Consider the following 72,089-nt stretch of genomic DNA (forward strand, 5'->3'; position numbering starts at 1 on the left):
CCAGAGCAACGGAGAAAAATAACAGATGCGCCTTGACTCATGCTGAAAGCAGCTACAGAAACCACATATATGTATCATTTTCCTGTTTTTATTTCCTTGCTCAGAAAGCCGAAACCGGCTCCACCGTGCTATAACTCTTAACTCAGTTCAAAACCAGGTGCCTGAATAGAAACCAAACTAGTTCCACATTGGTTGGAAAAGTCTAGGCCACCTATTGCTGTCTTGTGAGGAACTTTGTTTACCACTTCCCAAAGAGATGACCGAGCAGACTAAATGTATGCTGAGCTAGATCTGCGTTTAAAGCTCACAGCTCTAGTCCCTTCCAATGCATGGTTGGACTAAGCCCTCAGACTGAATACTTTGAGGTTTTGGTTTGATATTGGATGGTCTAAAATGTTTGTGAACCACTGACAGTAGTATATCACAAGCTGGTGTAAGCCTAGACGACTGAGGATTTGATAATGCTTCTAAAAGAATAATTCTAATGAATAAACATGTTCCCTTACTCCCAATAACAATAATCAGTCAAGATAGGCCGTGATAGAAAACTGACCGTACAGACTGTTCCATTATCCAGTGGCCTCTGAGTGTTATAGACCTATAGCCAAAGGACCCGGGGGCCTTAGACCTCAAGGCTTAGGCAAATAAAATAAATGAAGGAAGGTTATCTGTTCTCAGGCCACTCTGATTGATGGAATGTATCAGGGGCAGCACAGTGAAGGAACAGGTAGTGCCCTGGGTTCAAACCCCATCTCAGGTCAATGTCTGTGAGGAGTTTGGTTTGTTTTCCTTGTGTCTGTATCTATTTGGTACAGATAGCGATTCTCACTCAGAACAACAATGACCCTGAGCAGGATGGAGAAGTTACAGAAAAATTAATGAATGAATATGATTTATCACTATTGGAAAGTGGGAGACCTCCCAACATTTGTTTCCAAGAGCCTTGGATAGACTGTCTCTCAAGTCTCAGCCCAGCACTTTTTACCTTTAATGGTTGTCTATAGTGTTTCCCATTAAGTCACATTGTGTTGTAATCCACAACAAGTGTCTGTGACCATGATTCAGAAGTGGGTGTGGTTTTAGTAGCTGAGAATAGTTTAATGGATGTGTGTATGTGTTTATGTAAAATAAATAAATAAATAAGTCTTGGGTATCTATTGATTGTTAATATTACCGACTCTAACCTTGTGCTTCCAGTTTACAATTAAAGAAGTGTCTTGGATTCATGGCTGTATGTGGGGCATGGGAATCAATAATGCATAATATATTTTGCATTGATTCAGTTATTTAATGGTACTCAGCTTGTAGGTACTATGCTAGAACGGTAAACCCTTTCATTTGTAAAGAACCTTTCTATTATGTGAAAAGATTAAGGCCTGGGTGGAACAGAACAGCCACAGACTTCAACTCAAATCTCACCCTACAACAAACGGCCAATTTCTTGTCGTCTTGCTTCTGAGTCTCACTGTCTACCTTAAACCGGAATCTGATCTAAACTCAAGCTTCCTTTTCTGGCAGGATGGAGGCGAATGGCTGCTGTATGAACCCATGAGGTCAGCTGGACCGCAGGAGTTGCTGGTGATCTGCGGTCAGCACCCACAGGTATAAACACAGCTCCAGTGACACAGTTCTGGATCAGAAGCAGGCAGCAGGACCTAGACCACCACCCCCCCCACCCCTCTGTACACTGTAACGGGATATTAAACCATAATTACATGATCCTAAAGCAATCTGATTACAGCATGGCAAGAGCCTTATTGATCCCAGGTGCAGATCAGCAGCTGAGGATAAATGTTTATTCTGCTCTCTCTTTGACGACACTCAAAACACACTTGTCAAACACAGCAAGCACAAGCCAATGTCAAGACGAGCCCTAGTTTGCGCAGTTCTCGCCAAGCGTCTACTGGAACTGGAGGGCGGAGAGGAGGGAGCAATGGAAATATGAAAAGGGCTAGACTAGAGAAAAAAAATAGAAGGACAACTAGAGAAGAAATGATCATGGCATGAAGTCCACCTGTTGCTCTGCATACTTTTTTAAAAACACGCTCTATCTTTGGTGGTGTGTGCTGCAGACACAGCAGTGCTCCTGGACTGACGTTTTAGAACCCCTCAGTGTCACTGCTGGACTAAAAATGGTCCACCAACCAGCATCCTGTATCAACTGATGAAGAACCTGAGGACGACCATCACTGGGCAGCAACAGACGAGCTACAGTCTCTGACTTTACATCTACAAGGTGGACCAACAAACTAGGTATGTATAAAAACTCCAGCAGCAGAGATGGTAGGTGATAAAATTTAGCATCCATATTGTAGTTCATTTATAAACAAACACTATTCCCAAAACCTACTCTCCTCCAAAAATTACATGGTACAGTTTCTCCAGTGCTGATCCAGGAGTAGCAACAGCACAGGCTCTGTTCCCCTTATTACAGGTCAGTGGTGCATTACAATGATTGTGAAGCTAGAATTTCAAGGTAAAACCACTATAGTGTTCCTTTAAGTTTGTGTTGATTCAGTTTGTTGTACATAGCACGACATACATAAAAATGAACACAGCTTCAGTTACAAAAGCTGTTGTAGTACTGGCAGCCATTTTAAGCAACAGGCCTTTTGCTCGTTGAGGTGTTTATTAGTAATAGGTGCCTCATGAACAGAAGCAAAATCTTGACACCAGGCATGCCTTGGCAAATCACTTGGTAAGTGAAAAACCGTATAACATTAGATTTTCCCCTTTAACTCCTTTATACGACTTATTTTCAGTATTGCAGCATTTTATTTACTTGTGAAAAAGCTGCTAGCTAAACTGAGGTGGACTGTTGAATGAGACACCCTCTTTACAGAAAGAAAAGCTTTGAAAGGGAAACCGCAATCATGCAGTCTTTGGAAAAGAGGATCCTACGCAGCTGAAAAATGGTAGTAAAAAGACTTTCTTTAGCTTCACACAAAGTGGCTATTGAGTACTGGCCGCGGCAGAAAACGTCACTGAACGCGCTTCACAGAGAGTGATCTCTCTCCCTCTGTTGAGATGATGGGAGGACCACAACATCCTCTGTGGTGTGGAGCTCATTAAATCTGCCTCTAGGTAATCCAATTGATCTGCAATTCATTTTAAGCAGCGTTAAATCAATGCACAAAGACTTGAAAAGCTCTGCTCCTTGTTGACTTCAGTGGAGCTACCTGCAACACTTTGTAATATTGATAATGCGCCCTCCTCGCCATTCCGAGCTGCTGCTTTTCTTCTCTTCTCTCTCTCTCTCTTTTTTTTTCATGCAAATGATGGCTGTTTGTAACTGGGCCTGATCAGTGGGGTAAGAATGGAGAAGTGAATGCCTGGGGGAATTGATTTAAACTCAAGAACAATGTGGAGGAGCTCAGAGCTCCTCTCCGAGGCTGCCTGTGTGCAGAGATAGTGTTTATCTTGAGTGTAATCCCAGCTTCTCTCTGTGTCTTTAGCGAAAGCCACAGGCCTACAGGCAAGACAGGCACTGTAAATAAGGATTCGTCTTGCTTTACATGCCACACATGGCAGCTGAAGAACTTATTACACTCTAGAGGAGAAAAACACACATACACACACCTCACCGGTAAATTATCGGCCCAGTGTAAAAGCGGGATTGAATCTGCGAGACGCGTATTTACATAGGAAGCTGACGAGGCACTCACAGGGAAAAGCATGCACAAACAATGTAGGAGTGCAATTAAAGCATCGTATCTTTGCTCGTCTGAGCTTACCGTCCATACCGTATTGACCCTTCAAACCAAATAACATTAGAATTGATTCCAAATAAGCTGCCGTCCTGCGCCGAGGCCCTGCATCTGAATATTAGAGCATAATTAGGTCAGCCTGTTGAATTTTTAATGCTCTCTGAAATCATATTCATGCTCGCTGTGTGTCAGGTAGAGCCTGGCTGCAGTGATACATCATCATACAGTGACACAAACATAATGGCCATCCCTTCAAACGGCTGACCTTTTCCAGCAAAGCGCACCCCCGCCGTGGTATATCCAGCCACCCTGTTTTGGCAGGAAACCCCTCAACTGACACACACACACACTCACACACACATACACACACACACACACACACACACACCAGAGCTGGTGACTCCCCACTGCTAAACTGGCACTGAACTCAAGAGCATCATTCATTCACATTAGTCAAAGCTAAAAGCTTGCAGAGTCTCCATGGAAAAGTACTGTACATAGAACATACAGTGTTCTAGATATAAGCCTAAAGCCAATCTGCCCAGTGCTAAGTGTGGGTCAGAGGAATATAAAGCTCACCCTCCCCCAGGGGGCTCCCTACTTTTGGAACTACTGCTCTAAAATGAAGGCCACCGTCCAGTACTTCAAGCTTAGCTGGAGTGGGGTGCGTGATCCAAAACTAATCATCTGAACGTGGTGTATTCAAATCCTCACAGCAATAATAATAATAATTATAATAATAATATAAACACTGCACTTTAGTTACTGAGCATTTTTTTCATGTGCAACACATCTCACAATGCTTTACAACTGAGTAACACATAGAATATATATATATATATATATATATATATATATATATATATATATATATAGATATAATTATAAGTTGAAATACAATTGGCAATAAAAAATCACAGTATTTTAAATAGTGACTAGGTTAAAAATGACTCAAATCAGTAGAAAATGAACACAAATAATAATAAACAAAAAATATATATACTCAAAAATTAAACAGGACAAACATAAATGTACCTCTCCCAGAATATTAGAGACAATTCACTGAGGAATAAAGGTATCTACAAACCTTTAATCACTTGGTGTGTCCAAAATCATTTTACCCTGGATTATGCAGCAAGCTGAATATCGATTCTCTGAATTAAAGAAAATATAGTTCAAGACTAAACTCAATCCCCGTTGGGAATGTACCCCAACTTGAATAAGTATAACCAAATTAATATTTGATCACTTTGCAGTCTTCACAGTCTCCACCGTTACGGAGCGTAACCTGTGCACCAGATTAAATTTGGATAGCCGCCACTTGAGTTTTGAAGAGTGGAGGTGACCACACTAAGAGGAGAGCGCTCTTGCCTCGGGCAGGGTCTGTACACAGAGTGTATCTTCAGTGAGTTGGTTCAGAGGTCAACGCTACTCACTTCACTGACCCTCTCGACCTCTCTAATAGACAGAGGAGAGTACACAAAGCGTACAATTATCACTCTTCTGCCACGGGTCAAGCAGGCCGGCCGTTATTAAAAAAAAAAAAAAAAAGCGAAAGACAGAAAGAGATAAAGCGAACAAGGGGACAGAGCAAAGAGGGTAAAGTTTAGCCAGCACCTCCAAACCCCTCGCTCACCTCCAGTGAGAGAAATCCTTCATTAGAGAGTGATTGCTCATCCTATGCCAGCTTTTCAAGCAAACCACACTCCTGATCCTGTAATTATGCCGAGATGGAAATGATTGCATCTGGAGTTTCCAAACTGACAACTCTATTTGCACAGGAATAATCCTCTTTCTTGGCTCCTGATACCTGAGAATAATCTGCCCAGTGGAGCGGCAAGGTGCCGCGTCTTCTCCGCCTGGATCCAGGAGCCTTGGCATGGCGCTAGCACAGTAAATTAGTCATCCAGCCTGGGCTTTCTGAAGCATGGTGCTTTATAACCAGGGGGGCTTTCTCTCAGCCTACTATGCTGTAATTTAGGCCGGGTGTAAATGGGCCTGGGCGGACAGCTTCCACGCGTGCTGCTCGGTTTTCTTTTAAGTTGGGGATCAGAAGATTACAGTGCTTTCTGATAAGAAAGACAGCGTAAAAATCTGACCAGAAAAAGATGACTGGTAAAACTGACCCCACAATCCTTGGCAATCCCCTGACCTGGGTTTGAACCATTTTTGCATAGGGAGGAGAGCCTGATCAACTCCAGTGATCCAGAAGCAAGTCGAAGCCAAATACGCCAAAACTGGAAGGATGTTGGGTAAATTCACATCTGTTTTTTTAATTGTTAAAGTGATCATTCCGCTTGAGCTCAGGCAGGAAGCAAAGAAACCCACTGAGACCATAGTGACACGAATGCTTCACATCTCTCTCGCTCCCTATCTATCTATAGGCTGTGGTTTTAAACAAATCGCAATACATCTTCACACGTGAGGTGTTAAGCAGGGATTTTGAAACAAACTGAGGAAAAGGATGTGAGCGTGTGAAAAAAAATGTGCCAGAAGACCAAGAAAAAAAAAAGAAAGAGAATGAAAAGTAAGAAAAAGACATGTGTCTCGCCGGCTAGAAAATTAATAGAAATGGCACCTTAAAACAGCATTAACATCTTATGAGGCCCATTCATTAGGCAGCCGAGTGTTAATCCATCATTGAGAGTGTAGCATGAAGGACAGCCTCTGATAGGGGCCTGGCAGGAATAATCGCACATTTCTGAAATTAAAATTCCGAGGAGGACCCATGCATCAAGAGCTAGTGAGAGGCTGCGAGATAATAAAGGCGACGAGGCTAATAATAAATAACAGGACCCAGGATGAGTGCCATAAATACAGCAGCGGAGCGGGAGACATTAGCCCAACAGTGCGCCTGACAGTGCGATGATGCTGGGTAAATACATGCTGTTTATTCATTTGGCCTGCCACTTTCAATGCAGCTGGAGTAGCCGGCCAGAGGGGGAGGGAGGGAAGAAGGCAGGCGAGGGGAAAGCTCGAAGAAATACACCCTTAATATGCTTACGATTAAGAGCAAATAACACCAGTAATAAAGCTCAGCTCATGTGCCACTCATTCGGAGGAGCATGTTCAGTGGCAGCAGCAGTAAAGGTGATGCTCAGTGCTACAATTTATTAAAGCTTCACTGGATGATTCACTGAAAAGTAATTTCCCCTATTCCCCACCACACAAACAAAGCTCATTGGCTGAGACATGCCTTTATTCCTCTGAAGTTCGCTTCTTTAGTTCTGGTTTGGTGTAGTCACTATGTATATACAAACAAGATGTTTCTTCACCATTTGCTAGTGTTTTAGACAATGTAGAGACCTTCAAAATTTGAAAAGCAAAAACCGAGATGAGGATTATTGCTCTTTTTCTGCTCCACAGGTAGATAATACTGACTTATTTTTGCTGTTTTTGATTACTGTAGGTGGAAATATCTCCAAATTCCAGCTAACTGCATTACTGAAAGTGCTACAAATCTAAATGACTCAAGTTACAAATGAGTTCTTGTGGTAATTTAAACAGTGAGTAAAAAACCTAAACAGGGCAAACTTCCTCAAACCTATCTTCCCACCTTAAAATATTCAGAGCTTCTGAACGTAAACAAACCAGAGAGAACAGTGTTTCCCTATAATCTTAGATATCCCTTTTAACACACTACATTCACGATCACTAACATTGGAATCACATAAAAATCTTTCAATCATCTAAACCAAAACTTGCAGGTACTTTTGGGTACAATATTAATAATATATAAATGAATATAAAAACAAACACAGTGACAAACAAATTCTCTGACTTCTCATGTTCAAGCTACTTATTTTTTAGATTATTTTTAGTTGAACAGAAAAGGAGAATGTTTAATTTTGTTTTACAATAATATGTTATACAAAGAACACATTAAACCCATTGGAATTTGTGCCCTCAAACTCATTGTTAACATTATCAGCTCCACTGATCATACAGGAGCACTTTGTAGTCCTACAGTTACAGTCTGTAATACATCTGTTTCTCTGCAATACTATACTATAGGATGACCAACAAAAACTGTGCCACCACATTAGAGCTACTGTCTCTGATGGACCAACAATGTAGGTGCGTCTAAAAGAGTGAACAGTGAGTGGACACTGTTTAAAACCTTCAGCAGCACTGCTGTGTCTAATCCACTTGTACTCAGAGCCTTTCTACTGGTCTATTCTTTATTAAATTGTTTCTCAGTGTAAAGAAAAGCTGGAGTTTGTGCCCGAAAGTGGTGTAAAGGGATTAGGACACGGCGTCCTTACATGATGCTGATAAGCGTCTGTAGTCCAAATCTACAGCTGCTTATGTTCACTTTATTTGTGCTGCTATCTCCTGTTAGATGGAGAGACTTAGCCAACGAGATCACTACAACGGCAGAGTGGACTCTCACATGGAGGTTAAGCTGGAGCACGGAATCTTTAACCCCAGGATGTGGGAGCAGTGTTTTTCCAATACAGAGGATAAGCCATTGTTGAGGATACAGAGAAGACCCCTGCTGAGAGTGAATGAGCATGTTTGAGTGGTATGGGAGAAGGAGAACTTTTCAGGTTTCTGTATTTATGTGTGTATGTGTGTGTGTCTGTCACAGTAGTTTCATTTTCTAGGCCATCCAGGGTCACTAATAAGGACATGTTTATGCAGAATATGCTTGAATCCCTGTGTCTTATTTTTCCTCTTCTTTTTACTCCTGCTCTGTTTTCAATTATTTACAGTTTTGAGGAGGAGAAAGAGGAAAGAAGGGGGAAAAAACACACATAAGGAGAAATAAGTAGTCAAGCTTTTGGACATTCAATGGCGTGCTGCACTTTTCTCTGAAACATCATGCATATTTAAAGTTAATATAGCCTATTCCTTACCTTTTATCCAGGGTTTTTAATGTTGTGCATAGAGAGAGAGAGAGAGAGAGAGAGAGAGAGAGAGAGAGAGAGAGAGAGAGAGAGATGCTCTGAACATTATAGAGCCTTGTGGAGGCATCTACTCACCATTCAGTTCAGCTACACTGAGCCAATGTAGGGCCCTCGGCAATGACAAAACACACACACACTAATGCATGCACACATTTATTTTAATGCACTGTGGGGACATTGCGTTCACTTCCATTTGAAATATACGTACCCTTACCATAAATACTTCTGGTCTAACTCTAAACCTAAACCTAATCCCAGACCTAATCATGCCCTGACCTCAACTATAAAGACTACTAACCTAAACCTAACCCTCAGTTAAGCTTAAGCTTAATGTCTTCAACTTTAAAAATGTATGATTTACCTTTTGTAGACCCAACAAATAGGAAGAGTCCCTATGGTATGGGAATGTAAAAATGCTATAAACACCCGGTGCTTGTATATATTCATTCATTCATTGCCTGTAACCTCTTATCCAGTTCAGGGTCACAGTGGGTCCGGAGCCTACCCAGAATCACTGGGTGCAAGGTAGGAACACATCCTGAAAGGAGCACCAGTCCTTTGCCGGGTGACACACACTCACACATGCACTCACACCCGTGGACACCTATGTCGTCAATCCACCTACCAACGTATGTTTTTTGGACCGCGGGGGGAAACCGGAGCACCCGGAGGAAACCCATGTGGACACAGGGAGAACACACCAAACTCCTCACAGACAGTCACATGGAGCGGGACTCGAACCCACAACCTCCAGGTGCCTGGAGTGGACAATACGTATGTTAATTAGCTTAAGGTTATAATTTTTTAAGGTTTTCCCCATAACCAAAATGCAGTAAAGGCAGTACAGTGAAACCTTCACTTACGAGAGTATCAACGAATCAACTTACGAATTATCCGAGAAACAAGCCTCAGCCCGGTCGATGCGATCTGAGTTACGAGCTAGTGAGCTTACGCCACCCGCCACTAGGTTGCCTAGCGAGTGTTTCGTTTACGTGGTTATCTTACCGTGCATCTGTTGTATTGCTGTTTTTTGTATTGTAGCATTAAGTGTGTAGTGAGTAGGTTAAGCGATAGAGTAAGAAAAAAAAAACTCCCCATAACCTTCTCTGCCAATCTCCTTCACATTTGCCAGCATCTTCAAGGAAAATACACTTAATAGAACACGTTTACTTCTTTACATTCCCTTTTATTATCCGTTATTATTTTTATACATTATTTGTTATTTATTATTTACATTTTCTTATTTAAAAATACATAACAAAAAAGTGTTATGGTTTTTGGGGGACTGAAACTGTATATTAATAGTATTTCAATTCATTTTAATGAGGTCATTTTATTTGATATGCAAGCAAATTGAGTTACAGTCACAGAACGAATTAAACTCGTAAATCAAGGTATTATTGTATATGGTGTTTAAAGTAAGTTTCTTTATTTTGCTATTGGTCCTATGAAGTTAAGGTAACTAAGAAGCAGAGGCTTACACCCACAAGGATTCAGTTTACAAAGATGAACAAAGTAAATGTGACTACATTTAATAAAAAGTTCTTTAAAAAAAGTTTCAATTAAAACTGCCAATAAGTACAAGTTATTCATTTCTCAGCAGATACTGCTAAGGAGATTAGCTGATAATAGTCTGATAAGCCACTTGCATACAGAAGGGGAAAGTCAAAGGAAAGTAAGTGACAATGAGTTTCCATGTGTCGCACCAAAAGTGTCCCCATCAGATAAACAGCTCTTAAAACTTTCAGCATTGAAACACAGGAGAAAATCATGCTCCACACTCACTTCACATTAAAAACAATCCACAGGTGCCTGAGTGCATCCTGCCACTGGGATTGACTTCAGAAAATAATTTTGACTAAGTTTTGAATGTCACTGTCACACAGCTCCGTGGTCCTGGGGTTCTGGGTTTGAGCCTTGCTTCAGGTCACTTCTCTCTGTTTCTGGGTTTCTTCCGGGTGTCCAGCTTTCCCACAATCCAAAAACACCTTGGTACCTGATTGCCTGAGCAGGGAATCAAACACCAGTCTTGTACATAGTATTCTAGCCACTCTATTGCTGTAAATATCTTTGCTGTAATTCATGTTTCATATTTCCAACTTTTAAGGTCATTGCAGATAAAAATATAAATAAAATAACAAGTTATTCCAAGTACAGCACAGTACAGTACAGAAATGCAATTAACTTTGACGGAATGTCTAAAGCATCTAAAAACCAAGGACAATTACATTCATTGAGATTCAGCAAGTATATAAACTAAATGCCAATGGATCTTTTTTCCACACTTGTTCATCATATCATAATTATACCTGAGTAATCAGTGAAGGGGAAAGTGTGAAGAAGACTTTTACAGTTCTTCAGACAGACAGAAAGTACAGGTCAGTATTAAAACTATAATAAACATGGCTGCCTCTGAGCATAATCTCATTCACTCATGGACTCTAAGGCAAACTGATTCATTATCTCATATTAGACACACTATATAGATATTAAAATAATAAATAATCACTTTCATAAACGTCTTGGAGGTGACTGATCACTCCTTTAAGTCTCATCCTGTAAAGTTGACGTACATGTTTTTGAACTATAGTGTTCTTGGACTGGAGACTGTTTGTGGTGTCTGGTCAAGCATCTGAGCTGAACAAAAGGTCATCCGGATTTGCTGGGCAGCTTCACTCGACTGCTCTTAAGTCACGTCCTGCACGGCAGGATTTTGACAGGCCGCTATAGCTTCATCTGTGGCTCTGCTTTCATTCGGCCGGCTGCTGTTTATGCATATCCACTGGATCCCCCAGCTCTACTGCAGCCCCCTCCCACCCCTCCACCCTGCTCAGGCTCAAGGCCTCTCCAAGCTCACTGCCTTCCCACAGAGCCCTCTCTCACTTTTGGCCTAATTGATTCTGCTGGGGCATCAAGAAAAAAAAAAGAAAAGAAAAAAGTGAAATATATATCTCATCATTTATTTAGGCTCTCTTTGATATGGTTGATATTTAAGAAGGGTTAATATGTATAGGCTTAATCTCATGGGAAGGGTTAAAATTGTATTGAGGGGCAAAATAATAAGACAGAAATAAAATATATTACAAGTTGGATAAGTGGGTCTAAAGGAGTTTTGCAGTCCACAGGTTTTGCAATCCACAATATAATATTAATAATAAAAAATAGTAAGAAGAAGAACAGTAACTGAGAAGGACAAAATACTTTAGCTGTTGAACCAATCATGGAAAACAAATGGGGAAAAAAAACAGAAACCAGATAAAAAAAAGAAAGGAAGAAAAACAATATGAAGAGAAGAAAAAACAGACTAAAGAACAGAAAAAGAGAAAGAAAGGGAAGACAAGGGAGGGTGGGTGTGTGACAGTAAGGGAGAGAGAGAGTGAAAGAATGAATAGAAGAGAAAAGAGAAGAGAAGAGACAACGAGAAAAGATCACAAGCAGAAAAGAGTGATCAGAGAGTAGTGAAGGAACAGAGAGGAGAAAGAATCAAGAGAAATAGAAGAAAAGGGATGAGAATAAGGGAAAAGAGAGAAGTGAAGAGAGGAATAGAAGGGAGTGGGGAAGGGTGGAGAAGAGCGAGGGATGATCAGAGAGCGGCAGAGAGCAGATCCGAGTGGAGCAGAGTGCAGTGGAAGGCGCTGGGCCTCTGTTCGCGGCATATTCATAAATCAGCTCTTTCAGGAGCTGTCAGCCGTTCCATAATGAGGGTTATTATTCAGGCAGAGTGTCAGAGCTACTATCAGAGGACCGTCTCTGGAAAGCCCTCTCACTCTGCTCCTTGTTAAATAAACAGCGGCGTACACAAAATGGCAAACAAGACGCGGGTCAAGCTGATACAGAGCAGGGCCATGCGGGCCTCTGGAGTAATTTACCCTCCGGGAATAACCCTCCGACTGGGGAGATGGATGATATCAGGACCCAGGAAAAGATTAATGGAGAGAAAAGACAAAAAAGAGGAAGAGAAGTGGAGACTGAGAGGGCGGATGGAGATACGGAAGATGTGTTGTTTTAAATTTAGAATGGGACAGAGCAGATTGGTAATGAACCCTATCAGGTTAAGGTTAACAGATCGATTTTACTCTACAGTCTTTGTCTTATGGGTTTTAGCAGATTTTAGACATGTCCTGAATATATCACGCGAATGTACAGATGTACTGTATATGAACCTCTGGTCACCTCAGGTCAAGTGGCATGTTTTGTTGATTGATTTTCTATATACAAATTTTAGAAATATGGCAATTTTATAGCAGTGCTGTGTTTTACTTATTGGAAAAGTTATTATTATTATTATTATTATTATTATTATTAATTGCTATTCTGTGAACTAAATTTGTGAGGATCAATGGTGCAATATTGTTAATAAATAAATAAATAAATAAAAGTGCCTAATATTGTACTGAAATGTGTTCTCTCCAGAAGAAAAAAAATCAACAACCATGTCATTTGTCTATTGGCATCCAAAATGTTACAATTGTTACAATTATCATGCAACACAAAGTCTAGCAAAAAATTCAGTTTGAAGCACTCTATAGCACCAATTTGTGGAGAATTCCCTAAACATTTATGTGCAAAATAGCACCCCATTGTGATGTAATTCCTAACCATGAGTGATTATGTGAGTAAAGTACAATTGAGTGTATTTAACAAATTGAAAAAATAAAGCGTACACTATAAAGTCTACCATAACCTTAGCACAGGGATCATTTAAATGAAACTCAAAAGCAAAAAAGCAGTGTACAGTGAACTATGTTCTCGCCAGCGATGTGTGCATATTTTTCTTTGATTTATTATTTTCTTTTATTTGTCTTCTGTTATTTTGTCTTTTGTTCAGGAGCGTCCACAATTTTGCATAATCATTATTTATTTATTTTTTCTAAATGGTATATTCCATTAAATCAGCCTCATGTAAAAAAAAAAAATATATATATATATATATATATATATATATATATATATAATAATAAAAACAATGAATAACCTACTTACAATTCGGATGGACATCATATTCAAATCTCACCAAATATCATACGAGCAGCTGAGAAATTCCTCATATCACTTTAATTTGACCTCTTATTGATAACAGTCCAGTATGAATACTTTTGGAATGTACTGCATCAAAAATTCATCCTTCTTATTGCAGTGTTAATATCTCCCAGCGCCCTCGGAGCTGGAGCGGAGGTTCATTTGGAATGGAGAAGAGAGCAGAGGACAGGGAGAACGTGAGGAATGAGCTGAGCACAAATTGCAGAACAAACCTCCATCTAAGAGCACGGCTGAACCCCACACCACTCTAAACCCAGGGTCAGAATGCAGGACTTAAAGAAGGGAGCTGCTTTCCTAAATATACAAATACACACATTTCCTCTGCTCCCAACACACCTGATGCAACTAATGAGCTAATTCAGAACCACGTCTGAAGTGAGAAGAAAATTACAGTGTGCCAGGCAGTATATTCACGGCAGAAAGATACTTGCAGTGCATTTGTTCAAACCTCAGTGGCACTTTATAACATATTTCAGTTTAAATTGTCCTCTGTATCCAATAACTTCAACAAAGCGTGAATATAATGGATGTACATACAACAACAATGGAGTATTTGTCCTCAAATCTAGTCGAGCTTAGTCTACAAAGCACAGAAACTTAACCCTTGCTCTGGGTTAAAGGAGCTCTCGTTAAAATGATGGTGTTTAGCGTTTAGCCGCCCTCCTGGGCTCTGAAATCAATGACTTCATACGGAGAGTAGATGAGTGAGATGTATCACTGTGTCACAGGCCATTTCTCAAGCTGCCATAATTACTGTAGCCAGAGGAGTCATCACCACAGCGTCCAATTCAAGGACAAAGCAGGCTTCCCTTGCTCTTTCACTGTCTCTCTCTCTCTCTCTCACACTCTCTCTCACTCTCTCTTGCAGTTTAAAGAGGGGAGAATTAGGGGGGAAAAAGGGGTCCAAAACAGTGAGGAGGAGCACTCATCCCAGGCATTGATTTTCATCTCACCTACCTGAAGGCAACAGATTAATCTTTTACATCTGCGAGTTTCAGACAGGCCTTCATGCTGTGCAAAGACACTTGCCAAAAAAGAAAAGGCAAAAGAGAGAGAGAGTGAGAGAGAGAGAGAGAGAACAAAATCACCAAAAAAAACCCCTCATCCAATTAATGATTTTGTCATTTCGATGCGGGGGTGCCGCTTTATGTTTGTCAAAGTATTTTTGAGCCTCGCTGCTGCTGCTGTAATTTGCGCCATCTGTTCGGAAGGAGGTTGAGAACAGAGAGGAGCAGAGGAAAGGAGAACGCTACGATGCTCTGAGATCGTACGGCGAGGGCCTCAGCCATGTCTGGAGGACATGAAGAAGAACATATGTTGTCTTCCAGCCCGCGGGCTGACACTGAAGATGAGGAAAGACAGTACTTCAAGGCAAATGTTGTCCCCGAAGAAAGACTGCCAGAACCTATATGGCTCAGAGTATTGACAAGTCTCCTGTGGACAGGGCCGCACACACACCGGTTTACACACAGTAATAGGCAGTGCCACTCGCTGTCCTGCAGAGGCGGCGAAGAGAAGGACAGGAGTCTCCCAAACAACCTGCCTGAGTCCAGCCAGGCCTGGGGAGACCACAGGACTGAATGATGGACAGCTAGCAGTGGAGAGTCTGTTTAAGAGTAGGTCCCACTCATTCAGCTTCTAAATTATGACCCGATGCGACTCCTTCAGAACTCCAGCCTTGTTTAATCCAAGCTCTTTGTTTATTGGCTAAGAAACAAAGAGGTTTTAATTGCACCAGCGCAGCAATGGAGGACCACATCCTGACGTGACTCTGGGCTAATGATGGATGATAGCCAGACAGACTGCTGCCATTGGAGACTGCCGAGCCAGAACAAGAACCGCCAATGATGAATAACGACTCCGAAGCCCCTCTTTTCCCCCACAGGAGACGCAACCGAGTCCAGCGCAGAGGCTGGAAGAAAAGTTGACAACCCGCTTCCGAACTGGAGCCACAACTGGAGCCACTCCATCAGGCTAAACAGCGGAAAAGCTTCAGAAAGTGGCTCACTCTTCTCATGGATCCAGCTACCAATTACAACCCCAAGAGCAACAGGGAAAGCTGGGAGCTAAGGAAGAAAAAAATGTAAGCACCCAAATATAGAGATATGAAATTATGATACTCGTCATGATGTTGTTTTTTTCTGAGGTTTTTAAAGAAGACAGAACAGACAAAACAAAATATTTCAATTCAAATGGGTGTGTCCCAGGGTATATTTATGTAGTGCTAGGGCTCCACAGTGGCACAGCAGTCTAAACGAAGGCCCAACACTAAGTTCAATTTGTGGTGAAGCCTCAGTCATTTGAGGTTGGAACCCTAGAAGACCCTCAACAGGATGCTAGTCAGTGTAGGTAATGGTTAGATAATATAATAGAATTGGGAGAATTGTTAAGCTCCACTGACATTGCATTAGCCTTTGTTCTCTAGCACAAACTACTCATTATTATTTATTTTAATTTTTTTATAAACACACATGGAGCAGGATGGAACACTTAAATTTAGAATGAGTACAAATACATGAATTTGGGATATGAATAGCAATATTATTGTCTGACATGTAACCCATACTAGGAAGTAGCGAGTTTATTTATCGTAGTTCTCAGGACCTAAAAGGCCCTGGGCATTCCTTAATGAGATTTGTAATGACATTCAGGAAATGCTGTAACATCTGTGGTAACGTTTGGCTGATTTTGGCCAATTTTATTAACCAAAAAAGAGACACATTGTATTTACTAGCTTTTATGTGTGTGTTTGTTTGTGTGTGTGTGTGTGTGTGTGTGTGTGTGTGTGTGTGTGTGTGTGTGCGTGTTTGTTTGCTCATAGCAAAGGCTGTGCTTGTGAATCTTGAAGGAAGGTGATAGATGAAAGCTGTCCTCTCCCTGAGCGTGGAGCTGAATGAAAGTGAGCGCTGCAGTTTATCCCCCCATGCTCCAGCCTGAGAATCAAGTTTGTTAGCGATTGATTCAAGCCAGGGGGGTCTTTGAGCGAGGGGAAAAAGGCTGTGATTTCCTCTTGATGGAAAAGATGATTAGATTTGTTTTGTCTCCGTCTTTCTTTGCTGGTGTCAGCAAATCAGATCAATGCTCTCCCTTGTCAACGTGTGCTCCTTGTCGAGCAGTCAGAGTTAATTTGCCAATGTGCCACTTGTTATGTTATTTTTTTCCTCTTCTTTTCTTTTCTTTTTTCTTTGCTTTCCCCAGAAGGCCTTGTGACTTTCCTTCCTCCTGCTGAAGTGAGTGTCTCCCTGTTGAGCTTTTTTCCCCCGCTTGCTTTAAACTTTTATGATGCTGTTGTGAGTGTTGAGCAATATGATGATACCTTATGATCACAGTGAACAATTACTTCACAATGCATTTTTCTTAGCAACAAGGCCTCAGAAAATAACAGTAAATACTGTCGCTGACCAATAGAAATGTTCCAGCATTTTTCTTTTTGGCTTGTTTGTTTTTTACAGTGACTATATGATGAGTAGTGGGAATGCAGATATTTGTAACACTTGTACACAGACTAATTATGGTTGGTAGATATTTTATAATCACTATTAGACAGCCCCAATCCACTGGTAGTGCTGATATGCTAAATCCACACAACCTGTCTTCTCATTTAAATGGCAGCATGGAAAGCAGCAAGGACTACTAGAAGAAAATATAAGAAATATTTGAAGGGGAGGGGAAACAGATAAAATATAAAACATTTACTACAAAATGTAATATAAAAAAATACTAATTCAAATAGCAGACATACAGAGATGTGTGTCAGTGTTAATATTCATTCATTCATTCATTCATTCATTCATTGTCTGTAACCACTTATCCAGTTCAGGGTCGCGGCGGGTCCAGAGCCTACCTGGAATCATTGGGCGCAAGGTGGGAACACACCCTGGAGGGGGCTAAGTATTAACATTTCTTATGTAATTCTTAAAAGCTGAGATTGACATGAAGGTCTTAATTTGAACATTTGCTGTAGTCTGTTCCAATATTTTGGGGCAGAGGCCACAATGGTGAGAGGCCACAAGTAGAAATGTTTTGATGTGGATCTAAGGGCTAGGTTTAGGGTTAAGGCTAAGGTGAGACATGGGCTTAGGATTAAGTTTAAGAGTGATTTTTAGTTTTTTTTTTTTAAACCTAGGCATGAATCCCTAGGTAACGTATGCACATCATATAAATCCTGGGAATGGTCTTTAAGTTGGATATATGTCATCTTCATATTCATATTTGGATAAGTTGGATATATGTCATATTCATCTTGAGACCATCAGCTTTGGTCCAATAATAAATACTCGATAATAAATAAGTCATAGGAAAGGTTAGGGTTTTTCAACAGAATAATTCACCATAATACTTCTTTCATTCACAAGTTTTAGTTGGAAACAAAAGGGTTAATATCTTAAACTGGCCAGTGGCATTCAGGGAAAGCAGATAAGGACATGTTAGCTTTCCCAGTATTTAAGTTTTCACGACCGGAACCAAAGGCATTAAAATAACATATTCCACTTTTCCACTAGTTAACACAGCTCTCTGAGGTTTTAATGAAATATCTTGGCATGCTTTGAACAAAATACCACAAACAGCACATCAGTGCCCCCCCCCCCCTGTCTGGACAGCTCTATTTAGAAAGACAGATCTGACAGCTCCTGTTCCTTTAAATGAGAATGAGCCACAGATCAGTTCAGCGCTAGAGCCCAGGAGTGAGGAGCAAGGAGCAAAAGCTGTGGCTTTTGGCCATTTTCACTTGGTTCTCACTGTTGTTCTGTATTTCTTTTTTACACCAAATGTAAACAGTACTTTTGTATCAGTACTCTCCATGAACACTGAGTTGATTTAATCAGTTTAACCTTGTTTTTTGAGTTCTCACATAAACACAGGTGCAACGTGTTTGCACTCTACACAAGATCAGAATGACTTGTTGTATCCTAGTGACTTGTATTTCCCCAAATTAATTTTTTTATTAATAACATGCTCCCTTTAAGAAGTACAGCCAACATACTGAGGACCCGACAGTTGATTTATAAATGTTTTCATCTCTGTTTTGGAGATTTTCTAGTTCACAGCTGGATATTGCATGGTAGTCAATGGACTGTAAAAGTAAGTGTTACTGATACGTTTGCTGCTCGGTCTCCTTGTGTTTATATGTGTATCCATGTGTTTAACTGAGCGACAGTGTGTTTAGTGGATTGACTGTCACAGAAAGCAAAAATTCATTTCTGCTTCAGCGGGAAGCAATTAGGATGATTAGCGGAGGAACAAACCACAGCAAAGAAGATGAAAACAGGATGCGCTGCTGTTGCCGCTAATGGCTTCAGTGCTGTGAATGACACTTTGGAATCCGTTTGGAGCCAATGTCAGTTTTCAAATGGTTGTTCTTCTCGCATCCACTTTCCTGGGTTCTCTTAAAGGTGGGACAGCTGTGAGTGTGCTTGTCCTGTGGGAGTGAACTCAAGCCACCGTTAGCCCTTAAGTGTCCTTCAAATTCAGCTTTTGTAAGCAAGAGCAAGGGCCACCGCTGAACTCTGTGCACTGATGCTTTCCGGCACATGCTGATAAAGAGCAGGGGCGTCAAAAATGCGATGACCACATGACTGTCACTACACATACACATGCATGCACACACACTTCTCAACTTAGACCCCCTCCTGTCATTAGAGTGCAGGCGGCCCACGGCAAAATAAAACAATCCCGACAGGTTTTTGTCAATCCGCTAATAATTCAATTTAGCAGGGCTAGCACAGTGGATTGCCATTAAGATTTGAGGACGTGATTTAAGATTGATGACTTGTGTCCCTCGGGAGTCTGTTTTAGTGTACGTAGCTCTGTGTGTGTCTGCGTGTGTATGAGGAAGTGGTGGCTTGGGATGATGGGGGGTACTAGAGGTGGGGTATAAGGGGGGCTGGCGGTGGCCGAGCGAGAAAACGGTGCAGGAACAGGCGTGGGAGTCGAGCAAATTTAAGTTTGGAATTGATTTTCTTAAAATTTGAGTTGACTAATGTGACAAGTCGCAGCTGTGAGCGGCAGAGCACCGGGGCGAAGAAACGCTCGGCCTGTCTCCTCCAGGCTCCTCACAGTGACACGGCAATGACAGAGAGAGGCCCTCCTCACACACACACTCAGAGCCAACATATACTGCTGCTCAGCCATCAACCTGCCGTCACTGACACAAATTACAGGCAGGGGAGAGAGAGAGAGAGAGAGAGAGAGAGAGAGAGAGAGAGAGAGAGAGAGAGAGAGAGCAGTTATTGCTATAGCCCATAGTTGCAGGTACTGCACTGCTGACAAGCAATGGGTCACTACAGTGACATTGTTGAATAATTCAAAAATAAAAAGAAAAAAAGAAGGGGAATAAAACCCGCAAGAGGCAGAAAAGAAAGAGAGAGAAAGGGGGGAGAGAGAGAGAGAGAGAGAGAGAGAGAGAGAGAGAGAGAGAGAGAGAGAGAGAGAGAGAGAGAGAGAGAGAGAGAAAGTCAGAGTAGATAAGTCGATGACGAAGAGCAGAAAACATATATGGATGGATACGGGCTCCTTGTCATAATGCTGCACCATCAAAAGCAACACACTGCATGGCCTACAAGTTACAGTATAGCGTAAAGCTTCATTGACTGCTTACATCACCGCAATGCAATAGCAATAGTCTCTCTCACTCTCTCTCTCTCTCTATCTCTCCCTCTTTCGCTCTCAGATCCGCTAACATCTGCATCCATCTGTTCCCCCTTATATGGAATTACAGCACTGGATATGAAGTTAATTGTGGTTTGGAGATGGGCCCCGACGACGAAGAGAAAGTCAACACAAAACCACACACCAGACCACCATACACAGCCAATTGCTTCCATCATTAAATCCCACAAGCTCCTTATTCCAGACTAGTGCATGAACGCTGACATGAATTAAGCAAGCAATAAGCAAACAGAGGCAAAAGAACCCAGCCAATAGATTGTGTTTATATCAGTGTTTGAAAGAGTGCAATTTTCAAATAAAATTTTCAAGAGCTGCAATTTAAACTTTTGTCTACATTATCAAGAACAATGCCTCTGTCCTAAATAGCTCCCTACTTACTGATCCCCATATTACTCACTACAGAGTGCACTATTATAATGAACTGAATGCAGGAGGGTAGTGAATGATTTCGGACCCTACCTCACGTTGGTTTTTACCAAGCGGCGCAGTTTATTATGTGTATCCTCTATCCGCTAGTGTCATGTAGCGTACATGGGTTGCACACTACCTTTTGCAGTGTATTTAGGGATGGTTTGAGTGCACTGAAAATTGTCCACTATGTTTACACTACTACAAAATGGCGAGAGTCACAAAGCACAGAGTCGATCTGGTAGCTGCACTTACTGAAATGACTGTGCAAACAAACAAGCTGAAACTGTTTGAATTACCATCGAAGTTTCACCTACAATGTAACTGTAACCGCAAAAAAAATCAGTTACCCACCTATGAAGCAGTAATAGAGCAACATCTTCATCTCTTTTCATGCTTTTCAATATACTGAGGTTTCTCCACCATTTGTTTTTCGGGCCTTGCCTGAGCCAGTTCAGACTGAGACATTGTGTTTGTGAACATTGCCTTTAAGAAGGGGTTTATACTGGATGGTAATCATCACAATAATTCCACCACAAACAGAATGTTTGTGAAAATAGTAAAGGAATACCATGATGGTGCTGTAATAAATGCTCTTTGTATTTAGTGACATGTCCCACTGTGGCAGGTCTGGTGCATCCACAAGCAAAGACAACATGTCATAATGCTCTGGCAGGGTCTGAAAAGTTGAACCAAAACCTAAGCAGGCGGTTAGAATAACACAAGCAAAGTATTTTAAACCAAATTACAGCACTGGATATGAAACTAATTGTGGTTTGGAAACAGGCCCTCACTCTGAAAACACAGTTGCGTGCAATCAACACAAAACCACACAGCAGACCACCAAACAGAGCGAACAGCTTTCTTCATTAAGAGCCGCGAGCCCCTAATTCCCGACTGGTGCGTGCTACAAAAGCTTGGGCCACTCGATGTGGTAGCTGCATTTTACAAAATGACTTAAGGAAGCAGTAAGCAAACAGAGGCGAAAGAACGCAGCCCCCAGATGAGCGAGTGGCGGAATTGGTTTCACGCTCCAGCGCTGCCTTTAAGACAAAGCACCTCAGGAGATAATTATAGTGTCAAGCATCCACCGGGTTGGCCGCTGACGATTGGCCAATATTTAGCTTTAATTAAATCAAAGCAGAAATGTAATTTCTCCTGAGTGATCTTTACACACAGAGTCAACTTTTGAAAAACACAACTTGAGAGCTAATGCCTTTGCTTTTTGTCCCTGCCACGCTGGACGAGGACTGAGAAGCCTATTTCTTAGTTTTTAGCTTTGTACTCACACACACACACAAACACACACACACACAGGGAGACACACAGCCAGAGGTGTGTGTACTGAGATTAAGCCAAAATCAAATAAACAAGTAGAAGTGTTGCCATTTCTGTGAAACAACAAGTGAAACAGAAGTAGAAATGTAGTGAAAAGCTTACTGATCAGATGTCGACTTCCTCAGAAGTGCAGAATGCTAACAGTATTGCATAGAGCCCCAGCTCTGTGAGTATTTTGGTGTGTTCTCCCTGTGTCTGCATGGGTTTCCTCCCACAGTCCAAAAACATGTTGGCAGTGTGGAATTGCTTATTGGTATGTGCGAGTGTGTGAGTGACTGCAAGGGTGTTTGATACCCTGTGGTGGATTGACAGATTTATCTTGTGTGATTTTTCTGCCTTTGCTCAATGATTCTGGGTAGGCTCCAGACCCACCATGACCCTTAACAGGTTGAAGCGTTTACAGAACATGAATGAATGAATGAAAAGAAATAAAACTACCAGATTTGCAGTAAATTATAGGACAAGGATTGCCTCATATCTTTAGTATTGTCCAGTAAAAGCACAATCCAAATTAGCCAGGGTCTGTGGCCTATAAGTGAGGCCATTCCCCCATGATCATGGTCATATCTCAGGTACCCATAGCTACCCAGATAGCAACACATTTTTTGACCCAATTCTTTTATGGCTTGCATTTGGTCTTGAATGACAGTGTTGACACAGGTTGAGTCTGACTGCTTCAGCTAAACCACAGATCCACATTATACAGGCCAGATGTCAGGAGAGTTTAGGACCAAATCTGAGACAAATCGATATTTAGTCCACGTCTGGCCCACACAGTACTTGCCGATGCCTTAAAAGCAACATAGACGAACATGTAAAACTACAGTTTTCACAGTAAAACAAACTCCCAAATGCCATTTGTGTACAATCAGAAGTGCTGCATGTTTTAAGGTGGAGTGATATGTTTGAGTAAGGAGTCAGTTGTAGCTTTTCGTGGACGAAGTTGAAGTTGTCTGTAAGTGTTTATTAATTGTTTGAATTGTTTTGAATAACTTGAGATGTTTAGTTTTGTAGCACTTCCGGTCTGTGTTTACTTTCATGCAGTTAGTGTTCTACCAAATATAGAGTTAGTTCCACCTTAAATAATGTAACTGTAAAAGCAAATATATGTCAGGGCGGCACGGTGGTGCAGCAGGTAGTGTCGCAGTCACACAGCTCCAGGGGCCTGGAGGTTGTGGGTTCGTTTCCCGCTCCGGGTGACTGTCCGGGTGACTGGTGACTGTGAGGAGTTTGGTGTGTTCTCCCCGTGTCCGCGTGGGTTTCCTCTGGGTGCTCCGGTTTCCTCCCACAGTCCAAAAACACACGTTTGTAGGTGGATTGGCAACTCAAAAGTGTCCGTAGGTGTGAATGTGTGTGTGTGTCTGTGTTGCCCTGTGAAGGACTGGCGCCCCCTCCAGGGTGTATTCCAGCCTTGTGCCCAATGATTCCAGGTAGACTCTGGACCCACTGCGACCCTGAACTGGATAAGCGCTTACAGATAATGAATGAATGAATGAATGAAATATATGTCAGTGTTACTCTCCTTTGGATCAGGAATAGAGCAACATTCTCATCTCTTTTCATGCTTTTAAATTTTCAGAGGTTGCACCACCATCCAAACACCTCCAGACCAAGACTAGGTTTGTTTCCAATTTACCAAGCCAGGGTTATGTACAAACACTGGATCTTTTTCCATCATGTTAAAAGACAAGAGAAAAAACTTTCTCTGAGTTTTATAATGTCACCTTTAACTGAGCTGTATGTGAGACAGATTTGGATCACATGTGTCTGCTATCTGGGCTGTCTATTGATAAAAGACATTGTCTAAAAGATACAATGTTGAGAGCTCATTCAAGACTCAGGTTATGTTTATGAACAATTCTGTGTAAAGGGAAGTGTTGTTTTCCTCCTTACAGGATCCTAACCAAGTTCTGAAGCTAAAAACAGACAACTCCTTTTGAATGGCACGCCTGCGAGCCTCGGAGGGCGGAATGTTTGGTGATAATTATAAAGTCGGCTATTGATCTTGCTGCTTTAATATGTTGTGAAAGCTGCACTGTTTGACTGCCTTTTTCATTAGCCACCACGAGCTGACTGTGTGAGTGTGTGTGTGTGTGTCTTCAGAGGCAGGGAATTAAAACAGCCTCCCTCTCTGTTTGGACTGCCTGGATGGAGCCGGCCAAGAAAGGTCAATACAAAATTAATATGGGCATTAATATTCTTAATGCAAACCCGCCACCGCACACAGTCTTCGTTTTGACCGAGGTCCCCTCAGAGTCAGACGCTGAGCTCTGAGGTGGCGTCAGAAACAAACACACCTACACAACATACACACGTACACACACACACACACACAGTGCACACTTACGCACTAATAAGTGTCATAAAGAAAAGCGTCTGCTGATCAGAGCACTTCTCTGATGGCGGTGAATCTGCCTGCCTTTAATTGATTGTAAAACAGCGGGGGAAAAAGTGCTTCAACAGCGAAAACATTCCAAGCTTGCCTGCGTGTTAAGAGATTTAATTACATCTATGATTCGAGAGGAGATTTGACTATGCAAATTCCTTTAAAGTGAACAGTGTTGTATGTAAATAGCAAGTCAGGAGTTCTTTTGCTGCTCCAGTGGAAAGTGGAGTAAACTGTGTTTACTCATTTGAAACATCTGTGTTAAGGATGCAGTGATACATTAACTCAGAAGTAACATCATGCTGTAGCTATTATTGATATCAATATGATGATATAGCACTGCCCTAAAGTCACAGATCGCACTTCAGTTATTTCATTTCCAGTCAAAACAGGAAGTTATGCTTTTTTCAGGATCAGGAAAAGATCAGCAGACATAAAATCACTGTCCAATGATAAACATATAGCTCTAAAATAGCAATTCCTAGTCATTTTGGAGCATTTCTATTGGTCGGTTCATCATAAAATTTTCACATCATTTTTTAAATTTTATTTTTAGATATTTAACAATAGCCCTGTGAAGGACTGGTGTCCCCTCCAGGGTGTATTCCCGCCTTGCGCCCAATGATTCCAGGTAGGCTCTGGACCCCCCGTGACCCTAAATTGGATAAGCGGTTACAGATAATGGATGGATGGATGGATGGATATTTAACAATATGTTATAGCAAACTTCATTCTGGGATGTTGGTTGCATTCCCTGCTCAGTCTTTTTATTTGCAAAGTGTCTTTATTTAGTCTTCCTCCTCTTTTCTCACAGTGGAAGAGTGGACAAAACACCTGTGGATTGTTTCAGGTCTGAAGTGACAGTGGAGTTTAATTTCCTCCACTTTCTTAAACATGACAGCTTTAAATAAACCGTTGCTGTCTGATGTTGATTGACAAGGTCTCACACAGTTGTTCAGAATTTTATTATTTTCTGTATATTTAAGTAGTTTTCTGAACTCAGTTTGATATATCTTGGACTTAATTGATATCTTTACTGGAAAATACAATAAAATGGCACAAAGTGCAAAAATAAGCGTAAGCACTCCTAAAACTAATATAAGAATAACTGATTTTTAACAACGTTGTATTATTATTTTTGTTGTTGTTGGTGGTCCTACAGCAGAGAGATAAATACTATAAAAGACTCTGTACTTTGTAAACTTAATAATTCTACAGTAACGTAACTAAACTACTGTAACACACACATACTTAGTTCATACATAGGACCTGTTGGCTATTTTAATACAAGTTAGACTGACATAGGATTTAACATCGTGTTATCACCCACAATTACTAATGCTTAATTCATAACAGCTAGTACTTGAGTTTGTATTACTTATGTTATACTATTTTGGAATCACTGAATTGTACTAAATCACTATTAATATATATATATATATATATATATATATATATATATATATATATATATATATATATATATATATATATATATATATGCTTATGGTAAAATATGTCATATATTTATCATTTACAAATGGGTTATTTTGTAAAACTATATATGGGCATGTGTCATATTTATTTTTATTTGATATAATTTAAGCACATTTTAATGTGTTTTTAAAGTTCAATTGGTCAGCTCACAAAAAAATACTTCAATTGTACTAAAATACAAAAAATAAGTACACAATTTAAGTATATTTTTTTTTCACAAGGGTTAGGAGTCAAGCACAAGGACTCTTATAAATACAGCAGTAGCATTCCTGCCTGGGACAGTAGACAGTGACTGTAGGTTTGTGTCAGTCAGACATGGTTTGGATCCTCTTGTGAGTCTTGGTTTCTTTTTCATATTCTATAGGACAAGCAGCTTGGTGACAACCTCAGCTGTAACAAGTGCTCTAAAAATAAAAGTGAATAGAAACTGATATGAACATGTCAGTATATGACCAAGCTAATAACTGGTATAGGATTGGATACGTACTGGCTGTGATTCCAACAATAACCCTGGTAATAATGAGTGTTTTTATTTATTGTTACCACAATAACTGGGAATAATGTAACAGCTGCTGATACATTACAGACCCCTACTATTTTTATATGTTCCAAACAGAACTAACAATTTCACAGCAATTAATGGTGGTGCTAATGGCAAACTAGCAAGGGTTAAAATGCAAAGAGAAAGTGCTTGTTGACATTTGCTTCCCCCATGATAAAATGATGGCTTGGCAAAAGAATCCCCATCTGTGTGAATGTACCTGCTGTTATTTATGGGGTTCTTGTTTGAGAATGCACACTGCAGATGCCAGTAATTAATCCACCACACAATTAGATATTGTTCCAATTCACAGCTGAGTGCAATTAACATAGAGGGGGTTCCCATAGATCATGCTGGCAGTGCAGTAGCTTTGGCACAGAGAGCACTAATGCTAATCTTTAACCCGAGGCCGCTCACGCTCGCCTCCTTTAATGATGCTTTAAATGTTGATGATGGAGAAATAATCAATTTTCCTTTAAAAGATTTCTCCGAGACTGATTAACACAAGCACAGAGCGTGTAATTGTGTGTGCTAAACTTTCCTCCAAAGCGTAAACATTGGTGACAACCAAATGGCACAATCTGTTTGTGTCCAAATTTGCTCAAAATGTTTTACCCATCACAAGTGTTTTGTTGATGATTCAAGCTCTGTTATTTTGACAGATTGCCTTAATTTACCTGTCTTGCAGACGGATCTCGTGATTTGGAGTGACTCACTCTGCCATTACCTTTGCCCTGACCACGCCTTCACAGGTCTGTTTGTCTGTTGGCATATATCTTTGTGAGGAATGTTGCAGGATGTTTTTGACCCCTTTGACACACTTTCTGTGTGACTGACTATGAGGAGGTTGGTGTGTGCTCTCAGTGTCTGCGTAGGTTACCGCCAGTGCGCTCAGGTTTCCTCCCACAGTCCAAAAACACACGTTGGTAGATGTGTGAGTGAATGTGTAAGTGTGTGTTGCCCGGCGTAGGGCTGGCGCCCCCTCAAGTGTGTGTATTTTTCTGTGTTTTTTGTATTATTATTTTAAATTAAGGTGATCATATAATAAAAATTATTTGGAGAGTTGATGAAGTGCTTGGTAACAGGCCTTGGCCTTTTTTAAATTCTATAAATTCTGCCCTGAGAAAAAGGCCAAGGCCTGTTACCAAGCACTTCATCAACTCTCCAAATAATTTTTATTATATGATCATCTTGATTTGTTCACTGTCTAGTTTTGCCAAAAAATAAATAGAAAAAATTAAAAAATATCATGAAATTTTCACACAATTTGAAGGATAGCTGCTGTGTTCAAAAGATGGAGTAAGTTAAACATCAACAAAAATGGAGATACATTATGATGCAGTCATATTTCACTGTACTGAAACAAACTGAAATCCAAATGTTAAAAGCTAAAAGGCCAACTCCGATGTAAATCTGAGGGTAACAGTTTAAACATCTTTTGTGGCAAAGTATTTCCAATACGTTCTTAGCCATCGCTTAGAAATCAAGTGAGAGCATCATTTAGACCACACCTGTAGGACTTGGGAGTGCCTTATTAAGATGCAGGATTGATTCTCAGATTTGGGCAGGATTATTTAGACTAGGCCCCAAAGAAGAAAAGGGAAGGGATTTTTAAACTTTTGGGAGTCTGCGTATGTTAAGCACTTTGGGGCAGCTTTGTGTTAATAAGGAGCAGTGTCTTGAGGAACAAAAGGAGCAATGTGCTGTAAAGCCACTCTCCTCAGCTGAAGGTTAAGATTCTCCATTAAGCCCTTTCCAGGGCACGGTGTGTAGAGAGGGCCATTTGTGCAGGTTGGTGGAGAAGGAGCTGAGGGTCTGGTAAAGCTGGGCAGCGGTCCGGCTCCTGCTGGACGGCTGCTTTACGTCCCTTACCGGGGTGATGCTTCTTAGACAGCACTGACCTCCACCGCTTCCAACCATCAATCCCAGCTCAGTCCACCCGCTTGCTTCTGTAGATGCACACATCTTTTTATTCTAAATCCGCTCTCATTACCGTTCCCCTCGGCCGGTCAGCGGGAAAAGCCCAGGCTGAAAGTTGAGGAGGTAATTGAGCGGATCTGGACCTTCCACTTTGGAGCGGTTCCTATTTGCCTAGATTCCAGAATGCGCTGGCCATGCCCTGGCTGTCGGCCGGACTTCACTTGCGCATTCATGTCTGGGCAGTGGGCGCGCAGCCTCATTATCAGCCAGCAGAAACTGTCAGAAGGAGAGGGTGGGGGTGAATAGCCAGCCTAATGTAATCTGGACACTGGACTTTTTCCCCTCTCTCTTAATGATGGCCTGACTCCTTCAATGTTTTTTGCACTTCCCAGTCATGTCTCAAAGACGCGTGCCGCAAGGCCAAAAAAGCCGATTGCGTAATATGATATTGATCTCTGGGCCGCAGGCAATTTCCAAAAGCGTCATTATCCCCGATAACTACACGAGCAAGACAAACAATTGCGTGGTTAAAAAAAAAAACATGCCACGAACGAACAATTCGATTCGCCAAGCAACGGCTAACATCTGCTCGCTAGTTAGACTTGGTTAATAAGCAAAATCATTAGAATTCCATCTAGTTTTGATTCTTTTTGCCTTCTGTTCTTTATTCGTTTGGGTAAAGGGGGGGAGTTGTGGTACCCTCAGGCAGAGGAAGCAATAATATAAGCCCTGGAGAGTCTTTCACAGCGAGAAAAGTGAGAGAGAGAGCGAGAGAGATGGAGAGAGAGAAGGAGGACTGGAGGAGCTCTCCACCTGGTTCGCCTGGGAGGCTAAACGGCGGAGATATCGCTTATTAAACCATCTGCCCGATGCTAATTAGATTATCGCAGATAAAGTGAAGGAGTTTTCTTTGTACATTTTAATGAGATAATGTGTCAGGCGATTGCGTGCCGAAGATGGATGTAATTTGGTCGGCGGGAGTGCGCTCAGACTGTGGAAATTCAGGTGGAGGTGTACAAAAAATGAACAGATGCGGGACGGGAGTGATTAATAGTGCGTGGCCAACAACATCTTGCTTGCATAAGGGGAATAAAAAACAAAAACAGAGCCGCAGAGCATCCCCCTTCTGTCTGGGAGAGTTCGGCCTCCTCTTCATCATGCGCCAAAGAGACCTGCTCTTAGGAGATGGCGATGTGACAATGTGATGTTATCAATATTATGATAAAATGTGTCAGGTGATATGAGTTTATTATGGATATTGTTCATACTTCTACAGCACTGGAACACCAATAATAAACAATCCAGATTCAGACTTATAGTAGAAAGCCCGTGAATAGGTGTGTGTGTGTGTGTGTGTGTGTGTGTGTGTGTGTGTGTGTGTGTAAGTGTAATTAATTCTAGATTCACTCCAAATTATTGGGGTTCTAGACTGTGCTTCATCAGCCCACAGAATGAGTTCCACTGCTCCATAGTAGGGGTCGCAATGCAACACATTTTTACTAGTTGACTAGTTATTCAAAAATGTAGTCACAATTTCCACAGTTAAAGCAGAAAGAAACTCAGGTAGTGTCGCAGTCACATAGTTCCAGGTTGTGGGTTCGATTCCCGCTCCGGGTGACTGTCTGTGAGGAGTTGGTGTGTTCTCTCCGTGTGTGAGAGTGTGTGTGTGTTGCCCTGTGAAGGACTGGTGCCCCCTCCAGGGTGTATCCCCGCCTTGCGCCCAATGATTCCAGGTAGCCTCTGGACCCACCGCGACCTTGAAATGGATAAGGGTGTAACGGTCACTTTCATGCGCACTGCAATGTTGGGGGAGGGGGAAGTTGAGAGAAACGCGAACAACAGAAGCAAGCTGTTTTTGTTAGCACTGGGTTGTAGCCTTTTTTTTTTGCTTTATCTTCTGCAGCTATTCTGGATTGTACTGACTGTGGGGGTGTGTGGGTGCTCCTAAGCCCAATAAATGGTCTCTCTCTCGCATCACACTGAATGTTTCCTGTGTTTTTCTAGAGCTGAGCAACTAGGTGTCGACCGGTTATAGCTCCCTCCACCAGAGCCTCCGACCATCCATGCGGTTCATTACAAGCGGTTACAGATAATGAATGAATGAATGAACACAATATGATCGCTGGTTTAAGAACCTACCTTGTCTCTACACTCACTGTCCATTTTCTCAGATCCACGGACCACACAGGAGCACTTTGTAGTTCTACAATTACATGACTGTAGTCCACTTGTTTCCCTGCATACTTTCTCATCCCAATTTCACCCGGCTCTTCAGTGGATTGGACCACCACAGAGCAGCTATGATTTGGGCGGTGGATCATTCTCAGCGCTGCAGTGACACTGATGTGTTAGTGTGTGTTGTACTGGAATGAGAGGATCAGCCACAGCAGGGCTGCTAGAGTTGCTGCTGGACAGAGCATAGTTCATCATCAATAATACCCAGCCAACCATGCCCTATGGACAGCATCCTGGGTTTACTGATGAAGGACTGACCAACACAACCTGTGCAGCAACCCCTACTCAAAAGGCGAGTGCTGATGGTCGTCATATTCTTCTGACACTTGACATTGGGTGTGGTGACCTTAGTCTCAGACGAGGCTGCTTCAGAGCCTCCCATTCTACTGGGCAGTGCTCTTCTGTGAAGTTCTGTTTCCACAGTGGTTGCACCTTAAAGAAGTGGAATTCACTCGTTATAACTATGGGCAAGAAATCTTTAGACGTGTAGTGTATAATTATAGTATATTTGTGACAAGAGCAACTGAAAGAGAGAATATCAAGCTTTAGCACCTCATAAAGAGAACACACACACATACACCTAACCAAGCCCAGATTGATTTAGCATCATGCAGTTGATGGCAGGATGGAGGTGGAAGGTGGAGGTACCTGCTATAACAAGCACCTGCAGCCTCGCCTCTTTTGGCTAAGCTGATGAATTCTCCGTCCGAAGTGGCCAGTCTTAGAGCTGGGCCAACTAATGAGGGAGAGGCTATCGATTAGGACTGTCACAAGAGGAGAACATAAAAGTACACATTCAATAAGGCACTTCATATCGCGTTCAGCTAGTGTAAAGGTTAAGTGCTGAGGAATATTGCCGGGATCAATAAGTGACTGCAACTTCACATATGGCCGTGCTATATCATCCCACCTTCCCTTCCAATAAAGTCATGCACAAAATGCCACAGGCCGTCCAGGCTCTTTTATATATTTATTTCTTTGTTAAAGTGAGGAAGCCTCTCTTTTAAGGAAGAAATTGACGATAACGGAGAGGAGGAGGAAAAAAAAAGGTTTCTCCTGGTCAGCGGCCCGTTGGCACGGCATAATAAAGATTTTGCTGTCATCAACAAGCCGACAGTGTAAATTGGAGCTTATTAAAATTTAATAACCGTCACACAGTCCTCCGTTCACAATAAATAACAAACTCAATTTCCCTCTGTTATGGCAAGAGAGGCTCCTTAAGCAAGACAAATGAATGGTTTGCAGCACAGTCTAACAACATTAACTGCTTAATTAAACAACAATAGAGGATGCCGGCACTTCTCACAATAATTATGCAATGTGCTTTAATGAAAAGGTTAACTACGCATGAGGAATCGGATGTCTTTGTCTCCATGCCAGGAAGCAGTCGGAGAGAAAAATCCCTTTCTTTTTTTTTTTAATATTTCAGTCCCCCAGCTTTTTTACCCGCTGTAAGCAACTCGAATGCAATCCCTGACACTGCTCCTATTTGTGGTGGTCTGCAGGGACTGCCCGGGATCCCAGACAGACCACGTCTCTTTACCAAGACAGACCCAAATCCCCCAAAGTTCCGGTTTTATATTAGTTAAAGAGGAGATATGTGCCTCTACTGCATGTCTAACAGGTGCAAACGGCTTCATTTCTGAAATATAAAGACACACAAGCAGGCAAATCTGTGTCTATCTGCAGTAATTTCCAAGGGGGGGCATCAGGCCAAATCCCAGTGGCACACAATGTCACTTTCTTAACAAAAGCTCAGAAAAGGAAACTTTGTAGTAGAAGGAAAATAATCACACCTGTAAATGTACGTTAATACATGCTAATTTTAATAGAACTTTACCACAAGAGGATAAATTACACATAATGCAAAGAGCAGCTGGTGTTTTGAAATTAGAGATTTTTTTAATACGTGATAATACAGCGTATATAGTTATGCCGTACATATATAAGGCAGTCATGCCTTATTAGAGTATAGGGAACAAATCGGTTGGACAGAAACACATTTAATATACGCTGTTACAAATTACTAATGCAAACCGCTCATTACAGTAAGTTAGGCAACTGCACGAATTCATAAATTAACTCAAATGACCAGAAGAACTTCGTTTGCTTAAAACATATATATACAAGCTGGATTTTTCATTTATCTCAGATAATTGGTCAGTACATCAACATTATCAGTGACTTAAGAACTATGTATAAAATACTGATCAAATAAATTCAATTACTGTACGTCTGTGGACAGCTGTTCATCCAACATTACGTCTGAAATCAAAGGTGTTTACAGGATATTTGGTCCCATTTGCTTCAGGAACAGCCTCTACTCTTCCTCATACCCTGCCTGATGTAACGTTCCTCTTCATTCCTGTGAACATTCATGTGAGCAAATTCCTGATGTTAAGTCATTAGCTCTGATTATAAGGCCACTCCAACTCATCCCAAAGATATCGGAAGGTACTTCTTCAATCCAGAGAGCGCACTTCCACTGCTCCACAACCCAATACTGTGGGGTTGAGCACAGTGAACTTAAGCTGCTCAAGATCATCCCAATATACAGTTATATTTATATATATATATATATATATATATATATATATATATATATATATATCTGTGGAGCTTATACAAACTCTGTTATTATTGGTTATATAAACAGAGTGTGTTGGATTTAGAGTGGCCACTTCCCTGGCCCCAAAAAGGTGGACATTACACCACAAAATGGAGGGCATTATCCCAGAAAGAAAGATAACATGAAAGATCTGTTTGTCGACAAGGGTTTCTGAAGTTGTTGGTAGGCAAGCAACAATGTCACATAATGTTGTCAAACCAGTTAAATGCAAGGTGTTCTTTCTAAAATTTGTGTGAGCCAAAAAACAAAGTCTAAAACAAATCAAAAGTGGAAATGCTTAACTAACTCACCCAAAAAGTTGGAGGACGGAGGACTAGGAACTGAAAAACTGGACTGACTGTTCTAAAGCTGGACGTCTATTCCCCATAGAAAATATACCATTAAAGATAATACCAATTAGCCACATTATTAATACCACTGACTGGTCAAGTGAACACCATTGATATGGCCCGGTTGCAATGGCCTGTGAATTTAAGGGTGGGATATATTACGTGAACCCATTTTAAAGTTGAGGTCAGAAGCAGACAAAATGGGCCAACATGAAGATCTGAAACTCTCTGAAACAGGCCAAACTTTGATGGCTATATGACTGGGTCAGAGCATCTACAAAACAGCAGGTCTTTTGGAGTGTTCCTGGTACGCAGTCATTAATACAGACCAACAACCCTAAAGCAGTTACAGGTCAGGAGCACCCAAGGGTCATGGCTGATGTCCGAAGGCTAGCCCATCAGGTTCAATCCCAAACAAGACCTACCATCGTACAAACTGCAGAAACAGCTGATGCTGGCTACTGATGCATTGCAGCTTGCTGTGTATGACACTATGTCGCCACAAACCGGTCAGACTGCCCACATTCGCTGCAGATAAAGTAGACCCCTTAATATGTAGGTGATAATATCCCCAAATGACAATGGCCTCTTTCAGCAGGATAATGCAACCTGCCACACTGTAAAATCTGTTCAGGAATAGTTTGAGGAACATGACGTGGTCAACATGTGGCTCCAGATTTCCCAGATCTCAGGCTGATTAAATGTCTGTGGGATGTGCTGGAAAAACAAATACAACCCATAGAGGCCTCACCTCACAGAACTGCCAGATACCACAAGATACCTTCAGGGTATGTCTTGTGGAGTCCATGCTCTAATTATTCAGAGATGTTATAGATATATCCACACAAATCTGTTTGGGGTTTTTAATATTAAGGCTCGGACTGGTGGAGATGCTTCAAAAAATATCTCAAGTGGAACTTGCAATGATAAAATTGGGGGAGAAATCCTTGTTGTTGTTTAGAGAATCTTTTACCTATTTTAGCTTATATCAGCATTGCAAAACTACTGCAATATCATACTGCATATAAGCCATATATTTATTTATATAAATATATATTTTGGTGCCTTAATCCAGAGTCTAAACTACTCTGCGCAGAGAGAAACATGGCAGATGAAAGGGAGAGAACGATGCCAGACTGTCTGCTCTGGGACTAAACTCCAGTGTGACTCTCTGTCCACCAGGTCACACTCTCAAATCTCTCCTCTTACTGAAACCACACTCCAAATTTAATTAGAGCCCAGCTCCAGCAGAGAGGATGCCATGGCTGTTCCACTCGGGCACATTTCCATACGCTAAGCCCTTAAATATTTCATTAATTGATAATGTAAATACACTCATGTCAGGCACAGGGCTGATCCAAGCTTTCAGGGCATTTCCACTATGACTACTACTACTACACTCTTAAAAAAAAGGGTTCTTCATGGGTTCTTTGCTACAGGCAATGGTTCTATATAGAACCATGAATACTCAAAGAACTCTCTGAATACCTAAATGGTTCTTTGCAGCTCAGGAAAGGGTTCTTTGTTTGTGTTATTGTGTAATTATGCTACAGTATGCTGGCATTGGGGGTCAAGTATATGTTTTTATGTGTTGTCCTGAATTTATTTTACTTCTTTATGCATGTTGTCCAAAATGTATTGGTTCTTACTGCTATGGGCTCATTAAAGCTGCAATAATAATAATAACAATAATAAGTCATTATTATTTATGCAGCTGTAATGAGTCTGTAACAAAACGAACCAATACATTCTAGACAATATATAAATTATTGTTGTTGTTGTTTTTATTCATTATTAATATTTTTATTATTATTATTATGCTTATTATTGTTGTCTTTTTTTATTTACATTTTGGAACAATTTCTACAGTTAATTTTGGCAGCTGATTTTGATTTAGCTTAAGGCTTTTGACTAAAATGTGAATTAATCAATTAACATTAATAACAAATAGCCTAATTTTAGGGATGTAATTTTAAAGTTTTACTATATTTTAGCTATATTTTAATAATAACCTTAATAAACAAAAGCTTAAAATGATATTACATTTAAAAACGTTAACATCTAAAAATAAGGAAATATGGAAAAAATTGCCATTTTTCTTCAAATACATTTTTCATTTATTTAACATTTACAATTAAAGTTTAAAGTGCTCTGCATATAGAGACTGAGTCGACTCTAAGAGATGGAACTCTATGAATCGTTGGCCTAGAATTTATACGAGCGACTCTCAGAAGTTGGAAGAATCGATTCTTTGGGAGTCAACTCCTCTTCAAATGTTTTATTTCCTTGCGATTTTCTGTTTTCAAAATCAGAAATAATGGGTCATTTATCATTCAATTTTTGGTTAGTGTTTATTCGTTGAGGAAAATGGCAAAACATGGTTGCCTGGTTTTCGTTGTGAAAAAAAAATTAAAATTGCTTTTCTAGTTATCTTGATTAAATACTTCGCAAGCTTCACAAAATAGTTCTTTATTTTCCATCTGTGCCAGCTGCAGCTTTGTGAGACTGAACAGTAAGTTATAACACTGAACGTCTTAGATATGCTGGTCTAGACATGAGTCTCTCTCTCGGTGCGAAGTTCAGTTCGCTGCGGGACCAGTTTGGCGTTGTCTCTGGGCGCGGGAATGCGCATGTTCAGCGCGGCTGCCGGTGAACAAACGCCGCAGCTCGAGCGCGCTACCCTTCACACTTTTCTGAGGTAAGTCCACAGTCTGTAAACACAAAGTAATTTATCCCCAGGCTTAGAACCCGCGGCTACATTTAGCTGGAAAACTTTCGTGTTAGACTGACTAGGTGCGATGCCAGACAATGTAATAATAGCTAACGATTTATTTAATTTTTAGTTCGACATTAGAAGACTGTTAGCTTAATGCTAACTCGCTAGCGGTCGTTATTTTAGCCGTTGTTAATATTCAGATGTAGTTTAGCTAGCTAGATTTTTGCAGTTGGAGTTGTTTGTAAACTTTGACAAGAATAATAGTAATAATGTAGCTAGCGACAACTATCTGAATGAATATTTCATATGGAGCTGCCGAAAAGTCATTTAACACTGAATATTTTATTTGCTAGAAAGAATGGTTTAAAAGGAATGCTTACTTAGGCAAGTTTGTATTTTCCTTGGTGAGGATGTTGTGTTTACAATGTGCAACTGTGATAAAAAAAAAAACTAAAAGTATGATTTTACTTGCTATAATATCAAGTGCATCAAGCCACATTAACTTTCACTGGAAAGGTTTTTTATAGCATGTTATAGCTAGTGTTCTACCTCTGAACATGACCAAAAATCAAGATTTGAGTGATTTTGATGAAAGACAAATTGGAAATTACAGTAATGTTATGCCTGTGTGTTTTCTTTGTTTATAGACAATGAGTGACTATACATCTTGGACACCTGCGGAAGTATGCCAGTGGCTAGAGAGAAACAGTTTGGGTGAATTCTCTGATGTTTTCATGGGTGAGATCCACCAAACAAGATCCTAAAGGACTGTCCTGCTCCATGTACTATTGCCCCAACTGCTCTGTTAAGAAACATTCATTATCAAAATATTTGAGGCATTTGCAGTATTTTCATGAAAGTGAACCTAACTTCTCTGTCAAATGTGGACTTGACAATGGTTGTCCTAATGTTTACAAGAAAATAAGTTCTTTTAAGGTTCATATTTTCCGTAAACATAACTCAATCAAAGAGAACTTGGACAAAGAGTGCAAGCTGCCGTATGTTAATGAAGACGAAGGTGGTGACGAAGACAGTGATTATGATGAAATTGTCCATACAGAATTGCTCTCTGAAAAGTTAAGCCATTTTACAGAAAATGTTCAGAAACACTTTGGCCTGTTTTGTTTAAAGCTACAGGAAAAACACATTGTTTCTAAGACTGTTACTCATAGTATTTCACAGGAGGTAAAAAGTTTAATTGAGCTGTTCAATGAACAGTATCGAGCTCTGCTAAAGACTTGCCTTCAAGATGCACATACAGAGCTTGATAGCCTTTCAGATCTTAAAGCACTAATTGAAGACAATCTATTTGGAAAGTGCTTTGAGCATGTAACTTCAGACTATCAGTTTGAACGGTACTGCATAAAAGAATTTGGATTGGTTCAACCTGTTGAGTATATACTTGGAACTGACCAGAGAGGGAAAAAAGACACTTTTCAGTACATACCTATTTTGGAAGTTCTTTGTCATATTTTAAAGAGGAAGGAAGTGTTCTTGTTTGTACAAAAGGAGAGAGTTTCTGATGGCGATACATTAACAGATTTCACTGATGGGTCTTTTTCTAAGAAGAAGCATGTGCTTCTTTGTTGCAGAAAGTCAGACAAATTGTTAAAATTGCAGTTGTACACAGATGAGTTTGAAATTTTGAATAGCCTTGGCTCCAAAAAATTGATTCACAAGATAGCCTGTTTCTATTTTGTTGTTGGAAATCTACCACTAAAGTACCGTTCACAACTTCAGAACATACATGTTTCTGTTTTAGTTCGAAACAAGTTATTACAAAAGTATGGTTATGAGCCTATTCTTCAGCCGCTCATCCGTGATCTCATAGAGCTACAAAACAAAGGAATATCAGTCAGTGTTGAGGGCCAAACTCATGTCCTGAAAGGAGCACTTTTTTCAATTTCAGCTGACAACCTATCTGCCCATTCCCTAGCTGGTTTCAGTGCATGTTTTAGTCATGGCTTCATTTGTCGATTCTGTATGTGCCATCATGACAACATGTGTGATTCAACTGATGAGTCATCCTGCTCCCTTCGGACCCCTGATGACCACAGAGGCCATTTAGGAGTACAAAATTCAAAATCTCTCTATGGTGTTGCTGAGCATTGTCCATTTGAAAAAATTCCTCATTTTGAGGTGACCGAATCTTTTCCACCAGATCTTATGCATGATGTATTAGAGGGTGTAATTCCACATGTTACAAGGTTAGTCTTAAAGAATCTGAACAGTGATAAACTTATCACAATTCAGCAGTTGAATGAACGACTCCAGGAGTTCCCTTTTGGACAAAATGATGTTACACACAGGCCGGTGTTGTTGAGACAGACAATCCTGCAGGGAAGTGGAATTCAAGGAAAAGCTGTTGAAAAATTTGTATTGTTTCGTCTTCTACCCTTCCTAATTGGAGACTTTGTTCCTAAACGGAATTCATACTGGGATCTCTATCTGTTATTGCGATCAGTGTGTGACATCCTTCTTGCACCTGTCATTAAAACAAGTTGGCTAAGTCCTCTGACAGCTTTAATAACAGAATTTCTGACAAGTTTTCAAAGATTGTTTCCAGATGATTTCATACCAAAGATCCATTACTTGGTTCACTACCCACGCTTGATAGAGAATTTTGGACCTCTAAGGGCACACTGGTGTCTTAGGTATGAGTCAAAGCACCTCTATTTCAAACGACTTTCATCTGTGGTTAGCAACTACCAGAATATTGCAAAAACTCTTGCAAAGCGCTACCAAATGAGACAGTGTTGGGAGTCCCAATGTAGTACCAGTTGGAATTCAGAAGCAGTCCCTCACAGTGTAACAGAAATACCTTTGCGAGTGCTCCCTTCTCAACTGAGGGAAATTTTTGTAAGTGATACTGCAAGTTTCGCAGACTCTGTTTGGAAAACAAAACACTTGGAACATGACAGAGTCCAGTACAAAGTTGGAGATTACTACATTCTTGATCTTTTACATGCTGAGGAGATTCCAGTTTTTTTTAAACTGATTCACATAATTAAGTTCCATGGTGAGTGGAAACTGTGTGGGAGGATTTACCAAAGTTCCCACTATTCAGAACATTTACATTCCTATGGTGTGAAGTCTACTACCCATTGGATGGTTCTGTACCCTGGTGAAGAAGTAGACTATCATCCGCTTGACTGCTACACAGATGGGAAAGGCGAACTTTACATCACCCTGCTTCATCGTCCTGTGAGAGAAAACTTAATCCTAATTACAAAATGATGCACTGAAATTTACAATGTCAAAGTGAATAGCGTTATTTATTCTTGCATACATGGCCAAGTTAACTAGCCAGAACATGTGGAGATGTAGGACTAGCATAGTTAATTAGTAATTCACTTTTACCAGAATATATGCCAAATCACTGTTGAATTTGTTTTTAAAAATTTACATGATTAAATGTTTAAGTACAGAATATTATGATTTTTATGTATTTTTACATATGTCAAACTTTGTTGTATTTGAGTATGCCTCAAATTGCGTAGTTAATAACAAAATGAAAGATTTTTACACACTATTAACAAATTAACAGTCTTTTACTTAGGTGACATTATTTGTATTCTGTGTTACACTTTTCCACAGTAAACTGTGAAATCCATGTTTTTTTGTTTTTTTTTTTCTTGAAAAAATGTGTTCTTATTTTCCCTTAGAGCATGAGATCGATGGAGCAACTTTAGGGGTTTTCACAGAGCGAATGGCAGAGAGACTGATACCCATAATAAAGAAGCAGGTCATGTTTATTTCTCTTCTGGATAAATTGAAAGCAGGTGAATCCCACAAGTAAGTACTTATGAAAAGTACATCTCAGATGTACTGTACATTGTAAAGTGGCAACATACATTTGTCCATTCTAAATATAATTCAGTTCTCATTGTTTGCTTACAAGTCGGCAACCTCAGAAAAACAGAATAATTATCATTTTGTCTCATTTGCATCATAGATCTTTGATTGAGTATACACACGGATGTGGCTCAAAAACACAGGGTTCATCTCATTTTGCCTTCCCCCCATTGTTGTTGGCTGCGCTGGAACGGAGAGACCCTGAACTCAAAAGCTCAAAGAAGTCAAAAATAAGGACTCTTCTATTGCAGGCTCTATTTGACCAGCTGTCTAGTAAAACACTGTAAGTGTATTCTGGTACTTGTCTTTATCCATACAAAAGGAGTATTTGTTAGTATTTTCATTCATGTCAGATCAAACATTAAAAATGCTGTAATATTTTAATTATTCGCTTAATCTTATCCAAGGTACCCTTCACACAACCAGTATGTTCAGTTGTTGTCTTCACTCATAACCATATACCCATGCCTGAGAGAGAACTTTGGATCAGGTTTTGTAAGTAGTTAATATTTTCAAAATGTATTTACTCACTTATGTTTTCAGTGTAAATTGATTTATGAGAGCCATGTGTTTGCCATGTTTTTCTGTTAGGATGCTCTGCACGAGTCCTTAAAGAACAAGTTCAAAAAGGAGAGACGCCCGCTGATCAGCGATGATGAAGTTCTCAGGATGAGAACAAAGTTTGCAATTCCAGGTTCTGGCAGAAAGCGTACATCTGAGGTTGTCCAATTACAATTTAAAGCAGGGAGAAGACTTGCTGTACGTACAAAAGAACGTTCACTTTGTACATGGCTATATTCACATGTCACTTATTGTCTCTTGTGTAAGTTCAAGTTGGTTGTGTGAATTCATATAGGTTAATGGTGCTGTTGCAACTGAAGTGTGTATGGAGGAGAGAAACATAACCGAAATTGTCAAGACAATGGCTGAGGAGGTAAAGAAGGTCCGACCAGATATGCTGTTTCTACAAGAGCAGATGACAAAGACAAGAGGATACAGAAGAACATATATCTCCTCCCATTCTACAAGAGAGATTTTAATGGAATTCCCTTGCCTTAAGTTGCCTGAAATTGTATGTTTTATGTATTTGTTAGTCTTGCAATTAACACGTTTTTTTACATGGTAACATTAATAACTTGGATATTGAACACCAACAGCTGCTTTTGGAAATGAAAGATCTCCAACACATTGACATAGACAAGCAAGTCACTACAGTGCTGAGCAAAATGGCCCCCATGATTTTACTGCGAGCATCTCGCACTGCAGTGATTAAGAGATGTCTGGAGACCATTGAGGACTGCCAAGAAGGTCCTGTAAAAAAAGGTGAGAAAATCCGAACTTCCTTGTTTTAAATAGTACAACCGTTCATTCGTTCATTCATTCATTCATTCATTGTCTCTAACCGCTTATCCAGTTCAGGCCTACTCTGAATCATTGGGCGCAAGGCTAGTGCCATGATGGTGGCAAAAACATTATACCATTACCTGCAATATTTATGTGATTTTGCCAAATATTCCCATTGATTAACCAGTAGATCATGACAACTATTGAAATGACATATTATGCCATCAAACATGTAGTAAGTCATGTAGCTACAGTGGGATCTGCAAACGTTAGGTTTTTTTTATGCTCACTTGAAAAAGATGCATGGGAAAACTGAAGCTAAAAGACCAATGAGGAATTTAAAGTCTATTTGGAGAAATTTTGCCCTTCCCTTCCAAAACTTTGTGCAATGAGTTCAAGCTTTTGTGTCTTGAAAATGACTTGGGAGTGGCACTCCTTGATTTAAAATATTTTTAATTGATTATAGGTCTGCAGTTAGAGGCAGCCATCCTGTGCCTTCCGTCTCTGTTCAGTGAGGATTCCTCACTTCTCTTCACAGCTGAGGAAGTAAGCTTCTTTTAAAAAGTCAAATGTAACATTTGGATATGTTTGTTTATTTAATGTGACCAGGTCATTTTCTGTTTCTGTCTAGTCAGACACATTAGATATCGTCACACCACAGATTATTTTAAGTGGCTGTAAGGAGGGAGTTCCCTTGCAGTACAGTTTGGTGAAAGTCACCATGGACAAGGAGATCATGGTGGACGACTGCACAGATGTCTCGCTTGCCCTTGGTGTACTCTTCAGCACTTACTTTGTGTTTGGGGTGGAGTACCCTAAAGGACTTAAAAAAACTCTTACATTCCTTGAAGCATTTGTATTTAAAATGAAGGAGGAAAGATTCCTTCCAATTACGCTGAAGCGAGTATTCAATTCTCTCTGTGAGTAGACTTTACATTTGTTTTTCAGATATTTACTTGAGCTTCTCACAGTTGAACATGTTTATTGAATGTGAAATAAGATTCAATATTTTGCAAACTTTAGTATATCATCCAGTGTAGTTCAGGTTTTTTCTGCATTTCTGTGTCATATGTAATGTAAGTCCTGCAGTTTTTCCCCCCACAGATATTATTAGGATTGTTTGGACAAATCACAAGTTTCAGTGTTTAGTAAGTTTGGGTGCTTTAATTGTAAATTTAAAATTTTAAGTCATTCTTGTAAGTATTTGAATTTAAAATATATAAAGAATGTATATATTCCTGTTATACTTCAACGGTCTTCAATGTACTCACTGACCACTTCATTAGGTACTTCTACATTATATCACGTTGTAGTTATACAGTTACAGACAATGGTCCATCTGTTTCTCTGCATACTTTATCTCCCATTCACCTTGTTTGTCCATGGTCAGGACTCACATATTACCCCCACAGGGTAGGCATGATTTGGGTGGTGGATCATTCTCAGCGCTGCAGTGACAATGATGTGGTGGTGGTGTGTTAGTGTGTGTTGCACTGGTACAAGGATGCTTTTGGTTGATGGACCATTCGCAGTCCAGCAGTGACACTGAGGGCTTTGAAATCTCCAGCAGCACCGCTGTGTCTTGTGACATAATCACCATGTCACTGCAGTGCTGAGTTTGAAATTTTTCAGAGAAAAAGACGGACTACAGTCTGTGATTATAGAACTACAAAGTGCTCCTCTATAGTAAATAGAGCTGATAAAATGGAAAATGAGTCTCGATACATGCTAGATGTACATAATGATATGGCCGGTGTGAATGTGTGTGTATACATGTTGGAGGAGTCTTTGCTTCAACATGACAATACATTTTAGTATTGTGAATTGACAAATGCCATTTTGGTGTATTGAATGAAATTAAATTGTTTATTATGAATTAACTCAATAAATAAAAATATTTACTAGTATATGGTCTCCTGTTATTTCATGAAGTGATCTATGCAGTAAAATATTAAGTTTGTACATTTTAAAGAATTTGCAATTAAATTAAAAAAGTCATGGAAACATGGTTCTTTATAGTATCATTAACGGTTCTATATAGAACCCTTGAAAAGAACCCTTTCATAGGGTTCTATATAGAACCCTTTTCATAGGGTTCTATATAGAACCCTATGAAAAGGGTTCTATATAGCACCAAAAAGGGTTCCACTATTATTACAAGCCAAAGAACCCTTTTTTGGTACTATACAGAACCCTTTTTGCTAAGAGTGTACTACTACAGCTCCATCTTACACAAGCACGGACAGAGGAAAAAGAGACAAAATGGAAAGATGACGGTCAAGGAGAGATGGTGAGAAAGAAAGAAAGAAAGAAAGAAAGAAAGAAAGAGAGAGAGAGATCCCTCAGCTGCAGTAAAAGCTACATGCTAGTGAATGGGTTTATATGAGAGGGCAGGGTGCAGGGTAAAGGCTAAGGGTGCCCATAAGTCAGGGAAGACGAGTAAACAGATGGGACTGAGAGCTGGGAGTGGTCCAGTCAGTGACAGAACATCAGAGAGAATTAAATGGACAGTTCCAATGTGAGCAAATCCCATGGAGCAGTGTCTGGGCTAATCTGGTCACATAGGCCTAACGTGACACGCGCGGCTATCTGGCTATAAAATCCATTCTGTCCATTAGAATTCCAAACACAATTCCAGGCGCTTCCATCTGAAAGTCCAAGAAACAGAAATACTCCACGTTTATAACACTTTGGCTCCTTACAACCACAGCCTCTCACACGTTAGCAAGAGCCAGTTCTGTTAGCATTGTGGGTTCAGGAGGCGGGGCGAGATGTTAACCCCTTGTGTAACAGATACATTGACTAGACACTGGATTTGTCACTGGATATTCTATGCCCTTGTCTGTTGTTGCTACCCTGGGCTCTAAACTGCACTGTTACTTCTGAAGGCGGGCAAGAAACCCAGATATTTGATGCAAATCCATCCCTACAAGTCTCAAATGCTGTTTTTTTCACTCACACATGACAAATTCTTAGTGAACTATGAAGCAAATGTGATTTGTGCACCTATAGAGCCAGGGCGAGCACTGTTCAGAGCCCAGAGAACTCTTTTGACCAATCAGAGGAGCACCTGTTGTTTGGGCACCTGTCCCTTGGTTCCAGAGCAAGCGAAACGACTTCTGAGATCTTCCCCCACTTGGCAGAGCAGATTTGGCATCACAAATGTGCTGTTATTTCATTACACACACTACCTCTCATCTTCTATTGCTTTAATAAACTATAATTAAAAGTGTATATATCAGAAAACATATCTTAATCACCTTAAGTGCTAGCTGCTCTGCAAGAAAAGAGAAAGAGATGGTGTTAAAGATAGAATAGAAAAGAAATAAACAAACAAACAAAAAGAAAGAAAGTGTGAGTATGTTTGTGTGTGTGAGAGAGAGCGAGAGCGAGAGAGAGAGAGAGAGAGAGAGAGAGAGAGAGAGAGAAAGTCCAGGATTTTGCACTGATGAAACTGGACTACAGCTCTGTGAACTGCTTCCAAAGCAAATACAGACACAGCTTCTAAAAACATGACAACCAGCGTGACGCACAGCCCACAAACCCGACTATTTATTAATTGAAGTGAAAACACTCTAGAGGAGGAGTCAAAAACAAGCAGGAGATCAATAATGCACTGTGTGCTGCATTGTGCACAGCACAACTGTTAATTATTCACTAAACGAAGTGACACACAAGTCCATTAGTGTTTTTTAAACACGACATTCCTCTAAAGCGGGGAAGGATTAGCTTCAGGCTTATGTTTTATGGCTTATGGGCTTAAAGAATTTATGGCAGGAAAATATTTATCTCATTCCAAGGATGCAAATCTCCTATGATGAACCCTAATGGATGATGCCTTCTCTAAAATGGATGCTCCGCACAAAGCGCTCCAACCGCAAGCGCCCGAGAGCTTTTTTTCATGAATTCCTTATGAAGCCTTGGTTGACAAATAGGCAAACATAAATATTGTAGGCATTTACAACACTTTACTTTAGGGGTTGACACATTTAATATGCTCGCTAAAAGCTAACAGGTTTAAATAACTTCTGTGTCAGAGGAGAGAAATGAGTTCCTGGCAGAGCTGATTTGCAGGCGTGTAGTCTTCAGGGTCCAAATAAATGCTTCCAACAGAAAAAAAAATAAATAAAAAGATGCTTCACAGAGTCTGATAGAGAAACACGTTTGCGTATGCATTCCTTCGCTTAGAGCTCTCGCCTTATTGAATTACGCTCCAGCATAATGCCTTAACTACAAACCCTTATAAACACATATGAATAATTAAGACTCAGAATTACAAGCACCAGAAGGTGTTCCTGCTCAAACTACACTGAAACACACACACACACACACACACACACACACAAAGTGTTTATTTTTCTGGCCAGTTTTTTTTATTGGAATGATAAAATGGGAAACAACTTCTATCTCATTTCTGATTTCAAACCTGAAAATAAAATCTCGCGGAATTTGTCGTTTGTATTCTGAGGCTGCTATCAGGGCAACTTGACTATTATTATTCAATTTGACTATTATCAGCTGCTCTGCTTTAACATCACAGCCTTATACAAACCTATAGATCCAGGAATAAACCTTTAAACACGGGTTATCCACTGTTTAGTGTGGGTTCAGATCAGTTCAAGTAGTGTTTGTTTAAGTAAAAAAAAAAAAAAACATGCGGCAGAATGCTCTCAGAAAGTTTGACTCCAAGCGGTAGCATTGGCCAAGATGTACTCCCAGCTCTAGACACTTCAGAGTCAAAGAATGGGTCCTTTAAGATTTGACTCCTTAACATTAAACATGTTTGCTTTGGCTTTATTTGACCCATTTACAGCTCAGTTATTGCATTGGCAGTTGTGCATGCCAGATGTGGGCCAAGTGTCATGAGCATGGGTTGTGTAGATTAGACTTGGCCCACAACACACCTGATATCAGGTTCATATAACATGGACCTGTGGCAGCCAGACTCACTATGCACCCATTGTCAATGCTGTCATTCAAGGCCAAATATGGGCCACAAGAGAACTACAGACGTACCTCATTTGGGTAAACAATTTTTTGCTATTTGGGAACAAGCACAGAGAAATAAGTGTACTGATGAATGACTAAAAATCAGTGTTTCTGCTCCTCACTCCTCACTTCTGGCCTCTAGTACTTGAAAGCAAAGAAAGGCTCGTTCTGAAAAGTGTTAGAACCCAGTCGTTCAGAAAGGGCTGTTTAGACAGAGCTAGAATAGTGCTGTGTTGTTTGAACCTTATGGTATATTGCCATGTCACAGAGTTTATATTAAGACCCAAGGGAACTGTTTTAACCTGTGGATAAACAGGTCACCTTTAAATAGTATAAGTCAGGATTTATTAATCCGTCCTATTCAATTAAGTTTAAAGTTAACTTGCTATGCAAGAAATATTATTCAGTTTTGATAAATAGTGATGCCTTTGATTATGGTACTTCTTTGTGTACAATTGTATCCTTCTGTCTGTGCAATTAATGCTTTCACAGCTTACTTCCATCAAATTGAAGCTATTCTTCACACACTCTCTCTCTCTCTCACACACACAAACACACACACACACACATGCCAATGGCAGGAGTCAAACAAGAGGAAACAATAAACAGCTACACAGTGGTGTGACTGAGTATTGTTTTCTGAAGATCACATGCTGTAAATTGCACCTGACATTTCAAAAGGCGTAAAGTTGGGCGCACACACATCCTCTGGCAGAGTTTCTCTCCTGTCTCTCTCTCTGGGGCTCTGCTTTATTAATGAGCTCCTCACATAAAACACAGCCACATGACTGAGACTGTCACTCATCAAACAGTCTGTTCACAGCCCTTACACCTCAAATGGAGAAGTATATATATATATATATATATATATATATATATATATATATATATATATATATATATATATATAAAGGACAAGACACAATCACTGATTGCCACAGCTTTCAGATGACCAAACCTTCAAGCTTCATTTTACTGAAAGCATATGAATACTGTTAACACGGTAGAGGAAGCAGAGCTGCAAGAAGAGCTGCATGATATATATGGACCAATCAATCTTAAACATTCAAGATTCCTGATCCTCAACATTTGTCTTTTTGTTTTATATAACTGTGATAATACAATTATTTGCTATTTAATACAATGCTTTACTAGCGTGGACCATGCCCAGAGAACTGTCAAAGAGGGGGGTGAACTCAGAAGGTTTGGGTTGGAGTTTGCGGGGGTATGGAGGCATGCGTGTAGAGCCGTGCCCCCCACTCAGGGCTTAAACGGTCATAGAGAAAAAGGGAGGAGACGGGGTGGTGGTGGGTGCGATGAGGGGTATAAATGGAACTGTGGAGAGGTAATTGTGGCATCGTCTAGCTCCCAAAACTATATCACATGGTGACTTGACTTTAATAGCATTGACCATGCCCAGAGAAGCGTCAGAGAGGGGGCAATCTCTGAAAGTTTGGACTGGAGTTCGAGGTGGCTTGGAGGCATCCCCGTAGAGCCATGCCCCGAAAAATTTGACAGCTGCCGAGTGTTCATGGCCTGAAAGCAGGTCATGGGCATGGGTATGGATATATCTGTGGTAGGCTTGCGAAGATCAGTGACCTATGACTTGGACGGTGTGATCTGGAATTCCTTGGTGGCAGGCTGAGGAAGCTGCCCCAATCCTAGATGAGTGAGCAGAGAATAAAGCATGATAAAAAACACTGAGAGAAAGGATGTGGCAAAGATGGAGATGGAAACAATGGCGAGTGGAGACTGATCCGAATTTGGTTGTGAAAAGTAGTTTGTTTCGAGATGAGGCTTGCGTGTGACAGGGCTGAAGATGGCAAAGGAGTGGTTCAAATGGACTGAGTAATGAAGGCAGTTTGAACAGGTATACTGGAGTGGTTCTGCCGAACTGGTCGGTTTTGCTGGGTTTTATAGTGAAGTTCAGTGTGGTCATGTCGAAGATTTGAAGATCTGTGAGAGTGGGGTGGCATGAAGGATTGCAGGTTGAAGAAGCTGCCATGAATTCGAAGGAGCAGAGGAAGCCAAAGAAGGCTAGGAGGAACATGGCTTTGAGTGTAGAAGAGATAACGAGGAAATAGCATCCTGAGTGTAGCGTAGAGAGGCAACATTCTAAGATGTATGAAGTAAGAGGCTGGCGCCATTGGTGAAAACTAGGGTCATTCCTTTTAATGGAATTGAAAGGAGGATGAGGTCTTGCAAGATGATTGAAAGATGGTGGAGCCAGGATGAAGCGGGAATATGACTTCTGAAAATGGAGTCGTCGATTGAGAAGAGGAGAGTTCTGGGGGCCACTGAGATGAGAACCAGTGACAATCGTAGTAGCCACGAAAACCTTTTGAAGTAGTGGCATCCATAAATATGGAGTGGTCTTTGGGATTGAAATCATCATTGAAGAATGAGATGCCATTCCACTTGCACTGATGCTTTGTGCAAGTAGCTTGAGAGGAACTGGATGATACGGTCTTCTTTTTCGCATGGAAGAGATCCTTCGAATAGGTCAGAATCCAGTATGATGCCAAGGAACTAGAGTGAGGTAGTGGGGCCTAGGGTTTTTTAGGGTAGGGGAACACCTAGGCGGTGGAAGGTGGAGTCAAGTTGGGTAATACAGTGTGCTGGCAGGGAGGAAGGATGTCAAGCAATGGGAGGTCATCGAGGAGGTGGATGATGTACGGCAGGTGATAGATGTTTAGCAATATCCAAGATAGGGCCTCTGCAAAGGAGTCAAAAATCTTGGGGCTGCTCTTACAGCCGAAAGTCAGCTGGACTACAAAAAATTATGAGCCAAGCCAGTGCACGCTAAAAAGTTGCCAGAAATCTGGATGAAGTGGGAGGATTTTAAAGGCAGAGACAATGTCTGCCTTGGCCATCCATGTGCCATGGCCAATGATCTAGATGAGTGAAATGGCATCCTCAGCTAGAGCATAGGAGAGACAAAAATCCATGTTGGGAATAACACTATTGATGGATGGCATGGAGGAGCCATGAGGAGCCAAGAGATCTATGATAATGTGTATCTTGCCTGAACACTTTTGAGTGGCAATGCCAATAGGGTTGATGCAGAAGAAAGGAAAGGTAGGAGTGGGCTGATCATGAAACCATCTGAGACCTCCTTGGCTAGAAGTGATGAAACATCATCAGGTTTAGCTTCAGCGGAGAAGGAGGAGTTGGTGAGGACTGCCAGGCTGGGAGAGAAGCCAAAGAGAAGGCCATTGAGATGAAACAGGTGAAAGTGGAGTCAGGATGACGGGAGAGGCAGGTGGCGATTTCTGGTACGCTGATGGGAGTGGAAAGGAACTGAAGCAGTCAGCTGCTGCTGAATCTAGGTGGTCTAAGGGGACAGCTTAGTTGGACGTGAGCCTGACCACAGTATGTGCAGAGTTGGAAGTAGTAGCACGTGGCACGATGGTGGCCGTGAATTAAGTGGGAGCAATAGCGGTAGAAGCAAGTGCTGGTGCGAGAATGATACAGTAGGATGGGATGGGTTGGTCCACACCAAAGACCATCAAAGACCCGGCAGTAGGGTTCTAAATCCAGAACGTCCCTGTAGGAAGTTATGTTCCATAGCTGCAGGAGGGCAGTGGCCTGGATGGAGAATTGGCAGTGGTATTAATAAAAGGCGGAGCCCCCGAAGCGAATGGCAAGATCAAGAATGATGGACAGGTAATCGTCAAGTTCCTGCCAGCGATTCGGAAAGGGAGAGCAGAGAATGTCGCAGTAAATGGAGAAAGCCAACACGAATTCAGAAACTGTCAGGATCTTCAATGATTGCGGTTCGGCAGCCTTGAGTGTAAAGGAAAGATCACCTATGCCGATGATATGAGGGGACACAGGGGCTGGAGAAGGGCACAGTAAGGCTGATAGGTGGATGTCTGCACCTTAAAGGATCCTTTTGCAGAGACTGTGAGGCACAAGCAGTGGATTGAACAGCTGAGCGTTGGGAGGAGGCAGAGCAGAGGAAGCTGAAGCCAAAGAAAATGGAGTTTCAAGGGGCCAATACATGGGGGGCTGGGACAGGTCAGCAGTGACACCTGGGGGCAGAGAGAGAGAGAAGGTGAGGGGCCTAAGAAAGTGCAGCCTAAAACGGAAATGGTTGGGATGAAATAGGGTTAGGATGGGATGAATTGGGAGCAGGAGATGGATGAATGGGGATAGGGTGAGATAAAGGGGAGGGGGTTGAGCTGACAAGAAAACAGGAAGGATGGAAGGGGATGGTAATGAAAGAGGAATAAAAGAGACAGAAGTAGGTAGAGTAGGAGGAGGGAGAGAGAGAGAATTAGAAGCAAAGGTAGCAGGGAGGGGAGGAGAAAGTCAAGAAAACACGGAAAGCCAGGGAGGGGCGAGTCTGGGCTGGAGCTGAAGCTGGGAGGGTTGGGGAAGTGGTAGCTGCAGGGTCCGAGGCTGGGATTGCTGCATTGGGAGGTAGCATGGAAGCTCCAGAGGGTGGCCGGCTGTGGGGCAGATCCGGGGTGCCATGATCAAGTGCGGAGGGCCAGGCTGCAGCAGGCCTAGGACCAGCAGGGGAAGCCTGGAGCAGTGAAAAAAAGAGTTCTCTTGTTGGCTGAGCGGGAAAACGGTATGTTTCGGTCCTGTAACGGTATGTTGTGGTCCCCTTTTGGAGGCTCGCTGGGCCTGATGTGAGCAACGGAATTAACGGAAGGAGTAGTCCAGCATCTGGAACAAAGAGAGCGGTGCGAAGGAGGAGGAGAAGCCAGGAAGGAGTAGCAGGAACACCTGGAGCCGGAGTGTGGAGCTCAGAGGTGGCTGGATCAGGAGCCTGAGGGGGTCAAGGCAGGAGTAGCTGGAACCTCGACCACCGAGCGAAGCCTAGGAGTAGGTTGCAAACCGGTAGATTAGTGAGCGGGGGTTGCGGAAAAAATTCTGTCTTAGGCGAGAAAAGCGATATGCATAATGGAAGGAAAACAGGTGTGTGAGAGACAAAAACGCAATGCGATGTTGTTCGACACAGGGATGGAGTGAGAGTGAAGGGGTATAAATGGAGCTGTGGAGAGTTAATTGGGGCGTGGTTCAGCTCTCAAAACTATATCACATGGTGACTTTACTTTAATAGATGCTTTATAACAATGAAAAGCACCTCATGAATTTTCATGAGTTTTCAACTCACTCACATTTAACAAAATACATACAACAACAGAGACTGTTTGGTGCTTCACTGAATTAGTTAGAATTAGAATTAGTATCACTTTATTGACCACTGTTCTTGCACACGAGGAATTTGTTCTCCGCATTTAACCCAATCCGTGCAGTGAAACACACATTCACAAACATCAGTGAACACTAGGGGGCAGTGTGCACACGCCCAGAGTGGTGGGCAGCCCTAGCCACGGCACCCGGGGAATAGTTTAGGGTTAGGTATCTTGCTCAAGGCACTTCAGTCATGACCTGTTGTCTCTGGGGATTGAATCGGCTACCTTCCTATTACAAGCCCAGCTTCCTAACCACCAGGCCATGGCTGCCCCCAGATCCACATTGTTTACTTTATGTGAACATGAGATGTCAGCTGGAAAAAAAAGGATCCAAAATTATTAAATCAAGATAATGCCAACCATGCAGGGGGCAGCCATGACCTGAAGGTTAGAGAAGTAGGTTTGAGATTGAATATTCACCACTTTGCTCCTTTTAACTGTAAGAAATGGGGCAAGGGGAGTGAAGGAGCACTATCTCCTCCTTCAACATCCATGGTAGGGTTGACCTTGAGCAAGGCACCTAACACTCTTTTATGGATCAAATTATTTAGAAATGTACAGTCTTTTCTTGCCTTGACTGAAACTGGAATTGAAAAAGGTATAACAATTCTGAGGGCGGCACGGTGGTACAGCAGGTAGTGTCGCAGTCACACAGCTCCAGGGGCCTGGAGGTTGTGGGTTCGATTCCTGCTCCGGATGTCTGTGAGGAGTTTGGTGTATTCTCCCCGTGTCTGCGTGGGTTTGCTCCGGTTTCCTCCCTAGGGTTCACAGATGTGTGTTTCACTGCACGGATTGGCTTAAAAACAGAGACCAAATTCCTTTTTGTGCAAGAACAGTGGCTAATAAAGTGATACTAACTCTAATCATTTTTGTTTTTCCTCGTAGCTAGCAAACAAATTAAGAATATGTCTTAATATTTCTAAAAAAAGTCTCAAATATAGTTTCAAGTGATCAATTTATGCACTCACAAACACTTCAAACTTCTGGTTCTTGTTTCAGTATCAGGCTCCTACCATTGCTGTCTCCTAAACTGCAACAAAAAGAAAATCAGTGATATGGCACATCCCTGCTGGAGGAGGACTATTTTACATTAAAATTGCATGTGTGCATGCGAGACAAAGTAAAAGCAAGAAAAACACAACTGAGTGACATATTTCTCAGCAGTGACTGTTGTCACTCCCCTCCAGCAGCGGGACGGCCCCTGAACGACAACATTCCTTTTTTTTTTTTTTATTATTTTCTAAGATAAGCAATAATCCCCTCGTTCCTTTTCCCATAACAAAAACACTCCCTGAAATGTGATTACTCTCTTCCCATTTAATTGCTTCTATAATCAAGGCCCCTCTCTCTGGAGCGAGGGGTGTTGGGGGGAGAATGGGGAAAGGAGGGGAGGGGGGTGGGGGGTGTGTGGTAAAAGTTGCCCAGGCAGAGAGAGAGAAGTTAGGGTCTCTCCACAGTGCTGCAGCTCAGAGCTCTGGGGCTAATGGGGGAATTTTTTGGCCCTGGCAGGTTTGATGTGAAAGCTGTCAGTGACAGGGAAGACAGCTGAGCATGTCCAAACACCAAACACACACCTCTGCACCTCCCCAGCTCCAAAAAACAGAATACACGAACACAGGTGTTTGAATAATAAATACTCATGCCACTCCAGCGGCGCTGTGCCTGCAGAGACACGCGCCCAGAAAACAATGTTGATGTGCAAGGGGGAAAGTCTCTCTCTCTCTCTCTCTCTCTCTCTCTCTCTCTCTCTCTCTCTCTCTGGCACCTATGCACTGGAATGAATAAGGTATACAGGGACTTCAATGTTTAGCGTGGTGCTTTGGGTGCTGCTGTTGCTCGAAGGCTGAGGTCTTGCCTTAATGACATGATTCCGGTGAGGTAACCGCACCAGCTAGTAATGTCATTCTGTTTTCAACAACTCCCCAACCAAAACACACAGAACTTTTCTTCTCGTTACTCTACAGTAGCACATAGTTTGTATCACAGCCCTCAGTATAGCACAACTCAGCCTGTAATGGTACAGTTGTTTAGTCAGATATTGTGTTGTTGAATCTTTATGAAGATTCCAAGGACTCCAGAACAAAGGCATCTATTATAGACCATTTTCTTGTTACATCTATGTACGATTGTATTAGGTGTATTAGTTGTAAACCTTTGTTTGTGATATATAACTGTAATTCATAATTCAAACATTCTCCGACTCTTTGCCGACTTTTTTCAACTCTTTTGCCCTGATGTTTTAATAATGCCAAAAAATCCTAAAAATGAAGTATTAATTTGCTACGTTCACAAACTCTAACATCAAAATCATTCATTCATTCATTCATTCATTATCTGTAAGCGTTTATCCAATTCAGGGTCGCGGTGGGTCCAGAGCCTACCTGGAGTCATTGGGCGCAAGGCGGGAATACACCCTGGAGGGGGCGCCAGTCCTTCACAGGGCAACACAGACACATTCACTCACACACTCTGACACTTTTGAGCCATCAATCCACCTACCAACGTGTGTTTTTGGACTGTGGGAGGAAACCGGAGCACCCAGAGGAAACCCACGCAGACACAGGGAGAACACACCAACTCCTCACAGACAGTCACCCGGAGCGGGAATCGAACCCACAGCCTCCAGGTCCCTGGAGCTGTGTGACTGCGACACTACCTGCTCAAATCACCATTTCAAATATCATATCAAAAACCATATCAAAATCACCATTGATCACCATGGGGGAATCAGGGACCTGGAGGTTGTGGGTTCGATTCCCGCTCCGGGTGACTCTCTGTGAGGAGATTGGTGTGTTCTCCCTGTGTCTGTGTGGGTTTTCTCCAGGTGCTCTGGTTTCCTCTCACGGTACAAAGACACACGTTTGTAGGTGGATTGGCGACTCAAAAAAAAGTGTATGCAGGTGTGAATTCGTGAATGAATGTGTGTGTGTGTGTCGCCCTGTGAAGGACTGGCATCCCATCCAGGGTGTGTTCCTGCCCTGTGCCCAGTGATTGTGGGTCGGCTCCGGACCCACTGCGACCCTGAACTGAAGTGGTTACAGACAATGAATGAATTTTAAACCAAATCTCACACATACTTTTGGATACAATATTATCCCCAAGAACAGAACAAATCAATACACATGACTTTGCAGCTCTTTTTCCAATGGAAAACAATGTGAATGTAGTGACCAATAAATACCCCTTGATGCCATTTTCAAACTGCTTAATTTTTAGGTTATTTCTTTCTTGAATAAAATGAAAAGTGTAATTTTTTTATACTACACATAAAATGACAAAACAGCGGCAGAATGCTTGAATTTTTAAGTACAGTTATACTTCACACACACACAAACACACTCACTCAAATGCTTTAAAAAGTATTAGTACACATAATAGTTAACAGATTAAGTGACATGTAGAATCTCTGAAATATATACATAAACTTTAGATTTTAGTATTTACTTTGTCAAATATTTATGTTGTTCATTACTTGTATTTTCTTGATCCACTCTCCCATTAATAACTTTTCAGTTTGTTGCTCTTCAGCCTACAACTCTGCCATTAAACACACTTTAAACATTTTCACAGCAGTCATTTGTACACCCTTTAGAAGTTAAATTATCAGGAAAACACTTTAAATCAAAGCAGAATTGTTTTAAATATTTACGTGAATTTTAGATTTCCTTAATATTCTCAGGATGCTTTCTTTTTTTATCATTTTAAAATATGTTTACTGCCAAAAAACTACTATAATTACATAAGAGCCTCCTTAAACCTTGACACTCATTAAGAATGTTTAAGTTTATGAATATGCACAATTATGTAAATTGTAAACACCCCCTTGCCTCCCATTTTCCAAAGCCCTCAAAGCAAAACTCTTTATCATTAATAAACATAAACGTACAGGAACAGGCATTCATAGTTCTTATTTGCAAGATGGCAATGCTTCTTATTTGCAAACTTCTTATTCAAATTTGTCAGTTTCAGTTTAACTTCCACTGTGCAGTAGTTGCATTCCATTTTCTAGTTTCAATTTTGGTTTCAAACATTGGATTCACTATTGGCTATTTGTTTAAACTTGAATTTTCGGGTCCACCTTAAATGGCACCGAATGTAAAAACACACTGGACCCCAATATCAGCCTATACAAGCACAATAAGCCAATCATTCATTAAGAAACAAAGTCACAGACCATGGTCGTCAGAATGCCAGCACTTATACCTGACACATACTAACTCCCAGAACAGTTTATCCACATTAACAGCATAATATAAAAACATTGCTGTTTGGTATTTCTTATCAAAATAACCTGAAGATAACTAAAAATGTGTGAGGATGACGTCTAGGGCTGCCAACCTGAGGAAATCATTCAAGGTTTAAAGAAGCTTTTCGTATTAAATCCACAGCAAGAAAAAAAAAAAAAAAAACTAGTCCCAACTCTGTCTGAGAGGGATTGATAAAAATGTGTGGGTGGCATTATATTTCATTGCGTTTGAGACAGTTGTGCTTTGATGGATCTGGGAGTGAGTGCATTTCTGTAGATGATGTGTCCATCCTGCGTCGCTATTTAATACTCAGTTAGTCTCCGGGCCGAACATGACAGAAAATCATTAGGCACCATAGGCTGCTTACTGTCACATGAATGATTGAAGAAGCAGTGAGGCGTTCAGTTTTGTGGCAGAGATACTTCTGTCCTGAGGAGCAGGGTCCATAGAGACCTATGATGAAGCAACTTGGATGAGGGCCACAGTCCCCACCCCAGAGAAAGAGAGAGCTAGAGAGAGAGAGAGAGAGAGAGAGAGAGAGAGAGAGAGAGAGAGAGAAAGAGAGAGAGACATTATGATACTACCAGCTGAGATCTGACAATGGGGTTATCTAAGCCATATGGCATCTGCTCAGTGCACTGAAGGTTTTTAAATATCTACAAAACCCCTGCTTAAGCCTGAACTTATCCACACAGTTGGACTAGCACACTAGCCCCTAACAATTTCAAGTGCACTAAAAACAAACGATTGCCAGTCTATCAAGGCCACACGATGTTGTTGTTGTTGTGTTGTTCCACTTTCGGCTGCTCCTGTAAGGGATCACCAAAACCAAAATGATTCACACTGGTTCTACACTGGATGGCCTTCCTGATTCAACCCTCTTTCTTTGCTCTGGCTTGGGACTAAGGCCTGGGGCTGGGTTACAGATGCAGTGAGAACACACCCAATATGAGGCTTGAACCCAGTGCCTCAGGGCCCAGAAGCAGTGCAGCAGATAACAACTGGTCACACCACTGTGACACTACCAACTAAGACTGCATTATATTCTATTGTGATAATCATGACTTCAGCCCTGATACTGCACAATAATTTCACTCCACCACCTCTCAAACCCTGTGATTCCAGCTAGACTCCATATCCACTGTAACCCCGCTAGATACAACAGTTAATGAAATAGAATTATTGATTGAATTAAATATTACCATAGTAACAACAATAATATCTGACACTGATGAATGGAGTTAAGTAGTGAGTGCATATGTGTGTGTAAGAGAGAATGTGTATGATTATGCATGTTTGTGCATCCTGCCCATCTATACTGCTAAGTGTGTTATTGTTATGTATGCAAAGTAGGACTGTCACATGAACAGCTCGACCATCCAACCCACACATGGCTTTGCAGCTTCATGGACACTCAACATCCCCATGCCTTGTGCTATGGGACTGTAATAATGGCACCATCGTCACAGCTTTGTGGTGCCCAACAGTCCATGGTCAGTTAGCTCGTGATCAACTTGAACCCAAACCCCTCCCAGCAGGCCTCAATCAATTTTTACCAGGAGGTCTCAGTGGGCCCTTCTGACAAATTCAATATTTCACATACTGTGCTGCATGAAATTCAGTGAAAAGTTTATATTCAGATTGTGGCACACTCTGGCATAGTTTCTCACACCACGTTAAAATATTTCCCACCACTATGACTCACAGTGTTCACCAATTTTTATTTATTCGGTCGTTTAACACATAAGTTACTTGAGCATTTTCAGTAACTAATATAGTATAGCAATGGTAAATAGCATATTAAATAAATAAGGACAAATGAATGCAGTTATGTAGTGAAATACTGGCAAAAGCAATAAATCATTAACAAGATATTATTAATTAATTGACCTTAGTTTGATTATATGAACATTGTTTTATCGAAACGCATCAAATATGAAACTATTGTCTGAGGCATCTGATCTGTCAAGGGCTGTACAGTGCAAAGGAAGAGGCAAAGTGATTGAACAGACGGCTCATTTACATATTGGAACTTCCTGTGATCAATATCACAAATGCTAATATGCAATAGCATTAAGAAGCGACACCTTACCCAGCTGTACATATCAGAGAGTCCGGCCCCAGTACATTTCAAAGGCAGCATGTCAGTGGCAGGTGAGGGAGGTGAGAAATTGCAACAGAACCTGTGTAGCGTGTAGAGTGTATATCTACAGCAGCCAGTCCTCCATTCTCAATACAGTAATGACATTCAGCACCTAGTCTCGTCTCTGAGCCACGAGGAGATTCTCCACACTGCTCCCCTGAGCCCTATCAGCCTCTCCGGAGAGACTCACACACACACACATACACACTCACACTCTCTCAGACAGAGAGTTCCTCCGGGAGCAGAGGCTCGTCTGAGCTCACAGACTACACACACTTTACTCCAGATAAGTCAGCTCTCCTTTCACCAGCTCCTGTTCATTAAGGTCATTACTCTTAAATGTTTCTCAAAGTCTGAAACACGTGGAATTAAAAAAAAAGCGAAGCAGGAAATTGCCAAATTACAAATTAAGTCAGCACCTCAATTATTTGCTTCATTTGATAACATGTGGTTAATTATTCAAACGAGGTTCATTAAAAACTAAGCTTGATGAAACCCAAATGAAAACAAGGCTTCTAACATTTTTACCCGCTTTGTGTCAAATCCATATTTATCCGGGAAATATTTTCCTACAATTAACGCTTAATTATCATAAATATCACCGGAATGGGTCCACACACATACACACCTGCCATGTACAATTACTGTTCAAAACGAGCCAGCTGGCTATAGCTAGGACTTTTATACTATAGTCAGTCCATGTGTGCTGTCCATGATATATAAATAAAAACACCCAGGTGTTTGAACTTCAGCTAGTGGTTCCATTGTTTTGGCCTTATACGGTACCATGCAAGTCAAAGGCTGCATTTATTTTATATACAGTTATAACTGCCATTCAGGATAAGCTTTTCATTCGTCCCAGGTTCAATACAAGGAAATAAAACAACTTTGAAACAATGGTGCAAGACCTGGCTAACTGCCAAAATGTCACACACACAGATAAAACAGAATCTGTCTCTACTCTGGTTTCAGACCTGAACAAAATCCACAGATGTCCATTTATCCACTATGATCAGAAAAAAAGGAATAAAGAAAACTGTGAGAAACCAAATCAAATAAGTTGCTGGTGCTCTCAGACTAATGAACTTTCAGCCCCAAAGCCCAGACCTGGACATCACTAATGCCTCTTTCACACATGCACGGTAACCCAGAAAGTTTACCCAGAGGAGCTGTATGTGTGAACGCAAACACCCGCAACGTTTGTCCCAGACTTTACCCGAACGTTATCCCTTCAAGGCCCTAATAAAAAGGGTAAAGTCTGAGTGAGTGCATGTGTGAAATGAGCCGTTAATGTCCCGGAGTGTCTCATGTCGCCCTATATCTAATGAACATTTCCCAATGCGAGAACAGGTCTGACACTCGCTGTGCGCTACACATGTAAAAATACAATACTATCCGAAAATCTATAGACTTGAAACTCCGGAGTATCTCTAGAGTTTCACTAGAGTTCATATGTGAAAAGAGCTCTAGTGTGTTTACATTGTTTATAGCATAAAAATGTAACCGAGGCTTGTAAGACTGAACTTTTTAGAGATATGGAAATATATTCCTGCAAATTTTCTTTGGATAACGGTCAGGGCAAAGGTCATAACCATGCCCCTGTAAGTCGACTTAGGGATAGATCTGTACATGATATTTGCTGCTGTTGTTTTGTTGATGGAAGATGGCACTGTTGGGTCTGAGGAGCTGCACTCAGTAGTGGTCACTGTTGGTGGCATGGAAGATACTTGGAACCAAGTTAATGTGGCATTGCTGAAGGATGGAGTCAGCAAGTGGCAAACTGGAGAAAGCCTGGAATACATCACATGTGGTCCAGGCCGGGGCAGAGGATGGTCACTGTGAGCTCTGCCACTTGATGGAGGCTTGAAAACTACTGCAGCCAGGAAAGGTAGGCACAGCGGATGGCTGAAGGAATCATAGGTGTGTAGCAGCTCTGCAAGGGCTCCATCAGAAAGCCAGTGGTAGATGGAAACCCGGTGGTTTCATCGTGGACAGATGTCCAACAGTTCTGATTTGATGGCTGCAGCACACACGCTTTGTGACATTGTCGGCCGGCAATGATTGCGATTTATTACAGCCTTTGAAAAGGTGTTGATTCATCACTTTAATAAACAGCATTAAGTGCAATGCCATCTGCGCTTCTTCTACTACACCTTTGCCACAAGGTTAGACGTTTTGTTTTTTGTAAGATTTAATAATATCTATAATATAATAGTAATTCGAAATTCAAACATTCTCCTCCTCTTTTTTCATGATCTGTTGTGTAGTATTAAAAATGACAATTGTCATTTTGTTCAACAACAACAAAAAAATAGCTAAATAAGGGTTCCACCAAGGAAAAAGTGCTGTAAAAGCATGTGCATCGATTTGTTCTATTCTTTGAGATATTATTGAATTCAAAAGTACATGTGAGGTTTGGTTAGGATGATTTAAAGAAGGTGATTTTGATGTCAGTAACTGTGAGCATAGTGTATTATATATTTAATGTTAGGTTATTTTGTTGTTGTTGTTTTTTAATAAAATGAAAATGATCATTTTTAATACTATGCAGCTATGTTTGATTCTTTCATTTCAATTATACATTACACAAAAATGCTGTAACACCTAATATTTAACTGTGAATGCATCTCCTTTAATGTGCCCTCTGACTTACAGAAATTTGTACATAGCATCTATTTCTTTCTCTTCACTTGCACTCTCTGAACATTATGAACAATCTGAGCAATCTTTTTTAAAGGGTAATTGCCTGCCACACTGAGCTGAAATTTCTGCTGCTTGTTAGCTTTGAAAAAAGTAAATGTGTGTGTGTTTGTATTTGTGTTTAGGGGAAGGGTGTAGGTGAGTGACAAACAAGGGGTGTAAAAGAACTTGCTCATTCACACTAGGCATTTGACTTAGAGCTCTATGTGGCATGATTATAGGGCCCTGGGTGATCCTTCAGCAATTCCTCTCACAGTCTCTCTCTCTCTCTCTCTCTCTCTCTCTCTCTCTCTCTCTATCTCTCTCTTTCTCTCTGTCTCTCTCTCCCTCTTCCTCTCTCTCTCTCTCTCTCTCTCTCTCTCTCTCTCTCTCTCTCTCTCTCTCTCTCTCTCTCTCTCTCTCTCGCTCTCTCTCTCTCTCTCTCTCTCAGCTGCCCTGTGTTTTATTTACTCCAAGAGCTTGTGTCCGTCTCAGTAATGTGTCTGCCAGAGCTGAGGGGAAATAAAGCTGTTTTTCTTTTTACAGCTGCCTGTACCGTTTACAGCTAATGTGTCCTCACTGCTGCCACTATTTATCAGCCTCCAGACATCCGGCCTGCTAAAAGCGCAATATTTCAGCACAGCACTGTCCGACCCAGAGAGAGAGAGAGAGAGAGAGAGACCACCACACAGGTGTGCACTTTCTATTGTCAGTTAATAAACCCTTACAGCTTCTCGTATTACTGACAATAACAACAGTATGCTGTCGTTTTATGTTGCATGTTTCTCACTCATAGCTCATAATTCTGTTAGAAGTGCACATTCAAAATACATATGGCCTTTCCTGTCCAAGTAAACCATGTCCCAATCAGATCATTTTACTAATGACTCATTGTACAGCTTGTATAATCTCAAAGGAAAAAAAAAATGGACATGAAACAAAATGGAAGCTTTGGACTTTAGAGCAACTGACCATGTCACTACATGCTGTGTTCTCTGAAGAGTGATGGAGCCCCATCCAGTTACTTAGAGATGAGTTGGCTTGGTATTTGTGATTCACAATCATCTAATCATTATCTGATAACACCATTATCAGTGTTCATGTGGCCAAATACAATCAAATCCTCACAGCAGTGGTCCAAAATGCAGTCTTAAGCCTTCTCAAAAAGGTAGAAAGCTGTTACTGCAGCATATGAATTCAGGAAAAAAAACTGTTGGATGAAAAGGAGTCCACAATCTTATTATTTGCATAGCTGAATATGTTATTTTAATGTGTAACTATGTAATTACATGTAATAATGACCACAGCTTGCTATACCTCATATTATAACTTCATTAATAATTGAATAATAAGCTTCAAAGGTTTAAAAATGCATGGAGAAAGTACACGCTGACAAAAGTTTTAGCTCTCTGCTGTGGAGTTAAAAAGTAAACATCTCAAGTGTAAATGTATATGTCCTGAGGCGACATTGACCACCGTGTGCAAACACACATGCAAACACACACACACACACAAACACCATTATATACACATCTCCAGTCAGTGGGAACTAGCCTGGCTTTTACAGTAAAATATTTTCATCATGGGCTGGCAGCATCCTTTCATGCTTCCTCCTGCGGAGTTCATATAGACATGCTTGGTTTAAACCATCTTATTAAAAAAAGAGAAGGAGGGGGGCCGGGTGGGAGAGGGGAGGGATGAGGAGTGGAGGTGGGAGTGTGGGGTGGGGATAAAGAAAGAAAGAAAAAGAGAGAGAGAGAGAGAGAGAGAGAGAGAGAGAGAGAGAGAGAGAGAGAGAGAGAGAGAGAGAAAGAGAAACAGGGGCCTGTTGTAAATCCTGACACTTCCACGCGCACTTGAATTCCGTTTCAAACACTTGTCTTTCCTTACCATAATAGATGTCAGCTTGTGTGATGTAGCTGGAGCAGGAGAGCTCCTCCAGCGCTGCTGAATAAGGCCTGACTCCCGCTCGCTCGCGTGTGCCTTCTGTAGCTATCAGCACACGCGCCTCTGTGTTGTTCCACATCAAACGCGGGAGACACAGCATCACCTGCCGCGCTCGCAGCCAGATGAAGCGAAATATCTTCAAATCAGTTGTCCAAGACATTTCCCCCTATTAGGGCTCCACTCCCACACAGGCTTAGAGGCAGAGAGACAGGCGCTTCAGAGAGAGCTAAGCGGGCCACTGCGTTACAGCTGGGAGATCAGACGCCCGCGCCGCCTTAAGAACAGCCCGCCGTGACACGCCATTTAAAGTGTCGAGCGCGAAGGGGGGAAAAAATGTGCCTCCAGACGAAACACATGCTGATGCACAACTAACAAACACGGCCCTCGAGCCGCCGCTGAGAGCAGGCCGACGCCAGGTTACGCGCACAGGTGTGTGTGTGGGGGGGTGTGGGGGGTGGAGGCTAAAAAGGATTCAGTGCATTGGATTCCTGTTTAATGGAGATCACACTGTTTCTGTCTAGAATGATGCAACTGTGGGTGCTTGCATGAAGCCAAGATTCATTTTGCAAAACACTGTCTGCTTTAGCTCATCCGTATCCTAACACTTTCGTGTGATAAGGAGAAGTGTGAAAGAACTTCTAGAATAAAGTGGGCTCTTTTGAGTTCCATAAGAACACTTTAACTGATGGTTCTTGAACAAAAACCTTTTACATACATAAGAGGAGGGGGAAGAACCCCACCCCCCCACAATCACTCAGCCTGCTTTCCAACAGGGGTGTCTGTTAACAAGTGTGGCAGTTAGCATTCTCATCCAAGTGTGTTGAGCTGTCTGATGACGTTGCATTAGTTGGCATTAGCGGTGAACAGATGTGGTGGTGCCTCAAATGCCTTGGAGGATCCTGTGAGAATGGAAGACCTATGAGGACAGGTGCAATGTCCAGAGTGTTTTCTGTATAGCGTCATTCTAGATAGACCCAGAAAGTGAATAAATTAGTGGAGAAAAAAAAACTGATTTAAAATTCACCTCAGTGCTAAAAACCTGAACATAATGTGTGTAAATGAATTTTAAATGAATTGTTAGGCTTTTATGCATGCAGTACAGACCATATTGCATCAAGGGTTCAGTAATATCTGTCTCCCTCCTTTACAAAAGCTGCCAGCCTACTTTGGGTAACCGAATTAACTAATATTATGTATTTTAAAACAATCTCTAAATATTAGTACATATTTTGCTTACAAAAAATCACTCAAAAAAATTGGCTTCAAAATAATTCATAGTTATTTTACGTACAACTGAGCTCCCATCCACCGGAGGCGCTGTTTCAATGACTACACTTAAACTCTCCATTATGCAACCAAAAGAAAATCCACAACAACAGTGCTGTTTTCTGTTTTTAGAGAATGCTGCACAAACACAAAGCAGTCCCATTTCTAGCCCCTTTTGTAGTAAGGTTTATGGTTAAATTTAAAGGTTACGGATTGGGGCTAGGGTTAAGTTTAGTTGTTAGCGATAGAGCTAAACAATCACAGTACAGTGCCATTTTGAATACTTAGAAGTGTAGGGTTAGGCTTAGGGTTAATGATAAAGTTAGTGTTATTTTTAGGGTTTGATTAGGTTTAGGATTAGGTTAAAGGTTAAGATTAGATGAAGGTTCAAGGCACATTTCTCATGAAATACAAGTGAACATCATAACATGACAACAAACATTATCACAAATTTGAATAATACACATGTTATGAAACGCAGTTATATTTAGAACATAATATGAACACTTGGAATGGTCTTTTAGTTAAATAAAAAAACAAAAACACCTTCTTCCAGGTCTCTGACCTACAGAATACAATCATAATGACATTTTATCATCACACTCTTTACTGAAAAAAAGTATATTCATAAGTAATTCATCTGCAGATATATATAAATATAAATATATATATTTAAACTAATGCCTTCTCAGTAAGCGTGGTGCTTGTATAATTTTGTATATAATCACAGTAAATACAAACAAAAACAATTATATTAAACAAATAAGAAATATACGATTTTTTTTCTGTAAATGTTAATTTATATTGTTTAATGTTTAATAATAATTTAATGTTGTTTCTTAGCAAATCACTTACTGCTCAGATAAATAGCTTTTTAAATGTCTGGTGTCTAAAACTTTTGCACAGTACTGTATATATATATATATATATATATATATATACACATATATAGCGATGTGAATTTTAATGATACTGTTCAGCTTTGTGCACAGTTTCCTCCTTGCTTTGTGTATTCGTATTCCCTGTGCAACACATACAAAGAGAGGCACAGTGAGATACAGATCTCCAGTCTTTCAAATGGGAAGAATTAAAACCTTCTGTTATAGCTGACCGTTAACAAATATGACCATAGTAAAGTCATGCACTTGTAATTAAGCTGTCCACCAAGAACGATACAAAAATAATCACCCTGAATAAGAACATGGACATGTGCATATGGGAGAACAAGTTTGATTTTGTGAATAACTCTCTCTCTCTCTCCATGTGTGTGTGTGTATGTGTATATGTGTGTGTGTGTGTGTGTGGGGGGGGGGGGGGGGTGTATGTGTGTGTGTGTGTGTGTGTGTGTGTGTGTGTGTGTGTGTGTGTGTGTATGCCTGGTTCACAGCAAAGTGTGGGCATTGCAGGTGTGTGTTTTGGGGGTGAGTGTAATCAGGCCAGATCATGTTTTTCGGCCTCAGATGAAGAAAAACAGCTCTGGCAGACTGGCGTTTCATCTCCTGCACTGGGGTCCAAAACAAAGAGAAGATGATTGATTGGATGATGAATAATTTAGAAGTGGAGGAGGCTGTTGGATGAGCAGGCAGAGTGAGAGGCCGCGCTGCCTCACACCTCCCCTTAAAGATCAGATTACACACCCTCCCCAAAAAATAAATAAATAAATATATATATAAATAAGAAAGAAAGAAAGAAAGAAAGAAAGAAAGAAGGGGAAAAATGCTACTTATTGTATGTCATCACAAATCTGAGGGCTGATATATGGCTGTGGACAGAAGACACAATAGAGTGGCAACATTTAGTACCCGCAGGGAAAAGCTCAAGCCAATGGCACAACTACTGTACCACCACAGCTCAGATAGAACTGGCCTAAAGGCTCGAGCTGGACAGTAAAAAAAACTACAAATAATATAAAATATATTACATAAATAAGCATTATTTAATTATGTGAATTTTTGTTTGACTATTTCTGAACCTTTTCATAATGACTTACAATATAAAAAAATAAATAAATAAACAAACAAACAAACAAAATAAAACATTCTGTTGCTGTCCAAAGAAAAACATCACAATTTTTGTGGATATTTAGTTTATAACTAAAACACATTGGAACATAGCAGCTGTTCTTTACACTGTGTGGAAATGTAATGATGAATGGACCAAGAAAAGTATTCCAAAATTACTTGGAATAAAATCTTTTTACATTAACTTTCATCAATAGATAAGAAGGGTTTTTCCCCCTTTCCTTTTACTATAAAGTTACTATGTTGAGAGGCATGTTTTCTTTGGACACTGAAGATATGCAATATATGGAGTGCAATGAGACATCAAGATCTATGTTGACATTAATGTTGATAGTATTTATGTTGATTTGTCTTTGCACAACAGTGGATTTCAGAACTCAAACCCCTTTCACAAAGCACACTACACATCACTGTATTTGTTTTTGATCATTTCGAACAAACAATACATCAACACAGAAATGTTGTTAATAGCCAACATTTTTCAGGTAAATCTGCAAATGCACATACATTAACATTTTTTAAATGTAGAAACTGCAACTACATGTTTGGTAACACCTGAAGGTGACTTACAATAGGACTTAATAAAACATTCACAAATATGTAACAACATATTTATAAAGCAATGCTTGAATATTTATGAATAGTTTATGCCAATGAAATGATGTTTTGTGAAATTGGGGTATGATGTAAATGTTTATGAACAGAACTGATGAGCATAGTGTGGATTTGTCAGTACACCTGGGTAAATTGTTCTTCCTGATGGAAAGATAGAAAAGGTGTATATGAGACTTCCAGAAATACCAGAAGATATTATGCAATTGTTACATATTACGAACGAATTATTAATACCACACAGAAGCCTTTGTTGTTAACAGTGTACTTAAGGGTGTATTGTCACTGTGTAGTAGTGGTCCACAAATGGTTCACAAAATTAAACTGTATTGTGACTTTATTTATCCTGATACTAATAATGTATTGTCACATTGGTCATCCCTATTTTTTGCACCGCAGATACAGATATCCCTCCTGCCCTGCTACACTACTACCAGAGTCCATGCTCCCAGAACTCATCTCTGAGGTGAAGCTCTCATTTCACAATCCTTTAATGTTAAGTCAGGCTTTAATGAACCCTCACCTTCAGCAGACTATTGGAACACTGCCGTGAATTAGCACTTCCTTGAAATACTCCATCTCTGAGTAAGGGACACTTATGTTACACATAGAGACCATACACACACACACACTCTCTCTCTCTCTCTCTCTCACACACACACACACACACACACACACAACTCAACCCCTCTGAAGTTCCTTTGCTGACCACAGGGGGAGCTGATGTGATGCATTTGCCACAGCAAGAAGAGTTGAGAGCAGGAGATATATATATATATATATACACACACACACACACACACACACACACTACGCTTTTTTTTTAATATCCACCCTCATGAAATTTCATTTGGATTGTAAATGTACTGTAATTTACTGTCATAAATGTGTAATGGGCCCCTGAATCCACTGACATTGTGCTGGCTAATCAACTCATTTGAAAATGAATAGAGATCTATTAAGAGAGAACTCAGCATTTCAGCATGGTTAGAAATGACTTTCCATCAAACACCAGGAACTTTTTAGGCATTTTTTAAAGCAAAAAAAAAAAAGTTTTTTTTTTTCTGCTAGTGGAGGTAGAAAGGCTTTTCTTTCTTAATGGAAAGTGTAAGAATGCATGTTTCAAGTGAAGACTTGGATTCTAACATTGGGTGCATTAAAAAGGCACACAGACAAAAGAGGGTCTTTAGTCAGAGTCAAACCCAAACCCACCATTGTTTTCATTTTTACAAAAGCTGCTTTTAGAATGAGAATTCATGGACAAACATAACTCGGAGCCAATCTATACAGTACCTTACATTAAAGACAAGGATATCTTCCCCTTCTTCAATTCCATTACTAAAGGGACAGTATTACAATAAACAGCGATATGAATTAATAAAAGTATAAATGAATGTTGAAAAAAAAATATTGTGTCAAATTATAATTGCATTTACAGTCACTGTCCAAAAAACAAACAAACAAACAAAAGAGTAACTTTAAAGGAGAAGCGGAAAAAAAAATCACTGGTACTTTCACTGGTGCTCATTGTAAAAAGATGTCATTTTTGAGCATTTCTATTGCTCCATTCATCATGAGATTTTCACATAAAGTGAAGCACAGCTGCTGTATCCAAATTATATTGTAATCTAAACAAATCCACAAAAAAGAGAGTGGCAATATGTAAGTTTGTATGTACGTTATTACTATTTTAAAGATATGATATATAGAGTAAATTCTGGTCATTATAAGGTTTTGTTTGGCTGGCTGAACAGGGAGATTAAACAGTTAAAAAAAAAACACACACACACACAAGAAGGACTTCACAAACACACGTCTTTTTGAATTAAGAAAGGTCTTGTACATGGCATTAAAACAAGGTTTTCTGGTCTAGGTTGAAGAGCTTAGCAGATGGCTATCAGTTTCCTCCAGTATTACATAGAGTTAGGCTTTAATGAAGACATCTGTGCAAAACTACAATATATAAACATTTAAAGTAGAGAACACATCTCTTAAATGTTACTGTTACTGGCTATGGATTTTCCAATGTGTTCAAACGCAGCTGCCTAAGTAGGATGAAAGTCCGTGGTTAAAATTGTTCAACAATGGCAAATATTTTCAAGCTATTTAAAGACCTTTTTTGTTGTTTGGCCTAAACGCACCAACAGATGCTTTAATTAACCCTCCATTTTTAATCAGTAGTGATACCCCCGTAAAACCGATGCACAGCAACATTCAATGTAAAATACACTGTAAATACAGATCTGGAAGAACACTGTAAGTGCACAGTTTCTGCACTTTCCCGCTTCTTCAGCATCCACTTCTTTCCTCGGTTCTTGAGCTATCCCAAGGGCCAATCTACAATGAAAACATTTAATCAGAACCTTGAGTGACCGACGGAAGGAGTGCACATTAAGGACGCCTGGCTGTATGCAAATGTCTGATGCTGAGAGTAGGAAATCAGGAGTGCGTATGTGTGCGTGTAGGAGTAATTCACCCCCTGGTAAGAGTAAATGTGGAGTGCATGAGGGTGAATCAGTTGTAAGGCGCGTGATTGAGCCCGCTCAGGGCACAAATGAACAGCTCGGAGGTGAGACACCTGCAGACAGAGAGAGGCACTATCACACCAGCCGTCATTATCCCTCTCCTCAGCTCCCACAGACGAGTGCCAGGCAGAGGGGGAACCTGTTTGAGGCGTATAATGGCCGTTACCTTCAGGATGGAGCCATGGAGAGGGGGAGAGAGAGAGAAAGAGAGAGAGACTTTGACAGACTCTGAGGTGCTGTGACAGGCCACTGCTTCACTCCTTTACTTTCTCTATCGCTTCCATCCACTCCTCCGTTCCTCCATCAGGTGCCGTAAGCATTGTGGGGCGAGCAGACGAATGTAACCCATCGCACGCATGCGCACACATATACACACACCCCAAGATATACCTGAAAGACCATCAAGAAAAGGGGTGAATGCTGGGTCTCGGAGGTGGCTGGCTAAAGGCTTGGATAATGTTATAAGGTCAGAGTCATTAAGAAAACCTGCCTATAAGGTTATGATAGCCTTTAAACCAGATAAGCCACAAGTCTGTGAGAGCAAAGTTTCTAAAGCAGTAGGGCCTTGAAGACCCCTCTGGTGCTGTATTGGCCTGTGCTGAGGGGATCGAGTGGTCCTTAGTGACGTGGTAATGATACTTCATCATAAAAAATAATAATTAGTAAAGAAATAAATAATAATTTCCAAAAAAAGTGAACAATTTATTATATGTTGACTTAATTTTAAGACACAAATGATTTCATATGCTTTGCAACAGCAGTGTAACAAGTGAGTGATAAAGGAATGTAGCATTAAAACATTATTTGCTATTATTCAACTTGATTTATGGTGTAAAACAAGCTCACATTTTCCTAATCTACTGATGTTTATGTACAATAATTTGTATAATATTGCAAGCGTATGAACTCCCAAATATTGCCTTAAATATAATGCCTCATGATTGAAATTTTGAGGCAAAACACAAGGTAGGTTTAGTTCTCTTGAGGGTCTTCATGCTTTCAAGTGATATACAAGTGGACCTTAAGCTGGAAAAAGTGGACAAAATGATAGATTTAATCACTGCCCAAAAGAACCAGGAATCATAGAGATTTGTGAGTATGAAGAACCTTATAAAACAAAACAAAAAAAGTGTAGAACCAGTGTAAAGGTTTTATACTGATTTAATTTAAGTATGACTTAAATTAAAAAGCAATTACAGTGAAACTAAAAATGTGTTAAAATATGATCTGGTGGTAAATATCTCTTTATGTGATAAATGTCTCAAACAATCTCAAACAATCTTGTATGAACTGTGGAGACATTACGTTGACCTCTATTCTTTTTGTGAAGATTCTCCATTCATTTTTCCACACCACTAGCTGAACCCTTACCCAAACACTAATCTAAACTCAATCTTAAAACATGTCTTTACCTTAAAATGGAACTTTCTACATTGTGGGGATGGGCTGGTGGTCTCCACAAGGAAGACATTTCCCCACACTATGGGTGTGTAAAAAGTTTTGGTCCCCACACACACAAAAATAATAAATAAATAAAAAAAATAGCAGTGAGCAATTACACAAACATAAACACTAGTGAACAGAAGTGAGCACACACATTAGTGAGCAGTGACTATATGCATATAACTGGAGAAGTGGCCAGCCAGCTACAGTGCAAGGGCAGCAGAACAGGGCATGGGAGAACAAAACTACTTTGCCCCTGGCTCATCTGCCCTATGTGAAAACGCCAGCTACAAGATGCCACACTTGTGCTATGTTTTGAGGAGTCAGGCAAAACAAAGACTTCTACATTTATCCCTCTGGGTTGAGTTTACTGTAATGGTGGTGCTGTTGGATGGGAGTGAGGTGTGATTTGTGGCTGTTGGTGTTGCTCTTTAAGTAGCTACACATAAACAGTCTGTGTAACATTTGTGTACCTACTGGTGATCTAGTCACTGTTGTGAGTGAAGTGCATTGCTGTTATGTGAATCACTGTTTAAACTTAAAAATAATAAATATATATATATATATATATATATAAATCATCCGCTATGGGAATGGAAGTAGCATTTCATAAAACAAATTATATCAGGGATGTAGCAGTAGTGTAGCAATCCTGGGGATAACATCATGACTCATTTAGCAAATACAAGATCTTATTCATTCTTAGCTTTGGTCATTTTGTGTATCATTCCCTCTGTGGTTGAAAAAAATGTATAAGTATGGCAACAACCATGCTTCAAAATTATCATCTACACTGGTTTAAACCCATTTTGAATTTAACAAGGTGACAAACCACCTTTGCCTTTTTTATTGAAATGGTCGCTCCTTCTCCAGAGACGTCTAGTGAATCACAGCCTAGGGTGTGGTTGATAGATGAGTTGGGGATTCAAATTTGACAAATTCACGTGTGTTTGGTAAATGATTCCCCAGTGGACGACTAGTTGGACACAACACAAACACAGTCTGAAAGATCAGATTCTCACCACAGCCCGCTGGCAAACATGTCAAATATGGCTCAGTGAGAAATCAGAAAGCTAAACAGTGGCGCTAAATCTCTTTCACTGAGTCCATCTGACAAACCTCACAGTGGACAGACTCAGATGTGGGCAGCTGTAATGATTCAGTGGGACTTTCTTCCATGAGTCACTGAACCATCAGAACAAGCCAGACACTGCTTTAGTCCTTTGCAAAAGTTTGAAAGTTTACTATGCTCGACATCTTCATGTACTACATTCATCTGAAAATTATTGTGCATATAATATATATATATATATATATATATTTCCAAGGAAAAAAACATGCATCTCCCAAAGATTGAAAGCTTTTTAAGTGTCAAAGGAAATCACTGTAAAAAATTATTTTAAATCCAAGTAATTTTGGAGAATTTCTATTGGTCCATTCATCATGAATTTTTCATACAAAATGAAGGACTGCTGCTGTGTTG

At 40.7% G+C, this 72,089-nt stretch overlaps 1 protein-coding gene across 4 annotated transcripts; it reads left to right on the forward strand.

Annotated features, from left to right (window-relative positions):
- The first annotated feature begins 36,061 nt into the window (after nt 1-36,061).
- Nucleotides 36,062-43,356, forward strand: LOC136694842 (sterile alpha motif domain-containing protein 3-like). 4 transcript variants are annotated; one of them, XM_066668692.1, is made up of 10 exons: nt 36,062-36,307; nt 36,973-39,529; nt 39,991-40,120; nt 40,281-40,463; nt 40,588-40,675; nt 40,772-40,939; nt 41,037-41,252; nt 41,338-41,503; nt 41,991-42,070; nt 42,156-43,356. In XM_066668692.1, the coding sequence occupies exons 3-10, from the start codon at nt 40,035-40,037 to the stop codon at nt 42,450-42,452; spliced, it is 1,284 nt and encodes a 427-aa protein (XP_066524789.1). In that variant the 5' UTR covers nt 36,062-36,307; nt 36,973-39,529; nt 39,991-40,034; the 3' UTR covers nt 42,453-43,356. The 4 variants fall into 4 exon arrangements, with proteins under 4 accessions (XP_066524789.1, XP_066524787.1, XP_066524790.1 ...); XM_066668690.1 differs by having other exon boundaries at nt 36,973-37,063; XM_066668693.1 differs by having other exon boundaries at nt 36,973-37,063; nt 42,134-42,343.
- The last annotated feature ends 28,733 nt before the right edge of the window (nt 43,357-72,089 follow it).

The sequence above is a fragment of the Hoplias malabaricus genome, chromosome 4 (genome assembly GCF_029633855.1).
Source record: "Hoplias malabaricus isolate fHopMal1 chromosome 4, fHopMal1.hap1, whole genome shotgun sequence".
Taxonomy (NCBI): Eukaryota; Metazoa; Chordata; class Actinopteri; order Characiformes; family Erythrinidae; genus Hoplias; species Hoplias malabaricus.

Bases quoted from the DNA above. Each gene is read 5' to 3' on its own strand.
- LOC136694842 (XM_066668690.1), top strand. From the start codon at position 36,976: ATGAGTGACTATACATCTTGGACACCTGCGGAAGTATGCCAGTGGCTA. The intron at 40,121-40,280 runs GTAAGTACTTAT...TTTGCATCATAG, and splicing joins AAAGCAGGTGAATCCCACAA to ATCTTTGATTGAGTATACAC. The intron at 41,253-41,337 runs GTATGTTTTATG...GAACACCAACAG, and splicing joins GCCTTAAGTTGCCTGAAATT to CTGCTTTTGGAAATGAAAGA.